We start from the raw sequence: 72,089 nt of genomic DNA, 5'->3' as shown, positions 1-72,089 counted from the left end.
AAAAATTCACTCATTTTATTGTTTTTCTACAATAATCTGGTTTTGTAATTATTGTTTCATTCAACGTTTGAAATTTTTATTTTGGTTTCTAAACATATTCATTCAATTTTAAACAGTTAAATGATATTACATGGAGGGCTTATATTTATTTATTTTTGTTTTGATTTTTGTTGGTGCTTTGTTTGATTGTTTATTTGTTTTGGGTTGGGTTGGTTAATACTGAGAACTGAATCCAACAATTCATGTGATAAACAAACAATCTACCACTGAGATATAGTCCCAGACCCAGGTTTAGAATCTGTTGAAGCTATATTTTTTAATCTTCATACTTAAGCCACTTATGTTTGAGCCATACTCGACAAAGCAATATCTGTTCTTAACTTTAGTTTCTTTTTGTTATTATTATCATTTACTGCAATTTATTCAACTTGTGTCCCATCTGTGGCAATGTCCCTCCCTCTTCTAACCTTATGCCCATACTATAGTCCACTAGTGGGGGAGGTCCTCTTTCCCTTCTATTTCACCCTAGCCTATTAAATCTCATCAGGACTGGTTACATTGTCTTCCTCTGTGGACTGGCAAGGCTGCACCACACAGGGGATGGAGATCAGAGAACCTGCCATGGACTTCATGCAAGAGAGAGCCCCTGATTCCCCTTATTAGGGAGCACAGTTAAAGACTGAGTCTATGTGTGTCTTTCTGCTTCTGGGATACCTCAATCAGGATGATCTTTTCCAGTTTCCACCATTTACCTGCAAATTTCATGATTTCCTTCTGTTTTTATTGCTGTGAAATGTTCCATTGTGAAGATGCACAACAATTTCTGTATCCACTCCTCAGTTGAGGGACATCTAGGTTGTTTCTAGAGTCTGGCTATTACAAATAAAGCTGCTACAAACGTGGTTGAGCAAATGTTGTATACTTGAGCATCTTTTGCATATATTGCTAGGAGTGGTATAGCTGGATCTTGATATTCCTAATTGTCTGATAAAGCACCAGACTGATTTCCAAACTGGTTGTAAAAGTATACATTCCCACCAGTAGTGGAGGGGGGTTCCCCTTTCTCCACATCCTCTGCAGTATGTACTGTCAATTGAGTTTTTGATCTTAGTGATTCTGATGGGTGTAAGGTGAAATCTCAGGGTCATTTGATTTGCATTTCCCTGATGACTAAGGATGTTGAGCATTTCTTTTTTTTTTTTTTTTTTTTTTCAATGCAGTTTATTCAGGAACCTTGAACAATCACCTGACCCTGGGGAAAGCCAGCCCACAGCTTTAATAGCCTCTGGGTAGCCAACCCCAGCGTGCCACGTGAGCAATGCAGATAGGTCCACATACATGGAAGCAAGCCAGATCCTCGGCCTTAGCCAAATGTGGAGTTGTGAGCATTTCTTGAAGTGTTTCTCTGCCAGTTGATATTCTTTATTTCATAGTCTCTGTTGAAAAGTCAGAATCGTGATTCTGATGGTTTTGCCACTATGTGTTACTTGGCCTTTTTCCCTTGCAGCTTTTAGTATTTTTTTTTTCTTTGTTCTGTACAATTACTGTTTTACACTTACTGTGGTGGGAGAATTTTCTTTCCAGGTCTAATTTATTGGGTGTTCTGTAGGCCTCTTGTATTTTTTTTCTTCTCTTTTCTTTTTTTTTTCTGATTGTTTTATTTTTTCTTTATTAATTACACTTTATTCACTTTGTATCCCCGCTGTGGTTCCCTCCTTCCTCCCATCCCAATCCCTCCCTTCCTCTACCCACTGCATGCATGCCATTCCCCAAGTCCACTGATAGAGGAGGACTTCTTTTCCTTCCTTCTGATCCTAGTTAAAAAGGTGTCATCAAGAGTGGCTGCATTGTCTTCTTCTGTGGCCTGGTAATGTTGCTTCCCCCTCAGGGGAAGGTAATTAAAGAGCAGGCCGATCAGTTCATGTCAGAGGCAGTCCCTATTCCTATTACAATGGAACCTACTTGGATACTGAACTGCTATGGACTACATCTATGCAGGGGTCTTAGGTTATCTCCATGCATAGTCCTCGGTCGGAATATCAGTCTCAGGAAAGACCCCTGTGCTCAGATTTTTTGCTTCTGTTGCTCTCCTTGTGGAGTTACTGCCCTCTCCAGATCTTACCGTTTCCCACTTCTTTCCTAAGATTCCCTGCACTCTGCCCAAAGGTTGCCCATAAGTCTCAGCATCTACATTGATAGTCTGCAGGGCAGAGCTTTTCAGAGGTCCTCTGTGTCAGGTTCCTGACTTGTTCCCTCTTTGCTCCTTCTTCTGATGACTAGCCTCTTTGCCTTTCTGGATAGGAATTGAGCATTTTAGCAAGAGTCCTCCCTCTTGATTAGTTTCTTTAGGTGTACAGATTTTAGTAGGTTTATCCTATATTATATGTCTATATGAGTGAGTATATACCCTTTGCATCTTTCTGCTTCTGGGATAGCTCACTCAGGATGATTTTTTCCAGATCCCACCATTTACCTGCAAATTTCATGATTTCCTTGTTTTTTTTAATTGCTGAGTAATATTCCATTGTGTAGCTATAATAGAATTTGTGCATCCATTCCTCCACTGAGGGGCATCTGGGCTGTTTCCAGCTTCTGGCTATTACAAATAAGGCTGCTACAAACATGGCTGAGCAAATGTCCTTATTGTGTACTTGAGAATCTTTTGGATACATGCCTAGGAGTGATATAGCTTGATCTTGAGGAAGCATTATTCCTAGTTGTCTGAGAAAGCACCTGATTGCTTTCCAGAGTGGTTGTACAAGTTTACATTCCCACAAGCAGTGGAGGAGGGTTCCCCTTTCTCCACAACCTCTCCAGCATGCGTTGTCTCTTGAGTTTTTGATCTTAGCCATTCTGATGGGTGTAAGGTAAAATCTTAGGATCGTTTTGATTTGCATTTTCCTGATGGCTAGTGAGGTTGAGCATTTCTTTAAGTGTTTTTCTGCCATTCGATATTCCTCTGCAGAGAATTCTCTGTTTAGCTCTGTACCCCAATTTTTAATTGTATTACTTAGTTTTTTGCTATTTAACTTCTTTAGTTCTTTATATATACTGGATATTAGCCCTCTGTCAGATATAGGGTTGGTGAAGATCTTTTCCCAATCTGTAGGCTGTCGTTTTGTTCTGAGGAAAGTGTCCTTTGCTTTACAGAAGCTTGTCAGTTTCATGAGGTCCCATTTATTGACTGTTGCTGTTGCTCGTAGAGCCTGTGCTGTGGGTTGGTCTGTTCAGGAAGTTGTCTTCTGCGGCAATGAGTTCACTTTTTCTTCTAAGCAGTTTAGTGTGTCTAGTTTTATGTTGAGGTCTTTGATCCACTTGGACTTTAGTTTTGTGCAGGGTGATAAGTATGGAACCATTTGCATTTTTCTACATGTAGATTTCCAGTTAAACCAGCACCATTTGTTGAAGATGCTGCCTTTTTTCCATTGTATGGTTTTGGCATCTTTGTCATAGACGGAGAAAACAAGATTTTCAATGACAAAAACAAATTTCAACAATACCTACACACAAATCCATCGTAACAAAATATACTAGAAGTAAAAATACAACCCAAGAAAACTAACTACTTTCAAGAAATCACAGGAAATGAATAACCTCACTACAGCAAAACAAAAGTAGACAAACACATAAACACACTACCATGGCCAACATCAATATCAAAGGATCTAATAGCCACTGGTCATTAGTCTCCCTCAACATCAATGGACTCAATTCTCCAATAAAAAGACACAGACTAACAGAATGGATGCATAAACAAGACCCGACCCAACAATCTGTTGCATACAAGAAACACACTTAAATCACAAAGATAGACATTACCTGAGAGTAAAGGGCTAGAAGACGGCTTTCCAAGCAAATGGACCCAAGAAGCCTCTTGTATTCTTATTGGCTTCTTCTTTAAGTTGGGGAAATTTTCTTTGATGATTTTGTTGAAAATATTTTCTGAGCCTTTGAGGAGAGAATATTTTTTTTCTTCTATTCCTATTATTCTTAGGTTTTGTCTTTTTATGTTGTGTTGGATCTTGAACAGTCTCTGTCAGGATTGTTTTAAATTTATTATTTTCTTTTACAGATACATCTAATTCTTCCACTGTATCTTCCCCACATGATATTCTTTCTTCCATCTCTTGTAGTCTATTGGTTATGCTTACCTCTGTAGTTATTGTTTTCTTCCCTAAGTTCTTTCTCTTCACAATTTCCTCCATTTTTTTAATTTTTCGAATTTTATCTTGAGCTCATGAGCCATTTTGTTGATTTCCTTCATCTATCTGAATGTATTTTCCTTCAATTCCTTCAGATTTTTGTTTGAACAATCCTCTGTTTCTTTTATTTCTTGCAGTGATTTAAGTATTTCCTCTCTAAAGGCCAAAAACTGTTTGGCTGCAACTTCCTGTATTTCTTTATCTTCCTCTAGGTCTTTATGCATTTTATTTGTTTCCTCTGTTATCCTCTTCATGAGCATAGATGTTAGGTCATCTTCTTGAATTTCAATTATGCTGGGGTGTTCAGGGTCGCTTGCCCCTGGATAACTGGTTTCTGGAGATGCCATATTGCTCTGTCTTTTGTTGGTTGAGCTTTTATACTGGCCTCTACCCATTGGGCTATCTTAGGAGTTGGGTGTTAGTTTCTGGTGGTTCCTGGAATCCTGTGGTGGAGAGAATCCCCTGGAGAATTCCGAGAGACAGCTGTCCTGCTTCTGAGTTTCTTGCTGTAAATTTAGTGAGCTGCTACTGTAATTTGGGTGCCCCATGGTTTGGTCAGTTTAATTAGGGATAACTGGTTGCCCCTTGGAGTAGTATCTGGGGGTTGATCTCGGGGATCACAGGCTTCTGTAGGTCTGAAGTTAGGACTCTTTGCCCCAGTTCCCAAGTGTTAGTCAATGGCAGGTGACCTCTGCTCTCATGCACTCTATGGCAGAAACATTCACTTGCTGGAGTGTGTGGAAAGCATTGAGGGCCCAGATGCACTCACGTGCTGGCAGGTGTACAAAGGGCAGAGGGCCAGCGTATTTACTCACAGGCAAAAGAGGTAAGCTCAGAGAGGCTATAGTTTTATGCTCTCAGATTTGGGTCCCTCGTTTGGCAGGTAGAGTAAGGAGGCACCATGTACCCGTGGTTATGTGCTCCCAGCACGAAGGTGCAGCTAATAGTTTACCACTCTCAGACCCTGGAGACATCCACAGGGGTAGGGGGCCACTGGATCTAATCTGTTCCAGCTCACAGATTGTCCCCTCTAGGCTGGGAAGCCTCAAAGTTGATGCTATGGCTTCAAATGCCAATCCACACAACACTTTTGGAGTTTGGATCTTCTGTCCTTCAGAAATGGTGTGCACTGGTCGCAGCCATTGGGTCACCTCCCGGTCTCCTAGTTTCTTTTTATGTAGATATATCTGCTGAAATCTCTTAGCCATGCTTTTCTGCTTCATCTGTGAATCTTTAAAATTGGAAACTACCTGAAGTATTCTCACTAGTTTCTCTCATTTTTAATATTTCTTTTCTTGCATTCTTTGTTGTTTTTAAAGATCAGTATGTGTTTTAGTCAGTGTTCTGTTGCTGTGAAGAAACACCATGACAATGTTAATTCTTACGAAGGAAGTAATTTAATTGGGGCCAGCTGAGATTTCTCATCATTGTCCAGGTGGGAAGCATGATGGCAAGCAGGCAGACATGGTGCTGGAGAGGTAGGTGAGAGTTCTACATCTGAATATGCAGGCAGCAGAGAGAGAGAGACATAAACAGAAAGAGACAGAGAGAGAGACTGGGCCTGGCCTTGGTCCTTGAAACCTCAAAGCCTACCCCCAGAGACATACTTCCTCTAACAAGGTCACACCTACTCCAACAAGGTAACATGTCTTAATCCGTTCAAATACTTTCACTCCCTATGATCTTATGGAGGCCATCTTTTTATCCAAACCAACAAAATATGATTTCACCATAATCTCTGATTTCAAGTGAACACATTTTATTACATTAGTAATTTCACTTAAACAACATCATCCTCTTCAAAGACTTTACTGATATTTCAGAAAATGCTTTGGGGGCACTATTACTCTTGTGAAACATTGCTGTTGTCACATTCCTCCTGAAAGCATACATATGTGTTAGTCAGAAAATCTGGACAAATAAAACTTCCTAAACAGCAAGTGGGCACATTTTTTTGGTAAGAAAAACTTCAATTTCCTTTGTATAAAAACTAAAAACAACTTGTTGTGACCAATTCAAGAGACCCCAAAGACCACCGAGGAGCTGATTCCAATGCAAACACAGAAGGGTCGTTATTACAAGCTCCAACTCAGGTCCACACAGTCTGATGCAGAGGATATCATGTGTAAGTCTACAAACTCAGGAGGAAAGGAGTTTTTATGGGTTGAAGCAAGCAAGCATAGGGTTTCCTGCCTGGCAAGTGTTAACACTGGTTAACATTTGCAGAGAAATATTGCCCTTTAATCTGATTGGTCCAAGTCAGATGCCAAACAACAAATGGATAACTTCAGGAAATCTAAAAGAGCATCTGGAACTCTGGTACTTTCCTGCCTCCTACTGATTGGCCAGTGCTAGTGAAGTTGTTCTATATTTGTGCCAAATGCACATTCTGGTGTTTTTCCTGAAACAAGAGTTCAGGGCTAGGTCAGCCTAGTACAAAATGGAGTCACTCTGGCTTTTCAAACTATACTTGAGATCATTGACATTTCCAAGACAACTTAAATTGTCAGCTTAGCAGACTACAAAACAATTAAAAGTATGGAATTTTAAGTTTTGCCTCATTTTTATGTAGAGAAGCTTAAGATGAGAATGTCAATTTTACACTTTAAATAATAAAAAATATGTAAAAATTATATGCAGATGAAACTTGCTTTAAGCATTGACTGAAATAAATTCTATAGAAATAGCGAAATATTCACATTTGGATGGTGATGCTTTGAAATTTTTAGAGTTTGAATGTTTGCATGTATTAATAGGCATGAAAATAGGTTTTAGTGAATATATGCTGACAGTTTTGAAAATGAATTCCTTGTTCTATAACTGCAGTACAACACTTGGGAAGTAGAGACAAGAGAATCACAGAGATCAAGAAGAGCCTGGGATATGAGACGTTATTAATACAACAAAACAAAACTGCATGTCTACATGAAGAAAAATGAAAATAGATCTATACTTATCACCCTGCACAAAACTAAAGTCCAACTGAATCAAAGACCTCAACATAAAACCAGACACACTAAAACTGCTTAGAAGAAAAAGTGGGGAATACCCTTGAACTCATTGGCACAGGAGACAACTTCCTGAACAGAACACCATCAGCACAGGCTCTAAGAGCAACAATCAATAAATATGACCTCATGAAACTGACAAGCTTCTGTAAAGCAAAGGACACTGTCATCAGAACAAAACAACAGCCTACAGACTGTGAAAGGTTCTTCACCAACCTTATATCTGACAGAAAGCTAATATCCAGAATTAATATCCAGAATATATAAAGAACTAAACAAGTTAAAAAGCTATAAGTCAAGCAATCCAATTAAAAAATGGGGTACAGAGCTAAACAGAGAATTTTCAATAGAGGAATATCAAATGACCGAAAAACACTTAAAGAAATGCTCAACATTCTTAGTGATCAGGGAAATACAAATCAAAATGACCCTGAGATTTCACCTTGCACCCATTAGAATGGCTAAGATCAAAAACTCAAGCACCAACACATGCTGCAGAGGTTGTGGAGAAAAAGGAACCCTCCTCCACTGCTGGTGGTAATATAAACTTGTTCAACCACTCTGGAAATCAATCTGGCACTTTCTCGGACAATTAGGAATATCAAGATCCAGCTATACCACTCCTAGCAATATATCAAAAAGATGCTCAAGTATTCAACAAGGACATTTGCTCAACCATGTTTGTAGCAGCTTTATTTGTAATAGCCATAATCTGGAAACAACCCAGATGCCCTTCAACTGAGGAATGGATAAAGAAATTGTACATCTACACAATGGAATATTTCACAACAATAAAACAGAAGAAAATCATGAAATTTGCAGGTAAAGGGTGGGAACTGGAAAAGATTTTCCTGAGTGAGCTATCCCAGAAGCAGAAAGAAACACATAGTATATACTCACTCATAAGTGTATATTAGCCACATTACACAGGATAAACATACTAAAATCTGTATACCTAAGAAACTAATCATAAGGAGGACTCTGGCTAAGATGTTCAATCCCTATTCAGAAAGGCACAGAAGATGGACATCAGAAAAGGGAGAATACAGGGAACAGGACAGGATCCTGCCACAGAGGGCCTCTGAAAGGCTCTACCCAGCAGGGTATCAAAACAGATGCTGAGAATTATGTCCAACCTTTGGGCAGAGTGCAGGGAATCTTATGAAAGAAGTGGAAAATAGTATGACCTGGAGAGGACAGGACCTCCACAAGAAGAGCAACAGTACCAAAAATATCTGGGCAGAGGGATCTTTTCTGAGACTGATACTCCAACCAAGGACCGTTCAAAGAGATAACCTAGAACCCTTGCACAGATATAGTCCATGGCAGTTCAGTGTCCAAGTGGGTTCCATAGTAATAGGAACAGGGACTGTCTCTGACATGAACTGATTGGCCTGCTCTTTGATCACCTCCCCCTGAAGGGGGTGCAGCCTTACCAGGACACAGAGGAAGACAATGCAGCCACTCCTGATTAGACCTAATTGACTAAGATCAGAAGGAATTGGAGGAAGACCGCCCCTATCAGTGGACTGGGGGAATGGCATGGGTGGAGAAGGGGGCGGGAGGGTGGGGTTGGTAAGGGAAGTGGGAGGGAGCTACAGGGGGGATATAAAGTGAAAAACTGTAATTAATAAAAATTTTGAAAAGTTTTTTATATTTGGAGTAAATGATGCAACTTCATCCTTTTATTCAATTTCTTATAATTAGTCCAGCTCTTGTTTGCATTTTTAAAATCTCTTATGTGTCCAAAATGCATGGAAATTGTACACAATAATGTAGTTGAAACTTTGATCTCTAATACATCATTAATAGTATTATTTCAAAATATTGTCAAAAGTTTGAATTTCAAATTAAAAAATCTTGCGTTGAAGAACATATCTAGCCTCCTGTGAGATATTTTCCCCTGTAACTCCATTATCTTTCTAAACTCTTAAAATCATTTTGACTGATTTATTATTAACTTACTGACTGACTGACTGATTGATTGAATGTGTGTACTCATATGGGTATGTGTGTGTTTGCGTGTGTATGAGTGTGTGTGTAGGGATTTAATCCAGTATCATGGCTTCACTGGCTGGTTATAGACATGCCCCTAATACTTGCCTTTCATCATAAACAATGCAGGTAAATTTAGATTGTAGAAGGAAGCACGTATGTTTGAAAGTGCTGTCCAACTGAGAGGAAGACAAAGTGATTAACCTGAGAAAGAACAGGCAGAATAGCCTAAGCCCAAATCTCATGAAAGAGAAATGAAAGAGAGGTGACTTAAGTCAGTACTGCAGAGAGAGGGAGCAGGAGGCAGTTCTGCCAGGACAGTTATGCAGAGAAAGGTTTATGAGAGAACAAGATAGACACAGATGAAGACAGAATGATCCAGAGAATTAGAAGGATCTGGAAGATTAGAACAGAGTGCTAGAATTACTTTGAGGGAAAGTTGAGCAATTCAGTCAGAGGCTGAGAGAGGTGTCAGTTTGAATCACTCAGCTGGGAAAGAAGTTTGAGCCAAAACATCCAGTTGAACCAGCAAGCCAGAGTTCAGAAAAAACCTAGAGAAGATGAACTTATGCAGCGGTAAATCTCGGGGGCTGAAAACATTCTAGGCTAAGACTACATTGTACCGAGTTGCTAGAAGCTTCCCGGACTAGGCCCAGTCCCGGACTAGGCCCAGGTTGTCAGTAAGCCTCAGAGATGATAATTACTTCAGGAGGATGAAAGACTACTTTGTGTGTGTGTGGGGGGGGGGGTACGTGTGTGTGTGTGTGTGTGTGCTAGCAGTTTGAAGTCAATTGACAGCTTTTTTAGGTTATCATTCGCCTTTTACAATGTGGGTACTAGAGAGGATAAACCCACAATTGCCAGGCTTAGCAGCAAGAACCACCAGTAGACGAATTATTTTACTGGCCCAAATCTGAGAGATTTTTAAAGTGTTTAAAACAGTAGCCCTCCTGTATACAAAAGACAAAAGGGCTGAGAAAGAAATTAGGGAAACAGCACCCTTCACAATAGCCACAAATGACATAAAGTACCTTGGTGTGACCCTAACCAAACAAGTCAGACTTGTATGAAAAAAAATTTAAGTCTCTGAAGAAAGAATTAGAAGAAGATGTTAGAAGATGGAAAGATCTCCCATGCACATGGCTTGGCAGGATTAACATATTAAAAATGTCCATCTTACCAAAAGCAATCTACAGATTCAATGCAATTCCCATCAAATTAAGAACACAATTCTTTACAGACTTTGAAAGAAAGTTCTCAACTTCATATGGAATAACAAGAAACCCAAAATTGCTAAAACAATCTTCTACAGTAAAAGATTTTCTGGAGGTATCTCCATTCCTGATCTCAAACTGTACTATAGAGCAAGAGTAATAAAAATGGCATGGTACTGGCATAGAAACAGAATGGTAGATAAAGGGAATTGAATAGAAGACCCAGAAATAAACCCACACACTTATGGACACCTGATTTTTGACAAAGATGCCAAAACCATACAGTGGAAAAAGACAGCATCTTCAACAAATGGTGCTGGTTTAATTGGATATCTAAATGTAGAAAAATGCAAGTAGATCCATACTTATCACTCTGCACAAAACTAAAGTCCAAGTAGATCAAAGACCTCAATATAAAAACCAGACACACTAAATCCGGTTAGAAGAAAAAGTGGGGAACAGCCTAGAACTCATTGGCACAGGAGACAACTTCCTGAACAGAACACCAACAGCACAGGCTCTAAGAGCAACAATCAATAAATGGGACCTCATGAAACTAAAAAAACCTGTAAATCAAAGGACACTGTTGTCAGAACAAAATGACTACCTACAGATTGGGAAAGGATCTTAACCAACCCTATATCTGATAGAGTGCTAATATCCAGAATATATAAAGAACTAAACAAGTTAAAAAGCAACAAATTAAGTAATCCAATTTTAAAAAAAATGGGATACAGATCTAAACAGAGAATTCTTGATAGAGGAATATCGAATGGCAGAGAAACATTTAAAAAAATGCTCAACGTCCTTAGTCATCAGGGAAATGCAAATCAAAACGACCCTGTGGATTTCACCTTACACCTATCAGAATGGTTAAGATAAAAAACTCAAGTGACAACATATGCTGGAGAGGTTATGGAGAAAGGGGAACCTTCCTCCACTACTGGTGGGAATGTAAACTTGTACAACCACTCTGGAAATCAATCTGGTGCATTCTCAGACAATTTGGAATAGTGCTTCCTCAAGATCCAGCCATACCACTCCTACGCTTATATCCAAAAGAGGCTCAAGTACACAATAAGGATATTTGCTCAACCATGTTTGTAGCAGCTTTATTTGTAATAGCCAGAAGCTGGAAACAGCCAAGATCACCCTCAACTGAAGAATGGATACAGAAAATATGGTACATCTACACAATGGAATACTACTCAACAATGAAAAACAAGGAAATCATGAAATTTGCAGGCAAATGTTGGGAACTGGAAAAGATCATCCTGAGTGAGCTATCCCAGAAGCAGAAAGAAACACACAGTATATATTCACTCATTTAGAAATATAATATAGGATAAACCTACTAAAATCTGTACTTCTAAAGAAACTAATCAAGAGGAAGAACTCTGGCTAAAATCTCAATCCCCATCCAGAAAGGCAAAGACGATGAACATCAAAAGAAGGAGAAAACAGGGAACAAGTTAGGAGCCTGGCACAGAGGGCCTCTGAAAGGCTCTGCCCTGCAGACTATCAAAGCAGGTGCTGAGACTTATGGGCAACCTTTGGGCAGAGTGCAGGGAATCTTATGAAAAAAGTGGGAGTTAGTGAGACCTGGAGGGGACAGGAGCTCCACAAGGAGAGCAACAGATCCAAAAATCTGGGCACATGGGTCCAACCAATTTCCATGCATGGAGATAACCTATAACCCCTGCATAGATGTAGCCCATGACAATTCAGTCTCCTAGTGGGTTCCATAGTAACTGGAACAGGGACTGTCTCTGACAGGAACTCACTGGCCTCCTCTTTGATCACCTCCCCCTGAGGGGGGATCAGCCTTACCAGACCACAGAGCAAGACAAGGCATCCACTCCTGATGACACCTAACAGACTAGGATCAGAAATAAGGAAAAGAAACCTCCTCTACCAGTGGATTTTGGGAGGGGCATGCGTGCAGTTGGGGAAGGAAAGGAAGGATTGGGAGGGGAGGAGGGAGGGAACTACAGGGGGAATACAAAATAAGTAAAATGTAATTATTTAAAAAAAAACATGGGCCTTGTACACATACAGACACAGGTGCACGTATGCATGCACACTTGTGCACAATTTGCACATGACAGACGATTATAAATTACACTTCCAGGGAAAGCACTATAAAGCATCCAGTGTTGAAGTGGATCTTAGTGGTATCCATTGCTATTTCTAGACTTGTTTGTTATGACCCTTTGCATTGAAAGAGATGGCTGACTTCTTCCCATTATGGCTGTCAGAGGGACGGTGAACACAGGAGAGCAGTGTAGAGGCGTGTGAAGACAACCTCAAGTGTTGTTCCTCAGGAATCAGACACTTCATTTTTTTTTTGAGACAGGTTCTTCCACTGCACTAAAAGTTGCCAAATAGTCTCAGCTGGTTGGCCACTGAGCCCTTGGGGAATCCACCTATTTGCAACTCTCTAGTACTAAAATTACAATCCCAATACCACATGTGGTGGCTTTTTTTTTTTTTTTTTTAATTAGGGAGACCATACGCATATCCTCACACTTTCTGTCTTTTGACATCAATAAATTTCAGTATATATGTAAGATACTGGTGCTGGAAAATGTCTTAAAGCTTATTTTTCTAAACCATTTTCTGAAGAAAAATCTTTAAAGAAGCATACTAACTTTCTCAAAAGGAAGACAGAATCAATGGATTCAAGATTAAAGAGGGGGAAATTTCTTTCCTTCCTCTAAAAAAATATTTATTTATTTATTTTAATTTATTAATTTTGTATCCCCATTGTAGGCCCCTCCCTCATTCCCTCTCAACCCAACCCTCCCTCCCTCATCTCCTCCTATGACTCCTCTCCAAGGTGTTCCTCCACTTCTATATGACATCAGCCTATCAAGTCTCATCAGGACTGGTTGCATTGTCTTCCTCTGTGGCCTGGTAAGGTTCCTCCCCCAGAATGGGGAGGTGATCAAAGGGCCAGCCACTGAGTTAATGTCAGAGACAGTCTCTGATCCCCTTACCAAGAAACTCACTTGGAAACTTAGCAACCTATGGGCTTCTTCTGAGCAGGGGTTCTAGGTCCTTTCCATACAAGTTCCTTGTTTGGAGTATCAGTCTCTGCAGGACCACCTGGGCCCAAGTATTTTGGCTCTATTGGTCTCCTTGTGCAGTTCCTGTCCGCTCTAGGTCTTTGTATCTCCCTCTTCTTCTATGCGGTTTCTTGCACTATGTGCAAAGTTCAGCTACGATTCTCAGTATCACCTTTGACACCCTGTTCAGTAGAGTCTTTCAGAGGGGCCCTGTGGAAGGCTCCTGTGCTGTTCCATGTCTTCTCCTTCTTTTGATGTCTATCCTGTTTGCTCTTTTGAGTGAAGTTTCAGCTTCTTTCCTAGGGTCCCCCTTGTTTTTTTAGCTTCTTTAGCACTATAGATTTTAGTATGTTTATACTAAAATGGCTAATATCCACTTATAAGTGAGTATATACCATTTGTATATTTCTGCTTCTGTTTCTTTCCTTCTTAAAAATAAAATAAGGGCCTTAATCTTTTAAAACTTGTAATTCTGATGATTCATGTATATGTTATCTCAGTATAACATTAATTGTATAGAGTGAAATATGTAAGATTCAAAATGAAAAACACTTGTATTACAATGCATTTATTTGTAGTAAATGTCTACTATAAAGTTCTTTGATATTTAACTAACAGTTAAATATTTATCTAACAGTTAGATATTAGAATTTTCATGAATTGAAAGATTTCAGCTTCCAAGCACAGTAGCCATTTTATATCAGGCTTAGTAATACATCTCAGCCTGTGCTTGTGTGTCATTTTAATAGACCAGACTTTGAACTGTTTGTCAGATGCTTATTGCTTTATTAATCTCACACATGCTCTCTCCCCAAGGACTCCTATATGAAGGGAGAAAGAAGAGGAGAGGAAGTTTCCATAAGTGTATACTGCTGTACCATATGCTTGAACAAATCTGCCATATGTTCAATGCAAAATCCATGTTCCTAAACTAGCTGTGATTGTATATTTGTGTCCAAGAAGAAGTCTTGTTGTTGGCTTTGGTTTATAAAACCCTTATAACTGTTTACAGTGTTTTTCAGTTTGTTTCTTTTTTAAAAATTTGATTCCTATAATCTTCCCATTGGAGTATGTAGTCAACCATAGCACAAATGCAAATGGTTTCAAATTTCAATTTTAAGAAGAAAAAAAAAGTCTGGTTTTATTTTTGATCTTAAAGATGTTTTTCAGGATGTTTTAAACTCTTTTATTATTATAATTATTGTATGACTGAAAGTAAAATAAATATATTCCTATATGTATTTGTTTTGTCTTCACATTGCCTGAGTTTTAAAACACAGTGATTGGGTGATGAAATAACAACGCAAATATATATATATATATATGAAACAGGTTTCAGTATGTGAGTAGAGGACAACCCCTTTTCATAAAACTTTCTAGTATTTATTGCCCATATAAAGTTAAATTACTTTAAACACATTAAACAAAAGGCTTAAAATGTTTTTACTATGTATATCAATATGGTGAAAAGTTACTTTAGTGTAATGATATGCATATACTGAGTGGGTTTCATGCATTTGGAATATGAAGACAATGCCATCCAGAATTCAAATGAAATTCTTACCAAAATTCAGCAAATACATAAAAAAGGTGGTTCATTATCTATATTTGGTTTTCTTAGCAGAAGACATAGTTCACTGGTGTGAAAATGTTAATTCATTTTGCTGTTTTGTTTGTTATCTCTTTGATGTTTTCAATCCACTCTAATGTATCATTCTCATTTATCTTCAGCTGAAGCTTTTTTCGATTTAGTTAAAAGGTGACTGATTATGAGAGCAACGCTCATAATCTACCAACATCAAAATTGGGTTATGTATCTTTTTAAGTTTAATAAGTTACGACATGAAAAACTGACATTGAACTTTTTATATTTTGAATGTAACTTGTCTTTAAATGACCTTAAATGAAATACATTCAAGGAATTTTGTTTAATGAAAATTCTATTTTGACACCAAATTGGAAGATTTGAGAACTCTAAACTGGAGAAAATCACAAGTCATCTTTTATTCTTTTTTATGTGTATATGTTAAATTGTATTTATTTGTAGAGAGAGAGGTGATAGTATTTGTTTCCTTGGGAATCAAGAATGTTATAATTAAATGTATAAACTCTATTAAGAAGATGATAAGGTTCATTAAATTGCAGGCTATATATTAGGAAATAATGGGCAGATGTTAGTGCATTGAGGCTTTCAGAGTCCATAGAAGACACAAAAGGTAAAAGAAGCTGAACCAAGGTACATATTTCATTATGCAACTTCTTCACACAATGTTTTATGTTGCTAAGTTATTGATTTGGAGCATAGCCTTCTAACAGACTGATATCAAGCAAGGAAAGCCAAGAATATTTAGGTAGAGCTTTTAGAAAATTGGATTGGTGTTCAGAACATGGGTTTAAAATTTTATTAAAGTTTATGTGAAAAATTAGGCTAACGATGTACAAATCCCACAGCCATATTCCTGCGTATAAATGCTTAACACATTGTTTTTCTTTGAAAAAAACCTTTTAACTTCTAAACCATCAAAAAGTTTTCAAAACTCAGTGAAGTGTCTCCTTACAGTCAAAAATCACAAATGCTTTTCAGAATCTATATTATTTAATTTTTCCAAATTATATTTCTGTCACTTATTTATATATTAATAAGAAAATATTTAAAATAATGACACTATCAAGATTAATTGTGTTAACTTCTGTTATTTGATAAAATATATAAAAAAACACTAAAATATGTATCTTTTAAAATGATTTAAAAATTTATTTTTATATTAAAGAAATTATAACTATAATTTCTATTTTATAGACTCTGTCATAATAGAATCTTTTCCCTTCTTGCCTCCTCCTGCCACCTCCTCTGTTTGAATCAAAAGTAATCAATGTGTAGATCTAAGAAATTTCACAGTTCTTATCACACTAAAGTATAAGGGTTTGAGATTTTATACAGAACCAAAGCATGCATATATTTCTATAGTCACATTTTATTTGAACAGAGAATGTGATATTTATCAGCTGTGAGCTTAAGAAAGTTATTTAAATTAGTCTGCTTTCTTCAGTTTCTTCATCTGTACCTAGGGATACAAATGAATCTAATACACAGTGTAGTGAGAGTTATTTTTAAAATTCATAGAGAGTTATGAATTTTTTATTAATGATTAATAGTACTTATAGATTTAAAATTATTGAGATTGAAGAGATATTTCAGTGGCTAAGACCATTTGTCCTCTTGCAGAAGATGTGGGATCAGTTTCCAGGACCTACATATAGTCACGTATAACTCAAGTATTGGGAGATTCACTGCCCTCTGCCGGCCTTTACAGGTTATACTTGCATACAAAACACCCATACAAATAAAATAAAAATAAATCATTTTATAAAGGTATTAAAGGTACAAACTCCCTTTGAAGACCCCCAGGGAAAGGTCTTTCCTTGCCTGAACCAATACTTGATGGATTCTTACTGTTCTTGGACTGTTGAAACAACAGTAATTGCTGCCTCCATAATATTACCTTTGGAGTTTTTGTCAATTAAACCTTTTCTGAAACTACTTTTCTTGCTCTTATAAACATAATTCCTTGACTTTTAGACCCACCTAAATCCAGGATTTAATACTGAAATACATACTTAAAGACATCTGCATAGAACTTACTGACTAGCCTGTGAGGACAAGGCAGAACCAAGCCACACTCTCTCCAGGTTACAGCATTGATTCTGCCCACAAGTTGACTTCTCTTGGGTTTGCCCAAGAGTTCAAGCAAAGTGGAGGTGTGTGGAGAAACCTGGGCAAGGCTGGATGGACTTGCAATTCCAGATTGTTCAATCACTTCAGGAAGTATGGAACTTCCAGCTTTTAAAATTGAAAGTCAGACCTTCCATCTTCCCCAACTACCCAGCCTCTTGTGAGATTGGTCTTTAAGAGTGAGGGAAGAGGACTCCAAGCTGCTGAGGCCCAGAAAACCTTTTTCACCTCTCCCTCAGCCTACACAGACATGACAGCATTGTCTGCAATGTTCCCCCACCCACAAAATTTTCTTTCCCTAAATTTGTTGCTATGCTATCCATTATAATGTCTAAGTCAGTTCATTCACTGAAAACCAAGTGCCAGAGTTCTAAGGACTTACTTAGTGGTAGGATATTGGCTTGGTTCACAAGGCTCTGAATTTTGTCCCCAGCACCAAAGACAAAGAGAAAAAAAAAAATATCAGGTGACCCAAGACTTAGACTAGATACTGCCACTGGTCAGTGTTGATACTTTGTTTTATTTTTTGTTGGAAAGAGTCTCTAGTGCAAACTGGCCACTCTCCTGTTTTGCCTTCTGTTTGGTAGAGTTACAAGAATGAGACATAAGTACTATGTTGTTGTTTGAGTGCTGGATATCAAACTTTACCACCTCATGCTTACTAGGAAAGTATTCTACCATTGAGCCACATTATGAGTTCTGAGAGTTAAGGGGACATATTAAATAAAAACCATATGTGGGGTCCTTCCACCCACTAAAATATAAAAAATGAAAAATAATTTTAGAAAATGGTATTACAGTATCACAAAGCATTTGTAATATGAAATAAATGATATGTTCCATGCTTTATGGAAACAATGAAAAATAGTAAAGATAATATTTGAATTTTCTATTCAAGGTTTTAATTTATTAATATAAATAGTTTATTATCTTTAAAAATTGAATAGAAAATTTTCATATATATTTTAGAATAAAAATAAGGAAATAGGTTATCAACATTGTTATAAGGCAAAACATTCAGCTTTTTCGTTTTTAATTTTTCTTTCTTTTTATTTTTAAGACACACTTGCTTTGGAAACACTGAAACTTGCTTTGTAGACAAATGGCAGAGAAATACTTAAAGAAATTCTCAACGTCCTTAGTCATCAGGGAAATGCAAATCAAAATGACCCTGAGGTTTCACCTTCCACCCATCAGAATGGTTAAGATCAAAACTCAAGTAACAATACATACTGGAGAGGATGTGGAGAAAGGGGAACCCTGGTTCCTCCATTACTGGTGGGAATGTAAAATTGTACAACCACTTTGGAAATCAATCTGGTACTTTCTCAATTAGGAATTGAGAAAAATTATCTTTAATTTTTAATTAAATTTAATTTAATTTTTAATCTTTAATTATCTTTAATTATCACAATTAGGAATAGCGCTACCTGAAGATCCAGCTATACCACTCCCCAGAGATGTTCCTCAATTGAGGAATGGATTCATAATGGAATACTACTCAGAAATAAAAAACAAGGAAATCATGAAATTTGAACGCCACCGGTGGAAACTAGAAAAGATCATCCTGTGCGAGATATTACAGAAGCCGAAAGACATTCATGGTATATACTCACTTATAGGTATATATTAGACATATAAAATGGGATAATTATACTAAAATCTGTACACCTAAAGAAGCTAATCAAGAAGGAGGACCCTGGGTAAGATGACAAATCCTCACTCAGAAATGCAAATGAGACTGACATCAGAAGAGTGAGAAAACAGGAACAGGACAGGAGCCTGCTACAAAGAGCCTCTGAAAGACTCTACCCAGCAGGGTATCAAAGCAGATGCTGAGACTCATAGCCTAACTTTGGGCAGAGTGCAGGAAATCTTATGAAAGAAGCAGGAGACAGCAAGACCTGAAGCAGACAGAAGCTCCACAAGGAGAGCAACAGAACCAAAAATTCTGGACACAGTGGTCTTTTCCAAGACTAATACTCCAAACAAGGACCATTCATGGATATAACCTAGAATGCTTGCACAGGTGTAGCCTATGACAGCTCAGTGTCCAAGTGGGTTCCTTAGTAAGGGGAACAGAGACTGAGCTCTGACATGAACTCAGTTGCTGGCTCTTTGATCACCTCCCTCTGAGGGAGTAAAAGCCTTACCAGACCACAGAGGAAGACAATGCAGCCAGTCTTGAAGAGAAGTGATAGGCTAGGGTCAGATGGAAAGGGAGGAGGACCTCCCCTATCAGCGGACTGGTGGAGGGACATGGGAAGAGAAGAGAGAGTGAAGGTGTGATTAGTAGGGGAACAGTGAGAGGGCTACAGCTGGGATACAAAGTGAATAAAGTATAAAAAATAAAATATATATATTAGATATTTAATTACATACATATATATGTATTTATTTAACATTCTCTTTTCTATGCTGGTATTATATGTAGATAAATACTATTTATATAACTGGTATTTCTAAAAGCACTGCATAACAGTAATATATTTATCTTAAAATGTCTTGTTAGTTACTGTATCAGAAACAGAAGTAATAAGAATTTACTGTTTTGTAAGTTTCAGTGTATTTATGCTATTCTTTTACTACAGCATCATTTTCCATGTGTGTGTGTGTGTGTGAGATAAGATATTACCATGTGAGTTAAGCTGGCCAGAAACTCAAAAATATCTCGCTACCTCTGCCTCCCAATTTCTGGGAATAAAGGTATATGTCATTATGCCTGAAAGTTCTGTTTTTGAGAGAGAAACTTTGTAAAACATATAGCCTGGTTTGGCTTCAATTTCACCATCTTCTGTGTGTTATTGCTATAATAATGCCCAATAATGCCTGTACTTCAAGCTTTTATAAATACACATGTGCATGACTTCCTGAGCAACTAAAGTGCAAGCAGCTGTTTTCTATCTACCATTATTAAAAATATTTAATAGTAGAAACTTTGAGGAATAAAAAAATTAAGAGAAAAAATAAATAAAAGCCTACACCTTCCTGAATTATGTATTACATGTTTCATCAGTTAAAATTTTACTAGGGTTTTTGTTGGTCATTGCTTTAAATGGTTCATCTTTCAACATGCCTATGGCTAAAGGTTTTCACATCTGCTTTCTTATTTCTGTAAAATAGATTCTCAGAAATAAAATTGCTTTATCAAAGTGTGTGAATCATATTTAGGAAATGAGAGCATCTTGCCAAATTGAATTTCAAGTAAATCTTAATGATCTTGTTTGTAATGACCTCTGATAACATAACTTAGGGCAGTTCATCTATATCTTAGTCCAAACTGAGTATTTTACATTTTACAATTTTACACTTTTTAAACATTTGCCAAGTATGTAAAATGGAATGGCAAGTAGATTTTTCTATTTTAGGGTAAAAGGTCTTTCCCATTTATTCTATGCACATCTTCTCTTGGCCCTGACCAGCGGGGCTTCAACAGGGTTCCTAAGAGAGGAGAATGGAAAGAATGGGGGGGGGAACGAGAAGCGCAAGGAAGAAAGCCAAGTCTGTTCATCTGATCAAGGCTTCATTTATTAGAAATTTTTACCCAATTTATATAGGGAGAAGGCAGGAAAAGGGGGAAGGTAATTAGCTGCTGCAGGAGACAGGAAGAGTGCTTTCATGGGTTAAATAGGGTGCCTGCAAGATACCATAGGGATGTTTTCTCAAGGATGCTCTAACAAACGGATGTCCTCACAGTCTCTCACCCATGAGTTAGGGTCCTAGATAACTTTCACTAAATAGCTTTAGGTCTCCACTAAATGACCTTTGCTCACTATTTGGCTTTGGCCTAGCAAACACCTTTTGTCTCCACTAGATAACTTTGACTAACTAATTGACTTTGGCTTCGGTAGATAGCTTTGGCTCCCGGCATTTTCTTATGGAATGATGTCTTATTTGCCTAAAATCCCAAGCTTTCTAAGTCTCTCAGTTTCACTGCTTCAGAGCAGATGGCATACTTTTTTTTCTGGTTAGTGTACATCAATGCAAAACTCTCCAGTGGTTGACAGATAGGATTTTAGGTCAGTTGTTTCTTAGCTCTGGGTACATTATAACCTTGGGACTACAGGCCACAGCTGCTTCCTACATAAATAAGTAGGCAACCCAGAATAACAGAGGATTCAGAGTTAAGATAGGAGTATATAGTTATTAGCAAGACTCAACACAATCAAATTCACTTTCAGTAAGTTGGATAGTTTGTAACTTATGTTACCCAATATTTTGACTTTGTTGTCACTTTGAAAAATCAGGAGGAGAGAGAAGCAAGTAGTAATTTAAGAACCCCTCCCAAAAAATTTCAATAGGAATTTTATCATTTTACCAACTGAACTTATTTTTTGTTGATAGACAATTATATATCTGTAAATCATTAATATTTACCTATTTTTATACTGAACCACTTTTTTAGTAATTTCATTGAAGTGTTACATTCAATTAAGCATGCTATCGGATTGATTCATGGTATTTTTAGTCTCTGTAGATTTACTAATATAAATGTAGAGAGATAGAAATTTTATTCTTCTTCATAGTTTCTATTTGTTTGCCATCATTTGTTTTTAAAGATCCTAATAGAAGCTAAGTTTTCATTTTAATGAAACAAACCAGGTATGATTAAATGATTGGCAAATACTTTTTGGTTAATTTTGAGATCTCTTATAATATAACTTGTGGAGTTATTCTACTTGGATAAGATTTTTTGGAAAAATTAATGTATTTTTACAGATTATCATAACTGTATAATTTATACTGTCAGGTAAAGCTAATTAAAATATCTTTTATATATAGCATGAAATATTCCATCATGCCACTTATTATTGTCTCACTCATGTTCAAACGTCATATTTTCAGTTTTCGACTGATAACAAGGCCATCACAATAAATATTTGTTTGAGAGTAAATTATGCTACAACAATAATAGTCAAAGTTTATTCCTTCAACAAGTAGTATCATCATCCCCTCAAAACTTGTCCAATAAGACAAAGGGCTTTTTACTACAAAATACATAAATTATTGGGTGGTACACTATACTTCTTGCTCAGAATATTACAAATCACATGCTAAATTTTGTTAGAAGACACTCCTTTAACTGATGTTTAAAATAAAATAGTCCAAAGTTGGGAGCCGCTGTTCTAGCAGCTACTTTGATAATTAAATATCAGCGGAAAGGCTGCTTTTATCAGGCCTTCAATGAAGCCAGGGAAGAATTTCCAAATCCATCTCCTTTTGTTTGTGACAGCAGGTGGGATAGCTTGTCAAGATCACACCTCTTGTTTCACCTCCTTATAAATTTAACCCATTCTTCTGAGCTGTTTTTACTCTGGCTTAAAAACAGTCTGCAATAAAGCCAGGTTGCTGGTCAAGTCTACTCTCCACTAGAGCCTCTTGAAAAGGTCCCATGTGTGTTGTGTGTTAGTTTATTAATTTTAATCCTCACTCCCAACTCAAGAACTGTTCAACTCTGCTGGCAGGCCCCGGCAGATTGGTGCCCAGACATGGGACTTGAGATACAGGGAATCAGTGAAGGACACCGGACACCGGACACCGCAGTTGTTGATGAGCTCGCATCATTAAGTAGAAAGGTTGCGGTGAGTAAATCTGAGAATAAAAATAGGACAAGGCAGTAGCCTAGTGTTTTTTGTATGGAACTTAGTTAAAGGTAGTCTGTATATGCAGCAGGAAACTGAGAAAGTTAAACTTTCAGGCTCAGAGAGAAGAAGGTTAGAAAGATGGCAGGCTTCAAGAGAAAATGATATTAGACTATCAGCATCTCCAGAGGAGCTGTATTTCCCTCCTGATGACAGTAATTTCTTGCCAGAAGGAGACTTTGAGAAAGACTTAGATCCTAATGAGGTTGCAGAGTTGGAGGAAGAACCAGATCAGTATTATTCTGAGAGATCCCTCTGATTCAGGCTATGCATGTTAAAAAGCATAAGCCTTGGCAAAAAGAAATTAAAAGATTGGAATGGGGCTTGGAGGAAATGAACAGAAATATTGGAGAATTAACTACTAGGGAAAATGAGGCTCAATCTCCTACTCCAACTCCATCGTTGGTTGCAGGTTTGGACTCTCCTCCTGGGACTGCTACAGTTTCAGTGGCCCAAAAGACAAGGGGATCCTTTCCTTTGTCCACCGTACAGGCAACTCTATCCTCTTTGCAAGCTTCTTTACAAGAAGCTAGGCAGAATGGAGAAGATATAACTGAGTTTTATGGTTTTACAGTTCTAGAGCAACCTGATGGACAGGGTAATATGGCGAGGGTCCATGCTCCTATTTCTTTTAAACAATTAAAAGAATTAAAAGCTGCATGCTCTCAATATGGTCCTACAGCGCCTTTCACTCAGGCTCTGTTGGAGTCCTTGTCTACTGAGGCCCTCTGCCCAGAGGACTGGAAACAGTTAACAAGAGCATGCTTATCAGGAGGAGAACATTTATTATGGAGGCCAGAATTTACAGAGCATTGTCAAGTTACAGCTGAACTTAATCGAGCTCAGGAAATTCCTATAACTTATGACATGCTTGCTGGAGAAGGAATCTACAGGATTATAGGACACCAATTAGATTTTGATGTGGCCATTTATGCTCAGGTAAATACTGCTGCCCGGAGGGCCTGGAATAAACTTCCACAAATAGGTAGACAGGTGGAGGATTTGTCTAAAATCTGTCAGGGACCTGATGAGTTATTTCAAGATTTTGTGGCAAGATTAATGCAAGCAGCAAACAGACTTATAAGCTATGAAAGGTCTGGACTATTATTAGTAAAACAATTGGCTTATGAGAATGCTAACAATGCTTGTCAAGCAGCTTTGAGACTCTTTAGGAAGAAAGGAAATATTTCTGATAATATTAGATTATGTTCTGACATAGGGCTGTCTTATACTCAAGAAGTAGCTATGGCTGTAACCCTACAAGGAAAAACTATTAAAGAGGAAGCTTCTCAGTTTTTCCAGTAAGAAAGCTAATGGTTAATTCTGCTACAAAGCTTCAATAGTCATAAAAAATAGATTCAACAAATAACAAGATGTTTTATATGTCTGTCTTGAAGGTATAAGTTTACCATATTCACTAGGTCTTGGTTATAGATTATTGGTCATTGGCTATGTTTAAAATCTGTAACATAAAGTTAATTTACTTAAAACCTAGGGTTAAAACCATTCTAAACAACAAACAGACATTACTCATATCCCAAAATTTAAAAAACTAAAATGTTTTGCTACAATTGGTATTTGTTCCATTATAAAGACTAATAATGGTACTACATATATTAGTCAAGCTTTTAAACATTTTTAAAAATCTTAAAACAGGTATGTCAGATAATCCTTAAGGCTAAAATTATGGAGCCTGCCCATGGATCTCTTAAAAACCAGTTAAAAAAAATAGAAAAGGGGGAGTCATATCCCCAGATCTTAATCATGCTCTCTTTATTTTAATTTTTTTGAACGTGGATATACAAGGCCGTTCTGTGGCTGATCGATTGTGGCATCCTAATACCAAAAATAATTATGCCTAAGTAAAATGTAAAGATCCAATTACTGGAATATGGCAGGGCCTCGACCCCATATTAATATGAGAAAGAGAGTATGTTTGTGTTTTTCCCACAGGACACAGAAGAAGCCAACTGGATCCCAAAAAGGCTGGTGCAATTTGCAGGAATTGTTCCCCAGAAGGAGGATGTTCCCACTGCAGACAATCGTAAATTCTGTGCTGACTGAGACCAAAAAGCTGCATTGGACTTAAGCTCTTGGCCCACCTTTTGTTTCATTCTTCTCCTGGGACAAGAGGTCATGCAGAGAAACCTCTCATACAATGGACTGGATTTGATTGTTCTGTTAATAAGGACAATTCTCAGCAAGAAGAATGAAAATCAAGAAGAATGAAAAAGAGGACTGACTGTGAAACTTTGGTCTGACTCTGGTTTTCAGCAGACCAAAACAAGCTTGCTTCAGAAACTCTTGGGAGGCCCTGTAACTGCCTACCTAAATTCTCCTTTTGCTTTGTTGTTTGGAAATGTTAACAAGATTCAAACTTTAATGTTTCTTGCCTTCAATGTGAACTAACAAACTGTATTTGTAAGCTTTCAAATGGTTCTGATTGCTCGACAGCCTTTTACTATGGTTCCTGTGAATGTTTCTTAGACCTGGTAATTTACACAAGGAGTCATTTGTTAAGTCACTTTTATGGAGTGTTATTTTGGACTTGGCTTGTGATAGGAGATGTGCTCCTATCTGTGACAATGAAAACCTGCCTGAAGGCCTTTTAGAATGTTAAAGTTGAGCTGATCTGCATAAGATCAAACCCAGTGTCTACCCTAGCAGTGGTTGGTAGTCATAGATAGGTAATGTTTCTCTGGGATATATTCAACCCAAGACAGGGCATGAATGATGGAATTCATGTACTGAGAACAGGTAGGAATATGTCTTACGAGAGAAACAACCTAAGACAGGCACAATCTTCTGCTCCATAACTCTTAAGTTATGATCAAATTTTAAAAAAATAAAAAAGGAAGACCTGTTGGGAGCCACTGTTCTAGCAGCTGCTTTGATATTTAAATCTCAGTGGAAAGAAGGCTTTTACCAAGCCTTCACTGAAACCAGGGAAGAATTTCAAAGTCCATCTCCTTTTGTTTGTGACAGCAGGTGGGATAGCTTGTCAGGATCACACCTCTTGTTTCACCTCCTTATAAATTTAACTCATTCTTCTGAGCTGTTTTTACTCTGGCTTAAAAGCAGTCTGCAATAAAGCCAGGCTGCTGGTCTAGTCTACTCTCCACTGGAGCCTCTTGGAAAGGCTCCATGTGTTGTTTGTTAGTTTATTGATTTTAACTATCCCAACTCAAAAACCATTCGACTCTGCTGGTGGGCCCTGGCGGTCCAATATTTTAATGCAAAATGCAAAGTGTGATAAATTTAAACGAATGAGGGCAGGATTGCTTTTATCCAACACTTAGTTATCAGTACTTTTTTTCTTTCTTTTTTAAATTTTTTATGTTAATTACAGTTTATTCATTTTGTATCTCAGCTGTAGCCCCTCCACCCCTCCCAATCCTACCTACCCTCCCTCATATCCTCCTATGGCCCTCTCCAAGTACACTGATAGGGAAGGTCCTCCTTCCTTTCCATTTGACCCTAGTTTATCAGGTCTCATTAAAACTGTCTGCATTGTCTTCCTCTGTGGCCTAGCAAGGCTGTTCCCCCATCCAGGGGAGGTGGTAAAAAAACTAGCCCCTGAGTTCATGTCAGAGACAGTCCCTGTTCCCCTTACTAGGGAACCCATTTGGATACTGAGCTGCCATGGGCTACATCTGAGCAGGGGTTCTAGGTTATATCAGTCTTAAACACATCTAAATATAAGCAACACTAAATGGACTCAGTACGTTATGAAGAAGCTAGAGAAGGAGAGAGTGTTGGAAATGATGGAAACACAGTACATCTGATAGTCTCAAAATTTATTTTTAAATTAAAAAAAATTCCTTTATGCCAAAAATCTAACATATATTTTTAAAAATATGGAGACAGGAACTACACAATATATTACTAATATAAGGGGAAGATAATGGCCTGATTACTTATTTTAATAATAATATTATTATTATATGATTTATTCAGTCTATATTCAAGTTTTACCTCTTCCCTCATCTCCTCGATCCCACTCTGCTACCTCTTCCTCCCCTATCAATTTCCCCTAGTCCACTGATATGGGAAGTCCTCTTCCACTACTATCTGACCCTAGCCTATCAGGTCCCATCAGGACTGTTTGGATCCTCTTTGTCTGTGGGCTGGCTATGGCACCCCACCAAGGAGAAGTTATCAAGGAGCAGGCAACAGAGTTCTTGTCTGAGACGGTCTCTTCTACCCTTACTAGGCAACTCACATGAAGACTGAACTATCTATGGGTTACATCTGGGCAGGGGGTCTAGACCCTCACTATGCATGGTTTTTGGTTGATGTATCAGTCTATTCAGTCTGCCTTGGGCCATGCCTTATTTTTTATTTTATTTTTTTATATTTTATTTTATATTTTATCTTATTTATTTTATCTTTTATTTTATCTTTTATTTTATTTCATTTTATTTTGTTTTTTTGGTCTCCTTGCCTGGCTTCTGTTTCCTCCGGGTCCTTCTATCTCCTCTATCTTCAATAACACTCCATGCGCCCTGTCCAAAGTATGGCTGTAAGTCTCTGCATCTGCTTGGATCCCCTGTTGGGTGGAGTCTCTTAGAAAACATCTAGGAAATTATCCTGAATGAGGTAACCCAGAAGCAGAAAGATGCACATGGTATTTACTCGCTTATAAGTGGATATTAGACCTATAATATAGGATAAACATACTAAAATCAACAGACCTAAAGAAGCTAAATAACCAGGAGGACTGTTGTATTTAGTAATTAATATTTACTATTGATATATCTTTTAGTAAAGCTGAGGTTAATCCCAAAGAGCTATATAACCAAATCACCACACAGAGAGTAGGATTTGTTTATCCTAGAACACAATGCTAGGCAATAGGTATTCCATCCTAAACCTCCAAGCCCGCATAGTTCCTACCATTCAGATTTACCCACTATACTTGCTTTTAGTGATATCTTAGGTCCAGTTCATTTCTCCATGTAGTTCCAGGACCTCTTCTCCAGCCTCTGCTCTCCCAGATCTCTCCTGCAGCTTCTCCTCCTCCTCTGCCTCCCACTCCTTCTTTTCTTCCTCTTCCTTCCTTTCCTCCCACTCTGAACCAGGATGTCCCACCCTATTCTCTCCATTGCTCAACATTGTGGATGATTGTTTTAATTGACATTTTAGAGAACAAATGGTGGCATGTTTACACAAACTTAAGACAGGTATTGATTCGAATAACCATTACAAAGCAATGTCCAGATTGAAACCAGATAGTGGGGTAGAGAAATCAGCATTTGAATGAACAAGGGTAAATTGTATACATTCCAAAAAAACATTATACCAACAGAGGACCCTAGGGAGGATGCTTAATTTTCAGTCAGAACGCAAACAGGATAAACACCAAAAGCAGTAAAAAAAAAAAAAAAAAAAAAAAAAAAAAAGGAGAAGAGGATGGGATCCTACCACAAATTATTAATTCTAATTATCTATCTGTCTGTCTGTCTATCTATCTATCTATCTATCTATCTATCTATCTATCTATCTATCTATTATTTGTTACAACGTATACACTTTGAAGCCCAGCTATAGCCCCCTCCCTCATCACCTTCCAGTCCCACACCCTCCTTATTCTCCCTTTATGCCCCTTACCTAGTCCACTGATAGAGAGGTCATCTTGGCCTACTATCTGACCATAGCCTATCAGGTCTCATCAATTGTCTTCATTGTCTTCCTCTGTGGCCTGGTAAGGTTGCAGCCTCCACAGGGTTGTGATCAAAGAGCCTGCCACTGAGTTCATGTCGTAGACAACTCCTGCTCACCATACTAGGGAAACCACTTGGAGATTGAGTTTCCATGTATGGTCCTTGATTGGAGTTTGGGTCTCTACAAAGACACATGGGCCCCGATTTTTTGGTTATTTTCCTTTCCTTGTGGAGCTCCAGTACCCTCAGGTCTTTCTATCTCCCACTTCTTTCATAAGATTTGCTGTTCTCTGCCCAAAGTTTGGCTATGAGTCTCAGGATCTCGTTAGATTCCCTATGAAATAGAGTCCTTCAGAGGCCCTCTGTGGTAAGCTTCTGTCCTGTTCCCTGTTTTCTCCTGCTTCTGATATCTATCCCATTTGCCTTTCTGAAAGAAGATTGAACATCTTCCCTAGGGTCCTCCTTCTTGCTTAGCTTCTTTAGGAGTACAGATTTTAGTATGTTTATCCTATATTATATCTCTAATATCCACTTATAAGTGAATATGTGTCTTTCTTCTTCTGGGTTACCTCACTCAGGTTGATCTTTTCTCTTTCCATCCATTTGCCTGCAAATTTCATGATTTCCTTGTTTTTAATTGCTGAGTAGTATTCCATTGTGTAAATATACCACAATTTCTCTATTCATTCCTCAGTTGAGGGACATCTGGGTCATTTCCAGACTATGGCTATTATGACTAAACCTGCTGTGAACATGGTTGAGAAAATGTCCTTGTTGTATACTTGAGCATATTTCAGATATAGGCCTAGGAGTGGTATACCTGGATCTTGAGGTAGCACTATTCCTAATTTTCTGAGAAAGTGCTAGATTGATTTCCAAAGTGGTTGTACAAGTTTACATTTCCACCAGCAATGCAGGAGGGTACCTCTTTCTCCACATCTTCTCCAACATGTGTTGTTACTTGAGTTCTTGGATGAATTATTTTTATTTATTTTATTGTTTTTATTATTATTATATTTCTCATCTTTTATTTGCCTTGTATCCCAGCTGTAGCCCTGCCCCACATATCATCCTAATCCCACCCTCCCTCCCTTATCTCTTCCCATGCCCCTCCATCAGTCTAGAGATAGACAAGGTCCTCTTCCCATTCCATCTGACACTAGCCTATCAGTTCTCATCAGGACTGTCTGAATTGTCTTCCTCTGTATTCTGGTAAGGCTAGACTCTACCCCTGCCTCCACCTCCACCCTCCAGGGAGAGGTGATCAAAGAACCAGCCACTGAATTCATGTCAGAGACCCCTGTTCTCCTTTCTAGAGAACCCACTTTGAGACTGAGCTGCCATGGGTTATATCAGTGCAGGGGTTCTAGGTTTTCTCCATGAATGATCCCTGGTTGGAGTTTCAGTCTCAGAAAAGACCCCTGAGCCCAGGATTTTTTTCTTCTTTTGCTCTCCTTAGGGAGTCCATGTCCCCTCCAGATCTTTCTATCTCTTCCTTCTTTCATAAGATTCCCCTCACTCTGCCCAAAGTTAGGCTATGAGTCTCAGCATCTGTTTTGATACCCTGATAAGGAGAGTCTTTCCAAGGCTCTCTGTAGTAGGCTCCTGTCCTGCTCTTGTTTTTTCCCTCTTCCGATGCCTCTCACATTTACATTTCTTAATGAGGATAAGCATATTACCCAGGGTCCTCCTTCTTGCTTAGCTTCTTTTTGTTGATTAATTTCAGTATATTTATCCTATGTTATATGTCAAATATCCACCTATGAGTGAGTATATACCAACTGTGTCTTTCTGCTTCTGGTTACCTCACTCAGGATGATCATTTCTAGTTCCCACCATTTACCTGCAAATTTCATAATTTCCTTGTTTTTAATTGCTGAGTAGTGTTCCATTGTGTTAATGTACTACAATTTTAATTGGATTACTTTGGTTTGTTGAGAAAATGTCTTTGATGTATGCTTGAGCATTTTTTGGACTTATGCCTAGAAGTGGTATAGCTGCATTTTCAGGTAGCACTATTCCTAATTTTATGAGAACATGACAGATTAATTTCCAAAGTGCTTGTACAAGTTTACGTTCCCATCAGCAATGGAGCAGGGCTTCCCTTTCTCCACATCCTCTCCGGCATGTGCTGTCCTTGGAGTTTTTTATCTTAGCCATTCTGATGGGTGTAAGGTGAAATCTCAGGTTTATTTTTATTTTCATCTCCCTGATGACTAGACGTTGAGTATTTCTTTAAGTGTTTCTCTGTAATTCAGTATTCCTCTACTGAGAAGTCTCTGTTTAGCTCTGTACCCCATTTTTTAATTGGATTACTTTGGTTATTTGGTGTTTAACTTCTTAAGTTCTTTATATATTCTGGATATCAGCCCTTTGTCAGATATAGGTTTGGTGAAGATCCTTTCTCAGTCTGGAAGGTTTTTGTTTTGTTTTGTTTTGTTTTTGTTTGTTTGTTTTTTTAGTTCTTTTCTTGTTGTTGTTTTCTGATGACAGTGTCCTTTCCTTTACAAAAGTTTTCCATTTCATGATGTCACATTTATTGTTAAATTTTTATTGAAAATGTTAAATTTTCTCTCATACAATACATCCCAATCAGAGTTTTTGCCTCCTGCCATTCCTCTTAGCACTTCTCCACCTCTTCTCTCCCCAACATCCCCTCCTCTTCTGTTTCTTTTTCAAAAAGAAGCAGACATCCCACAGAGAACATCTAAATAGGACTCATGAATTTCATTTGTAAAAAAGTATGAGAATGTGCCCTGCAAGAGACTGTATGTCCCCTGGTGAAATTGAGAAACAAAGCATGTTGATATCCGTGGATCAACCACATATGTCTGTGAGAAGAAGGGAGAAATAGGATTCTTGTAAGGAAAACTACATTAATTTTTGTGAAGAACAAGATTTTGAATTTTCTTGTGACATCCTGGAGAACAAATAAATGGTTTTAAGCAGTGTGAAAGTAAAAGAAAAGCCAGGAAATTTTTTTTTCAGTATTCACAATTATTTACCTAATAATTGTGGTGAGAGCTTAAACTAGGATAAAAGCGAAGGTGAAAAGCCTAAAAATATTTTTGAGAGCAGGGAATCTTATGGAGAAAGAAAGAGGTGGCACTAGAAGGACCTGGAAGGGATAGGAGTCCCACAAGGAGACCAACAATACGTTTTGAGCCCAGGGGCTTATACAGAGACTTGTGAGGCAATGAATGACCATGCATGGAGAGGACTTAGACCCCCTGCTTAGATATGGCCCATGAGCTTCTCAGTCTCTGTGTGTATTCCTTGAGTAAAGGGATCAGGGACTGCCTCTGTCATGAATTGAGTTGACTGCTCTTTGATCACTGGCCTGGCTACCGAGAAAGAGGATTCAGGCAGGACTCATGAGACTTAAGAATCTATGGGCAGATCACAATTATAGAAAACTCCTGCTTTCAGTGGACTAGGGGAAGGAGATGAAGGAAAGAGAGAGATGGTGTGACTGAGCAGATTTGAGGGAGGGGGCTTCATTCGGAACATGTAATGAATAAATTATGAAGAAAAAAAACAAAAAAACAAGAAATAAAACTGAAAAAAAGATAGGTATTTAATATACATAAATAACAGCACATACTATTGATCCATTGAGACAGTTCTTCTAGGGCCTCATTTTACTTCTGCCATATGAAACAGTGTCTGCACACAGTGTGCAATTTTCACCAATAGAGCTTTACCTTTTTGTTTTGCTGTGGGCTTTTGATAATAGAGGAACCTCTTGTTAGCTCCACAATCAGAACAGATAAGAAATTCTAAAAATTAACCAAGGATATCCCACAGTCATTCATGAATGGAAATGAGAAATGAATGTGCCAGGTTCCCTGCTGTTCACTGGGGCTTTTCTGAACTCTATTCTGGACAATTTCTTAATATATTCTCTAGTAGAATGCAACTTCAAAGGTTCACAATGTCGTTCTGTTTTACTACGTTTCTTACTTCTTTTTCCAATCTCAGTTTCTATTATTTGTTTGGGCTTCATGGGTTCTAGTCTCTCTGCACTGGAATTCTTACAACACTTCTGCATATAGGGCTAATATCTAGTCCAGAAGGGAGGTGATTAAATAATTTTTAAGATTTATTTTTTTAATTTATGTGTATGAATGTTTTGCTGTTCAAATTTTTGGATACCATCTGTGTGCAGTGCCTGAAGAGAGCATCAGATACTCTGGCATTAGAGTAACAGGTTGCGAACAGCCTTGTAGGTACTGTAAAACTAATCCAGGTCCTCTGAAAGAGAAGCAAGTGTTCTTAAGCACTGAGCAATCTCTTCAGCCCCAATTAAATGATCTAATTTTAGATTTAGAGGTTCATTTAATTTTACTTTATGTGCATTTTTAATGTATGTATGTTTGTGTACCATGTTTATGCCAGGTGCTCATGGAGGCCTGAAGAATTGGTGAGATACTCTGGACCTGGAGTTATAGATAGTAGTTAGCCACCATGTGGATGCTGGGAACTGAACCTGGGTCCTTTGGAAGACCAACAATTTCTCTTACCCACTAAGACATCTCCCCAGCCTCAGTTAATTAACTTTAAAGATAAACCTTCATTCCATTTGAAAAAAGAAATAGCTAGTGGCACATGCCTGTAATCCCAGCACTAAAGGAGGCAGAGGCAAATGGATCTTTGTGAATTCAAAGCCAGCCTGGTCTACAAAGTGAGTTCAGGACAGCCAAGGCTACACAAAGAAAACCTGTCTCAAAAACAAAAAGAAGAAGAAGAAGAAGAAGAAGAAGAAGAAGAAGAAGAAGAAGAAGAAGAAGAAGAAGAAGAAGAGAAATAAGCAAACAATAAAATAAATGCAAACTCATTCTAAAAATTATAGGATTTTACTTTTTCAGAAAGACTAAGGCAAGGAAAAATAAATCCACACGAAATAGAATAGTCTTTCTCAAATGATAAAGAACATAAATCACATTGCTACAATACACTGAACAAAAACTATAAAAATAATTTTGATTTCCTAACTATTTTTCCTGAACCACCTAACATTCATCTGCTCAGTCATCAGAGTGACTTGCTGGCAGCTGTATTCCAGATGGAGTGCTTAAGTCCAAAGCCAAGGCAGAAAGTAAAAGTCCAGAATGTTTTGCATTTGCTTAACTCTACAGACAACTCTTTTAGTCCAGCTTTCACATCTCTGAAGAACAAGCGAAGTTTTGTCTTTTGCCAGTTGGTATGTCAAATTTAACTTTAATAAATTCTTATCTATTTCCTACAAAAATTGACCTCACTGCTCATTTCCAATGCCAAGGAAATCATGCTCTCATAAACTAACAATGATTATACACATCTGATGTTACCCTTGGTTTTTGGTTAAAGATGTGAAGTATCATATGAGTACCTGATCCTCATTCAGATTTGGCTTTTTACAACTAAAATGTTAAAAGTATGGTATTCTGACTTTTGCACATACAAACCAAAGTTGCTACTGTGAACATAGCAATGAAAATGCATAGAAGATATGCATGAAATATGCATAGGTATGCAAAAAAATTACTTGAACAGATAATCTGGAAATTCCATTACTTAGGAGAGGAAGTAAGTCTTGAGGTCAAGACTGTATAGTGTATGAGTCAAGACTGTATAGTGTATGGCCAGCCTGTTGTTTGTTTTGTTTTTTAAGGATTTTCTAATGATTCTTGAATTTTGGGCTCAGATACTTAGATTTATACTATTTAAAGTGAAGTTCTATAAATATGTAAGAAACAGGATTAATTAAATAACTTTTGTTTCATTAAAATATTTTAGTATATGTTAAATTAATTTTTATTGGCCTACAAAGTAATGTTTTTCTTTTAGTATTTATTTATATATCATTATGCTTTGTTCTTTTGAAATATTATTATTATTCTGTGTGAAAAAAGTGAGTAGTAGAGAGATATTTTGTGTATATATTAGCTTGTTAATGTCAAAGGGCAATTAATCAGGTTGATCCTTCGACTTTTCTGTGGGTTCCATGATTCCAACACAGTTCACCAGTGAAAACAGATATTCAAATATGAAATACTGTAGAAATTAATGTTATGAATTTTCCTTGTGTTTGGTGAGAAATCTTTTGACTACCATCCAAGCAATGAATATGAAAGAAAAGAGAAAGAACATTCTTTGTAAGGTAACAAAGAAATTATTTTTTGGACTACTCATCTAAAGATTATATAAGAAAAGGTATTTGAAATCAGTGTCTGAAAATGGCTGAATAATGTTGTCTTTCATACCAGTAAGATTCAGAATGGGATAGAGTTTGAGCAATATATTATTAACTTAGTTTTCAAACCTTGGATTTTTTTGAACCAATGAGCAACAATCAAATAAGGCATCCAATAATAATGTTTATTAGAAATGAAAAATGTCAACTAGGTAAATACCAGGATTAATATTGCTGTTTAATGTGATATCTTCATGTGATATTGTTATTGTTTCTTTTTTGAGGAACTTCCCTATGATTTCCATAGTGGCTGTACTAGTTTATAAATCCTACTAGCTGTGCATAATGGCTTCTTTTTGTTCAATTCCTCACCAGCATTTAATTGTTTTCTTAATGACTGTTGTTATGACTGGGGTGATATATAATTTCAATAAGATTTTAATTTGCATTTATTTGATAACCATTGACTTTGGACATTTTTCACATATTAATCAACAATTTATACAAACCTTGTTTTTGAGAAATGCCTTCTGAATTCATTTGATCATTACTTAACTGGGTTGTTTGAATGACTTTTTGTCAATGCATCAGAGAGGTACCAGCACATCTGGTTTATTGCAACATTATTCAGGATAGAGAACCAAGAAATGGATGAATCCAAGTGCCTATAAATGTAAGAATACATGAAATTTTAGTATATTTGATATCTATCTATACATACATACATATGATTTTTAGACATAAAGAAGAATGATATATAATTTTCAGAAAGTGGACATAATTGGAAGTAATCAGATTAAGTGAATTAAATCAATCTCAAAAGTACAAATATCACATTTTGTTTTACTTCTGAGTCTGAGATTTTATATGGATACATAAATTCATATATGTACAAATGGCTTGAAAATCAAAGGGAAATTATCCAGGAGTGAAAAAGGAAAGTAATAAAAGATGGGAGGACAAAAAAGAGGATGATAGAGGGGCATGGTGGTTGGGTAAATGTTCAAGTATACAATATATTTGTATAGTAGCATTTTTATGTATCCTAGTTCCATGAAGAGTAAAAGAAAAAAAAATTGAAGAAAACACATTAAAAAAAGAAAAGGTACTATTTAATTTTTCTTCTTTTTTATTTACATTTTAAACCAAAATATTTTGCTCATGTTATTTCCCTCTCCTGACTCTCATATCCTCCCCATAATTTATAAAGGCTAATAGTTGCACAGGAGCCATTAAGGTCTAAAGGTTTCATCAAACACATTTTTTTCAATGAAAAATACAAAGGAAAATGTTTACAAAATAAAATAAGAAACCGGAGAAATAGTTCAATATTTAGGAAGCATGTGCTGCTTTTATAGAAGACTTGGCTTGTTTCAGCACCCACACAGCCCTCAGAACTGAAAGAACATCAGCACCTTGGAAACTGATGCCCTCTTCTTGCTGCCACAGGTTCTGTATGCACAAAGTATACATAAAGGCAAAACACACATGCACATATTTTTTTTTTAGAAATCATCTAAAAATCAATGAAACACAGCTATATGTTGACACCAAAATGCAGAAGCACAATAAAATGAAAATGAGACAAATATATAAAAATAGATATGAGTATTTAAGTATGAGTTAGAGAAAATAGATACTGAACAGTATAGTGTTAAATTTACAACTGTCAAATTCTGTAGAAGTATCATAAAAATTTCAGCTTACCGTTTAAATATGAGAAATTAAAAATCATAGTATCAGTAATTAACCTTGATGTAAAGTGTTTATAATTTATTTTTATATTGTTTGTTTTTGTTTTTGATTCAGGGCTTTGCTGTATAGTTCATGCTGACCTTGAAGTCACTCTAGGCTGACATTGATCATGACCATCTTTTGTCTTATCTACCCCACTGTTCAGGTTAAGGCATTTAGCACCACTCTTGGTTTTCTTAATAAGTATATTTATACTGAATATTAAATATGTGTTTATTCTACTGTATATGAATCATATATTCTAGCTAAAATGCAATAAAATATTTTGCAGCTTGACATCCTTTTAGATTGATTCTATTTACTTTTATTTCTAATATATCCTAATGTAGTCTCATCTGTTTTGAAATATTTTGAATATTTATCTAATGTTTAATGTTCTCTAACCAAACAATTCAAAATAATTTTAATCATTGTAAAATAAATATGGTTTATTACAAATTGTACCTACTCTTTTCAATGAATTGTTTAATTATGCTATGAAGGTCTCTAATGCTACACATTATGATTTAAAAATAATTTATCTGGATAGAACCCAAAATGGTGGTTACAAGAGTTCACTGTGTCTGATGAGTAGGACAGCAGGGACTGCACAGCAATGAACAAATGGAACTCTTGGCCCTTAAACAGGAGTGATTGTGTTTCCTAGGTTAGAGGAAGCCCCACAGTGTGGGAAACTATCAGGTCCATTCACAGGTCACTCAGCTAAAATCTGGAAGAGTTCCCAGGTCCAAGTAGGCACTTGGCCACCAGCCCAGGGCCACATGCCTGTGTGCTCTGATCACCATCCTAGACTGAACTTTGAGCCCCACAACACCAGAGACTGGTTATTTCAGCCAAGAGAAAACCCCATGGTGTAGGAAAAAATCTGGACTGACTGACCTCAGGTCACCCAGACACCTGGAAAAGTCCCTGGGTTCCTACAGGCACCCAGTCACCAGCACAGAGCTACTCACCTATGCCCTTAACTCACACTCCCAGAAACAAGTGTGTGCCCCAAAATACCAGTACTGGGTTACCCTGTTGGGAAGAAACTACACGGTGAGGTAAACATCATATCTGACCTCAGGGAACGTAGCCAACACCCCCTTAACACACACACACCACCACCACCACCACCACCACCACCACCATCACAAAAAGTTCCCAGGCAAAATTCCCAGGTACCTGAAGGCACACAGTTCCCAGCAGAGGCACCTGCCTGTGCCTGCATGCTCTACTCAACATCCCAGACTGAACTGTGGATCCCCAAACACCACAGACAAGGTCTCCCTGCCAGAAGGAAATCCCGCAGTGGGGGAAACATGAGGTCAGACCACAGGACACCCAGCTAATCCCTGGAAAATTTCCTGGGTTCCCTCAGGCTCTGGGCTCTACCTTCCTTCCTTATGCCTGGAGTATCAGTCTTAGAAAAGACTACTGTGCCTAGACTTTTTGGATCTGGAATAATTGGCATAGAGGAAAAAGAAGATTCCTGTCTCCAAGGTTCCAAAAATATTTCAAAAAATCATAGAAGAAAATTTCCCGAATTTGAAGGAGAATCTGAGAAGTATAATACAGGCCTAGAGAACACCTAATAAATTAGACTAAAAAGAAAATCCTCCTGCCACATAATAGTCAAAATACTAAGTATACAGAACAAAGAAAAAAAAAAAAAAAAACACTAAAAGCTGCAAGGGGAAAAGGCCAAGTAACATATAATGGTAAACTCATCAGAATCAAACCTGACTTCTCAACAGAGACTATAAAAGCCAGAGGGTACTGGATGGATATCATGCAGACCCTAAGAGAACACAGATGTCAATCCAAGCTGCTATACCGAGCAAAACTCCCAGTCATCATAGATGGAGAAAACAAGATATTCAATGACAAAAACAAATTTAAACAATACCTACCCACAAATCTAGCATTACAGAAGGTACTACAAGAAAAATACAACCAAAGAAAATTAACTACATTCAGGAAAGTAGAGGAAATAAATAACCTCACTACAACAAAACTAAAAGTAGCCAAGCAAACATACACACTACTACAACCACCAGCAAAATCAAAGCATCTAACAGTCCCTGGTCATTAATCTCTCAACATCCATGGACTCAACTCTCCAATAAAAAGACATAGACTCACAGAATGGATTCATAAACAAGCCTCAACAATTTGTTGCATACAAGAAACATATCTAAGTCACAAAGATAGACATTACCTGAGAGTAAACATAAGGAAGATGGTTTTCCAAGCAAATGGACCCAAAAAGTAAGCAGGAGTAGCCATTCTAATATCTGATAAAATAGACTTTCAACCAAAATTACTCAAAGGAGATGGGGAAGGATACTTCATACTCATCAAAGGAAAAATCCACCAAGAAGACATCACAATCCTGAACATCTATGCCCCAAATACCAGGGCACCCATATTTGTAAAAGAAACAATAATAAAACTTAAACTACACATAGATCCCTACACATTAAAAGTGGGAGAATTCAATACCCAACTCTTAACAAAGGACAGGTCAATAAAACAGAAATCAAAGAAACATTGACTATTAATCAAATGGTCCTAACAGACATTTACAGAACCTTTCACAAAAAAAAAAAAAAAAAAAAAAAATTAAAAATTACCTTCTTCTCAGGACTTCATGGACCATTCTCCAAAAGAGAACATATAGTTGGTCACAAAGCAAGCTTCAACAGGAACAAGAAGATTGAAATAATCCCTTGTATCCAATGGGACCATCAAGGACTAAAGCTGATCCTTAACAGAAACAGAAATAGCAAAATATCTGCACACACATGGAAATTGGACAATTCTCTACCCTATAACAGCTATGTCAGGGAAAAAATAAAGAAAGAAATTAAAGTCTTCCTAGAATTCAATGAAAATGAAGGCACAACATTCCCAAACTTATGGGACACAATGAAAGCAGTGCTAAGAGGTAAGTACCTTTAAAAAGAAGTATGAGACATGTCAATCTTGAGATGCACACCTGAAAGCCCTAGGGACAAAAAAGAGAAGCAGATGCAGAGAAGAGGAGTACACAGCTGGAAATAATCAAACTCAGGGCTAAAATCAATAAACTAGAAACAAAGAGAACAATTTAAAAAATCAATGAAACCAAGAGCAGGTTCTTTGCAAAAATCAACAGGATAGATTAACCCTTAGCTAAACTAACTGAAAGGCAGACAGACATTATCCAAATCAACAAAATCAGAAATAGGCTTTTGTAATAAGACCTAATGAGTGTTTGGATTTCCTCAGTGTCTGTCCTTATGTCCCCCTTTTTGTTTCTGATTTTGTTGATTTGGATACTTTCTTTCTGCCTTTTAGTTAGTTTGGCTAAGGGTTTGTCTATCCTGTTGATTTTCTCAAAGAACCAGCTCTTGGTCTCATTGAATTTTTGAATTGTTTTCTTTGTTTCTAATTCATTGATTTCAGCTCTGAGTTTGATTTTTTCCAATCCTCTACTCCTCTTAGGTGTGTCTGCTTCTTTTTTTTTCCCCCCTAGCTCTTTTAGGTGTACCTTAAGTTGCTTGTATGAGATGTCTCAAACTTCTTTCTGGAGGCACTTAGTGCTATGATCTTTCCTCTTAGCATTGCTTTCATTGTGTCCTGCTGGGTCGATATGCTGCAGGTTGAGCTGAGAGGAGGGTGGCCAGTCCAGATGGACGCCCTCCATGGCTGAGCTGGATGATGAGTGTTGATGGCCGGAACCTCCCCGGATGCTACAGGAAATAAAACACCACCGACCAAGGAGATCTGTCGAAGCAGGAACTCCATTTATAGAATAAAGCAGTCCTTTTTATAGGTTTGGGTCAGGGGCAGGGTTAAGGAAATGAGGTAAGATGATATAGAGGGCAAGGTTAGGTAGTGCAAGGAGAGGTGGGCCAGCAACAAAACTCCATGTAACAGTTACCAGGCAGGGTTGATTTTAAGGTGGATATACTGAGTCACTTTTGCCTAGAAGCAGCATCTCTTAAATCAGAAGCTATAGACAGGTCTCCAAACTTGAGCCAGGCTCAGGTAGATGCAGCCGGCCTTATCAGGACCAACAGTGTCCCATAAGTTTTGGTAAGTTGTGCCTTAATTTTTCCTCGAATTTTAGGAAATCTCTTTTTTTTTTTTTTCCCTGATCCTGATGTCTTTGATTAGAAAGCAGTTTACATGTGTATGTAGGCAATTTTTAAATTTCTGCTGCTGTTGAGGTCTAGTTTTAGGCCATGGCAGTCTGATAGGATACAAGGGATTATTTCCATCTTCTTGTATCTGTTGATACTTGCTTTGTGTCTGAATATATGTTCAATTTTGGAGAGGGTTCCATGGAGTGCTGAGCAGAAAGTATACTCTTTTGAGTTTGAAAGAAAGGTTCCATAGACATCTATTAGGTCCATTTGATTTAGGACCTCTGTAAGTGACATTATTTCCCTATTTAGCTTCTGTCTAGATGAACTGTCCCTTGGTGAGAATGGAGTATTGAAGTCTCCCACTATCAATGTGTGATCTAAGCTTTAATGATGTTTCAATTACTAATGCTGGTGCTCTTGTATTTCGGGTATAGATGTTCAGGATTGTGATGTTCTCCTGGTTGATTTTTCCCTTGATGAGAATGCATTGCCCCTCCTCATCTATTTTGATTAATTTTTGTTGAGTAATCTATGTTATTAGATATTAGGATAGTTACTCCAGCTGGTTTTCTGTGTCTGTTTACTTGAAAAACTTTTTTCCAGGCCTTTACTCTGAGGTACTGTTTATCTTTGTTGCATAGGTGTGTTTCTTGGATGCAGCAGAATGTTGGATCCTGTTTCCTCAACCATTCTGGTAGTCTGTGTCTTTTTATTGGAGAGTTGAGTCCATTGATATTGATAGATAAAGATGACCAATTAAATGTTAGTTCCTTTTATTGTGGAGTTGGTGGTGTCTATGCTATTTTTTCTTTTATTTTTTTTTTTGTTTTGTTTTGAAGTAATATCTTCCTGTGTTTTCTTGGGTGTATCTGAAATCAGATACACCCAAGAAAATTAGATTGGAATTTTCCTTCTAGTATCTTCTATAGGGCTGGTTTACTGTGTAGATATTTTTTAAGTTTAGTTTGGTCATGGCATATTTTGTTTTTTCTAGGTGTGATGATTGAAAGATTTGCTGGGTATAGTAGTCTGGGTTGGCATCTGTGGTCTCTGAGAGTCTGCATGACATCTGCCAAGGTCCTTCTGGCTTCATAGTTTCTGTTGAGAAGTCTGGTGTAATTTTGATAGGGCTACCTTTTTATGTTACTTGGCCTTTTCCCCTTGCTACTTTTAATATTTTTTCTTTGTTCTGTAGGCTTAACATTTTTACTATTATGTGAGGTGAAGAGGTTTTTTTCCGGTCTAGTCTATTTGGTGTTCTTTAGGCCTCTTGTATGTTTATGGACATCTCTTTTTTTAAGTTGGGAAAATCTTCTTCTATGATTTTCTTGAAGATATTTTCTGGACCTTGGAACCTGGAACCTTCTTTTTTATCTATTCCTATTATTCTTAGATTTTGACTTTTCATTGTATCCTTGATTTCTTGGAAGTTTTGTGTTTGGAACTTTTCTGATTTTACTTTTTCTTTGAGAGACATAGAAATTTATGCAATTGTATCTTCAGCACCTAAGATTCTCTCTTCCACTGTAGTATTTTGTTGGTGATGTTTACCTTTCTGGTTCCTGATATTTTTCCTGCTCTAGGATTTTCTCTGTGTCTTCTTTATTAATTCTAATTATGCTTTCATGTCTTATACCATTTCCTTCATCTGTTTGAATGTGAATTCCTGTCTTTCTGTGATGGTCTCTACATTTTTTTGTTCATTTCCTCTGTATATGCCTCCACTTGTGCCTCTATATGTGCCTCTATTGGTTTGGCTATATTTTCCTGTATTTCTTTGAGCACTTTGTTCATTTCTTGTTTTTTGTGCCTCTAATAACAGGATAAGCACAGATTTGAGATCACTTTCCTGTATTTCTGATGAATTAAAATATCCATTGATTTTAGGGTTTGCTGGTGAAGCCTTGTTATCCTCATTTTTGTTGGATGTGTTCTTATGCTGACCTCTTGCCCTCTGCTTATCTGCAACCTTAGCTGTTTGTTCCTGGAGTCTGTACTTTAGACTGATTCTATGTGTCTCTGATGCCTGGGGTATTCTTTAGGATAATGAGAAAGGACCACTGGTTTGAGAGTAGATGTTGATGTTTCTGCTGGAGCTAAGGAAGGAAGGTCGCAGACACATGCGAGCAAGCATGGGAGTGTGTGTGGAAGTATGCCTTGAAGAACAGGGTGCTAGAGCATGAAGATACCTGGAACGGTGGAATATAAGTGCAGGTGGTGGTACTGCCACCGGTCGTGGGCACAATGCAGATACACAGGTGCCCTGAATGCCTCAGTGGCCCTCAGGCCTGTTGTCCTGTCCCCCTGGTATTCAGATCTGTCTGGGTTGCACAAACTTGGTTCCATTAATTGTTTGCTAGGACTCCACTGGGAGACCCACAGAACAGGGATTTCAATGTTGAGAAAGCTGTACCAAGGACCCCTATCTTGTCCAGAGTGGGGGTGTGGATGGAAGGGATCACCTGTATGGCTACTAGCTTAGAGGGACCCTGGATCTGGGGCTCAGCATGGAAACACTTGAAGGTGCATTCACTAGCTTCCGAGCCTAGTTGGAAAGCAAAGGGTATCCCTCTGTTTTATAATCTCTGATTTGTGCCCACAAGGGCAAATGAGAATGTAGAAGATCCATCAGCTCAGTAGTGTCCACTGTTTTTCTGCCTGACAGGGAGATCTGAATTTGGGACAGCTGCCTCTGCAGTCTCACTCAGGGAACAAGGAGGCTCCTGCTTTTGGTAGCAGCCTCTGCCTTCTTAATCACTGAGCATGAAGGGTCCAGCTTGGGCTAAATGCCATGGGCAACAGCTCAGACCTGGAAGGTCCATACAGCTGCCATACTTTCTCAGTCACTGAGCATGGAGGCTCCTGCTTGTGGAAACCACTGCTGCCTCTGCCAAGCAGGGAGGCCAGTGCTTGGGGCAGTGTCCACTGCCTGCAGCCTCATCTGAACAGAGAGGCCTGTGCTTGGGGAAAGGGAAAGTGAAGGAGGGTTGAATATTCACCATTCTTAGTCCCCAGAGACATTTACGTGTGACCTGGATCCAAACTTTTCTAGATCATGAGTTGTTTCTTCTCATCCAGTAAGCCTCAATGTTGATGTTCTGGCTTCAGCTGCCCCTCCACTCACCTATTTTGGAGTTTTGGGTCCTGTGCCCTCAGATATGGTGCATGCTGGTGGACACCATCTTGGACTCCCCTCACAAATATAATTTAAATTGCTTGAGTTCTTGCTTGTTACATTTCTGAACATGGTACTATCGTAAACTTTTTAATAATTATTTAAAATATAAGGTCAAGTTTCATTAATCATTAAACACTACTGAAAAAAGTATGGGAGCCATTTTGCTCACTCCTGAAAGATTAATATTTGGAAAACAGAAGTTACTAGGAAGGAATCAGATTGACCCAAGAATAGTTAATAATGGGAAGACAGAGGGTTTGTCAAGTCAAATCTCTATTCAGGAACTTGCTGATGGACAGAAAAGACTTTTATGTGGAGGGAAAGGAGGTATGCCAAGACAATGGAGCCAAGACTCCTTGCTGAAGGAGGTCTTCTTTACCTAGGAGACAGCCTCCTTCTCTCTTATCCAGAGTGCAATGTGCTATTGTGGCTACGTACAAACAGATACATTAATTTTCTGCAAGTTCATTCACATGTTCTGTGTTAGTTTTTACACTGAACTGAAAATGACAAAGTATCTAACAAAGATCATTAGATGTTTTGGATATTAGATCATTAGCTCTAGGTAGGGCCTCTCTCAAAATTTGAAGAGAAAAATAAGGAAACTTAAAGTGTTGGAGAGAGAACAGACAGAAATAGTTCTGTCCACAATAAATTCCAAAAAGATGCTCTGTACAAGCCACAGACGAAGTACATTTTGTATTAAATGTCTACTTTCAATAAATACAGTGCTAATATACTGCCTATTTTTTTACACTCAGAAACATTTTATTCTCTTTTCACTTTTTAAAACTTATAAAACATCATTGTATATATTGTTTCCTCTACAAATTCTACAAAATCTTGTATTATAGTAATCAAATATTTCTTCTATCACCAAATATAAAACAGAACATTTTTCTATGCTAGAGAAGAGAGGTTTTTGAATAGCTATATTTTATCACTCTGTAGAAGAACCCATCTGTTCTCATTGCCAGAGAGTGTTAGGTTTTTACACCAAAACAGCATGTTCTTTTAAAGTAGAGAATTTGTTCAAGCACATTGTTTTACTTCCTGCTAAACAGATTGAATCAGAAAGTCTGACTAGGGTTCTGAGAATTTAAATTTGTACCAAGTTCATGTTTGTGGTGATGCTGGACCATGCTTTTAAATTAATAATTTGATGATGGAAATAAAGTGGTAAAAAATGAAAGTAAGCATCTGAAGGTATGGATTTTTTAAAGATTATTTTTATTTATTTGTATGTGTGAATGTCTTTATGTGTATATGCAATTTGTGTTCAGGTGTCCACAGAAGCCAGAGGACTGCATATGATCTCCTGTACCTACATCAGTGGGCAGGTGTAAGCCACACAATGTGAGTGTTGGGAACAAAACGGGGTCTCAGAAAATGCAGCAATTGTTCTTAACCACTGAGCAATCTATCCAGCCTCAAGGTATAAAACTTTAATGAATAGTGAAAATAGAAAATGCTTTATTAAGCTTTTTATAATATCCATGTTTCTACCTGAAACAATTGAGCACTGTTCTATACTAGACCTCATGCTTATTATATTTTTATTACAGATACAACAATAATGGAAATGGAAACTAGCAATATAACATGGGATAGAAAATTTCTCAGAATAGAGACGAGGGATAATTGAGCAACACAAAATGTTCTTTCTTATTTTTTTCTGATACTCTGACTCTATAGACAGATATGTGTCTTATGTGTCTCTGTGTGTATCTCTGTGTAATATGTGCTTGCACACTTTTCTCTCTATACTATTTTTGTTTTGATTTTTCTGTATCTTTTATAATTTTTCTTTTTTTTGAATTTTATTTTTTTCTTATCAGTTACATTTTATTAACTCTGTATCCCAGCCATGTCCTGCTCCCTCATTCCTGCCCAGTCCCTCCCTCCTCTCTCATCTCCACCGTGCCCCTTTCCAAGTCAACTGATGGGGGGGACCTCCTCCCCATTCATCTGATCCTGTTTTATCAGGTATCTTCAGGACTGGCTGCAAAGCCCTCCTCTGTGGCCTAACAGGACTGCTCCTCCCTTGGGGGGTGGGGAGGCCAAAGAGCCAGTCATTGAGTTCCTGTTAGAAATAGTCCTTGTTCCCCTCACTTTGGGAAAACAATTGGTTACTGTGATACCACAGGCTACATCTGAGTGGAGGTTCTAGGTTATATCCATACATGGTCCTTGGTGGAATGTCAGTCTCAGAAAAGACCCTGTGCCCACATATCCTTGTGGAGCTCCTATCCTTTCCTCATCAGACTAACTCCCCTTCTTTCTTATGATTACCTGTACTCTGCCAAAGGTTTGGTCATGAGTCTTTGCTTTGACAACACTGCTAGTTAGAGTCTTTCAGACGCGCTCAGTAGACTCCTGTCATACGTTCAATGCATATCCCATCTGTCTTTCTAAATGAGGATTGATCATCTTACCCCATGTCTGCTCAATTGATTATCTTTTTTAGGTGTATAGATTTGATTATGTATATCATGTCTTATAGGTCTATGTAAGTGAGTATATCCCATGTTTGTCTTTCTCCTTCTGGGATATTTCACTCAGAATGATCTTTTCTAGATCCCACCATTTGCCTGCAAATTTCATGATTTCTTCCTTTTTGATTGCTGAGTATTATACCATTGTGTAAAAATACCACAATTTCTGTACCCATTCCTCCGTTGATGGACATCTGGGTTGTTTCCAGGTTCTGGCTATTACAAATAAAGCTGCTATAAACATGGTTGAGCAAGTATCCTTTTTGTGTACTTGAGCAAACTTTTGGTATATACCTAGCAGTGGTATAGCTGGGTCTTGAGGAAACAGTATTCCTAATTGTCTTAGAAAGTGCCAGATAGATTTCCAGAGTGGTTGTAACAGTTTACATTCCCACCAGCAGTGGAGGAGGGTTCCCCTTTCCCCACAACCTCTCCAGCATGTGCTGTCACTTGAGATTTTCATCTTGGCCATTCTGATGGGTTTAAGATGGTATCTCAGCGTCGTTTTGATTTGCATTTCCCTAATGGCTAATGAGGTTGAGCATTTCTTTAAGTGTTTCTATGCCATTCAATATTCCTCTGTTGAGAATTCTCTGTTTAGCTCTGCTCCCCATTTTTTAATTGGATTACTTGGTTTGCTGCTTTTCAGCTTCTTTAGTTCTTTGTATATACTGGATATTAGTCCTCTGTCAGATAAAGGGTTAGTGAAGATTCTTTCCCAATCTGTAGGCAGTTGTTTTGTTTTGATGAAGGTGTCCTTTGCTTTACAGAAGCTTTTCAGCTTCATGAGGTCCCATTTATTGATTGTTGCTCTTAGAGCCTGTGCTGTTGGAGTTCTTTTCAGGAAGTTGTCTCTTGTGCCAATGAGTTCTAGGCTCTTCCCCACTTTTTCTTCTAACAGATTTAGAGTATCTGCTTTTATGTTGAGGTCTTTGATCCACTTGTACTTTAGTTTTGTGCAGGGTCATAAATATGGATCTATTTTCATTTTTCTGCATGTAGACATCCAGTTGGACCAGCAGCATTTGTTGAAGATTCTGTCTTTTTTCCATTGAATGGTTTTGGCTACTTTGTCAAAAATCGAGTATTCATAGGCCTGTGGGTTTATTTCTGGTTGTTCTATTCGGTTCCATTTATCCTCCTTTTTGTTTCTATGCCAATACATGCAGTTGTTACTACTATTGCTCTGTAATACAGCTTGATATCAGGGATGGAGATACCTCCAGATGATCTGTTGTTGTACACGATCGTTTTGGAGATTCTGGGTTTTTTGTTTCTCCATATGAAGCTGAGAATCTTTTTTTCAAGGTCTGTAAAGAATTGAGTTGGTATTTTGATGGGAATTGCATTGAATCTGTAGATTGCTTTTGGCAGGATGGCCATTTTCACAATGTTAATCCTACCAATCCATGAACATGGGAGATCTTTCCATCTTTTGATATCTTCTTCAATTTCTTTCTTCAGAGACTTGAAGTTTTTCTCAAACAGGTCTTTCACTTGCTTGGTTAGTGTCACCCCAAGGTACTTTATGTTATTAGTGGCTATTGTGAAGGGTGTTGTTTCCCTTATTTCTTTCTCGGCCCTTTTGTCTTTGGTATACAGGAGGGCTTCTGAGTTTTTTGAGTTGATTTTGTATCCTGCCACTTTGCTGAAGGTGTTTATCAGCTGGAGGAGTTCTCTCTGGTTGAATTTTTGGGGTTGCTCATACATACTATCATATCATCTGCGAATAGTAACACTTTGACCTCTTCCTTTCTGATTTGTATCCCCTTGATCTCCTTTACTTGTCTTATTGCTCTGGCTAGGACTTCAAGTACTATGTTGAAGAGGTATAGAGAGAGTGGGCAGCTTTGTCTTGTCCCTGATTTCAGTGGGATTGATTTAAGTTTCTCTCTATTGAGTTTGATGTTGGCTATAGGCTTGCTGTATATTGCCTTTACTATGTTTAGATATGAGCCTTGTATCCCTGATATCTCCAAGACTTTAAACATGAATGGGTGTTGAACTTTGTCAAATGCTTTTTCAGCATCTAAGGAGATGATCATGTGGTTTTTCTCCTCCAGTTTGTTTATGTGGTGGATTACATTGATGGATTTCCGTATGTTGAACCACCCTTGCATGCCTGGGATGAAGCTTACTTGGCCCTGGTGGATGATATCTTTGATGTGTTCTTGGATTCGGTTTGCAAGTATTTTATTGAGTATTTTTGCGTCAATGTTCATTAGAGAAATAGGTCTGAAGTTCTCTTTTTTTTGTTGGGTGTTTGTGTGGTTTAGGTATCAGTGTGACTGTCGCTTCATAGAATGAGTTTAGTAATGTACCTTCTGTTTCTATTTTCTGGAATAGTTTGAGGAGAATTGGTATTATCACTTTTTTGAAGATCTGGTAGAATTCTGCGCTGAAACCATCTGGCCCAGGGCTTTTTTTGGAGGGGAGACTGTGAATGACTGATTCAATTTCCTTGGGGGATATAGGGCTATTCAGTCTTTCTACCTGACCTTGACTTAATTTTGGTAGATGGAATCTATCAAGAAAATTGTCCATTTCATTTAGGTCCATTTCAAATTTTGTGGCATATAGGCTTTTGCAGTATGACCTAATGATTGTTTGAATTTCCTCAGTGTCTGTAGTTATTTCACCCTTTTCATCTCTGGTTTTGTTGATTTGGATAGATTCTCTCTGCGTTTTAGTTAGTTTGGCTAAGGGTTTGTCTATCTTGTCAATTTTCTCAAAGAACCAGCTTTTTGTTTCATTGATTCTTTGAGTAGTTTTATTTGTTTCTAATTGATTGATTTCAGCCCTGAGTTTGATTCTTTCCAGCTGTCTGCTCCTCCTGGGTGTATCTGCTTCTTTTTTTTTTTTTTTTTTTTTTTCTCTAAGGTTTTCAGTTGGGCCATTAAGTTGTTTGTATGTAATGTTAGGAATTTCTTCTTGCAGGCACTTACTGCTATAAATTTTCCCCTGAGCACTGCTTTCAATGTGTCCCATAAATTTGGGTATGTTGTGCCTTCATTTTCATTGAATTCTAGGAAGTCTTTAATTTCTTTCTTTATTTCTTCCTTAACCCAGCTGTCATTGAATAACATGTTGTTCAGTTTTTATGTGTGTGTCGGCTTTTTGTTATTTCTGTTGTTGTTGATGTCCAGCTTTAGTCCATGGTGGTCAGATAGAATACAAGAGATTATTTCAATCTTTTTGTATCTGTTGAGGCTTGCTTCATGATCAACTATATGGTCTAATTTGGAGAAGGTTCCATGTGGTGCTGAAAAGAAGGTGTACTCTTTTAAGTTTGGATGAAAAGATCTGTAAACGTCTATTAGGTCCATTTGATTTAGGGACTCTGTAAGTGTTTTTATTTCCCTATTTGTTTTCTATCTAGTTGATCTGTCCCTTGTTGAGAGTGGAGTGTTGAAGTCTCCCACTATTAGGGTATTAAGATTAATGTGTGATTTAAGATTTAATATTGTTTCATTTACGAATGTACGTGCTCTTGTATTTGAGGCATAGATATTCAAAATTGTGATGTCCTCTTGGTGGATTTTTCCTTTGATGAGAATATATTGGCCCTCCTTATCTTTTTTGATTAACTTTGGATGAAAGTCTATTTTATTAGATATTAGGATGGCTACTCCAGCTTGTTTTCTGGAACCATTTGCTTGAAAAACATTTTTCCAGCCCTTTACTCTGAGTTAGTGTTCATCTTTGTTGCATAGGTGTGTTTCTTGGATGCAACAGAATGTTGGATCCTGTTACTGCAACCATTCTGTTAGTCTGTTTCTTTTTATTGGGGAGTTGAGTCCGTTGATGTTGATAGAAAGTAGTCACCAACAATTTTTGCTTACTTTAGATGTGGGGTTGGTGGTGTCATTGAGTTTCATTGCTTGTATTCTTTTTTTGTGTGTGTGTGTGTGTGTGTATTTATCTATTTCCTTTGTTTCCTTAGATGTAGTTGTTTTCTTTGGTTTGGAGTTTCCCTTCTAGTAACTTCTGTAGAGCTGGGTTACTATTTAGATATTGTTTAAATTTGGTTTTGACTTGGAATATTTTGAATTCTCCGTCTATGCTGTTTTAAAGATTTGCTGGGTATAGTAGTCTGGGTTGGAATCTGTGGTCCCTTAAGGACTGTATGATTTTTGTCCAGGCCCTTCTGGCTTTCATAGTTTCTGTTGAGAAATCTGGTGTGATTCTGATAGGTATACCTTCATATGTTACTTGGCCTTTTTCCCTTGCTGCTTTTAGAATTTTTTCTTTGTTCTGTAGGTTCAGTGTTTTGACTATGATGTAATTTTTCTTAAGAAATCTATTCTCTTTCCATTTTCAAAACAGAAGTGAACATTTAAAAGAAACTAGGCAATTTCATTTAGAATGTGTATATATATATATATATATTAAGGAAGCTTTTACTATATCAGGTTTCCATACAATGCCTCAAATGACTCTTAATTTTATTTCTCAGTCCTGTATTTTGTTCATGATATAGCAGAGTCCCAATTGGACATATGGGTTACATCTATTTGAGTTATGAGCTAAAAGAGTGCCAAGGGGAACCCCAAACAACTTGGACTGTTGCCAAAACTATATGATGCTCTCCACAAACTGACTGCAAGGTCCTGTTTCTATAGACAACACCTACAAAAATCATTGAACATTGAAAACTTGAGCTGGTGCTTACATATTGCCTTCACCCCTATGTTCTAGCATCTTTGGTACAGGAAGTACTCTGCCAACTACCGAAAGAGAAACAAAAACACTAAGCCAACCACCAACACTTTGATTCGGCTAGATCAACCAATACATGATTTTACTTAAGGCCCACTCTAACAAATCTAAGCTTTATCCAACACTGCTTAAGGGACCAAGGACCTGAAACCAGATAGCCCAGGAATCTAGGAAAAACCCAATTAAAAAGCCTATTAAAATAATGTAGCAATAAAATGATCCCTAATGACATTATGATAGGATCATAAATCAGTGTCTTATTCAGCCGTCATCGTAGAAGCTTCTTTCTGCTACAGATGGGAACAAATACAGATACACATTCAGACAATATGCACAGAGTGAAACCTTGGAACACTCAGCCTTAAATGTGATGCCTCAATCAAATCCCTCATCCCAGGGTTCAGGGAACCCTTAGGCAAAGGAGACAGAAAGACTGTAAGAGCCAGAGGAATTCAAGGACACCAAAGAAAAAAGTTCTCTAAATCATCAAGATCAATACACATTTGAAGTAACAGAGACTGAGGCAGTATGTACAGGGCTTACACAGGCATACATCAGATGGGGTCCTAGAGCTAACTCTAGAAGTGGACACAAGCCCACATCCCTAATTCAGAAAAAAATCTGCAATATGTAACCTAATGCAACTGAAAATATAGCCTCAATGAGGAAAGGAACCACTCTTAAGAGTAAGCTTCTTGAAGAGATATGGAGAGAGTGGGCAGCCTTGTCTTGTCCCTGATTTCAGTGAGATTGTTGTAAGTTTCTCTCCATTGAGTTTGATGTTGGCTATAGGCTTGCTGTATATTGCCTTTACTATGTTTAGGTATGTTCCTTATATCCCTGCTCTCTCCAAGACTTTAAACATGAATGGGTATTGGATTTTGTCAGAAAATTTTTTCGGCATCTAAGGAAATGATCATGTGGTTTTTCTCCTTTAGTTTGTTTATATGGTGGATTACATTGATGGATTTCTGTATATTTAACCACCCTTGCATGCCTGGGCTGAAGCCTATTTGGTCATGGTGGATGATATCCTTCATGTGTTCTTGGATTCAGTTTGCCAGTTTGTTTGTTTGTTTGTTTGTTTGAGTATTTTTGTATCAATGTTCATAAAAGAGATAGGTCTGAAGTTCTCTTTTTTTGTTGGGTCTTTGTGTGGTTTAGGTATCAAGATGACTGTGGCTTCATAAAATGAGTTTGGTAATGTTCTTTCTGTTTCTATTTTGTGGAATAGTTTAAAGAGAATTGGATTTAGCTCTGCTCTGAAGGTCTGGTAGAATTTTGTGCTGAAACCATCTGGCCATGGGCTTTTTTTTGAAAGGGAGATTTTGATGACTGCTTCTATTTACTTGGGAGGAATAGGAGTATTCAATCTTTCTGCATGATCTTGATTTAATTTTGGTAACTGGAATCCATCAAGAAAATTGTCCATTTTATTTAGATTTTCAAATTTTGTGGCATATAGACTTTTGTAGTAAGACCTAATGATTGTTTGGATTTCCTCAGTGTCTGTTGTTATGTCTCCCTTTTCATTTCTGATTTTGCTGATTTGGAGAGTTTCTTTCTGCCTTTTAGTTAGTTTGGCTAAGGGTGTGTCTATCTTGTTGATTTTCTCAAAGAACCAGCTCTTGGTTTCAGTGATTCTTTGAATAGTTTTATTTGTTTCTAATTGATTGATTTCTGCTCTGAGCTTTAATATTTCTAGCCATCTACACCTCTTGGGTATGTCTGCTTCTTTTTTTCCAGGGCTTTTAGGTGAGCTGTTAAGTTGTTTGTATGCGATGTTTCAAATTTCTTCCTGAAGGCACTTAGCGCTTTGAACTTTCCTCTGAGCACTGCTTTCATTGTGTCCCATAAGTTTTGGTATGTTGTGTGTTCATTTTAATTGAATTCCAGGAAGTCTTTAATTTCTTTCTTTATTTCTTCTCTAACCCAGCTTTCTTTGAGCAGCAAGTTGTTCAGTTTCCATGTGTGTGTAGGCTTTTTGTTATTTCTGTTGTTGAGGTCCAGCTTTAGACCATGGTGGTCAGATAGGATACAAGGGATTATTTCAATCTTCTTGTATCTGTTGAGCTTGCTTTATGATGAACTATATGGTCTATTTTGGAGAAGTTTCCATGAGGTGTTGAAAAGAAGATATACTCTTTTGAATTCTGGTGAATTAGTTCTGTAGACACCCATTAGGTCCATTTGATTTAGCACCTCTGTAAGTGCCCTTATTTCCCAGTTTAGCTTATGTCTGGATGATCTGTCCCTTGTTCAGAGTGGAGTGTTGAAGCCTCCCGCTATTAAGTTGTTAGGATCAATGTGTGATTTCAGCTTTAATAATGTTTCACTTATAAATGTAGGTGGTCTTCAGTTTGGGGCATAGATGTTCAAAATTTTGATGTCCTCTTGGTGGAATTTTCCTTTGATAAGAATGAAGTGCCCCTCCATATCTTATTTTATTAATTTTGGTTGAAAATCTATTTTATTAGATATTAGGATAGCTACCCCAGTTTGTTTTCTGTGTCCATTTGCTTGAAAAATATTCTTCCTGCTTTTAACCTGAAGTAACATTTACCTTTGCAGGAGTGTGTTTCTTGGGTGCAGCAGAATGTTGGATCCTTTTTCAGCAACCATTCTGTTAGTTTGTGTCTTTTAATTGGAGAGTTGAATCCATTGATGTTGATAGATAATAATGACCAATGAAAGTTAGTTCCTTTTATTGTGGAGTTGGTGCTACTGTGATTCATTGTTTGTTTTCTTTTAATTTTTGTTGGAAAATCATCTGTATCCTATGTTTTCTTGGGTGTGGTTGTTTTCATTGGATTGGAGTTTTCCTTCTAGTATGTTCTATAGGGCTGGTTTGCTGTGGAGATATTGCTTAAATTTAGTTTTGTCATGTACTATTTTGGTTTCTCCATCTATATTGATTGAAAGCTTTGCTGCATATAGTAGTCTGGGTTGGCCTCTGTGTTACCTTAAAGTCTGCATGACATCTGCTAAGGCCCTTCTGGCTTTCATAGTTTCTGATGAGAAGTCTGGTGTTATTCTGATAGGTCTACCTTTATGTGTTACTTGGTCATTTTTCCTTGCTGCTTTTAATGTCTTTTCTTTGTTCTGTAGATTTAGGTTTTTGAATATGATGTGACATGGGGAGTTTCTTTTCTGGTCTAGTCTCTTTGGTGTTCTGTAGGCCCCTTGTATGTTTATGGACATCTCTTTCCTTAAGTTGGGAAATGTTTCTTCTATTATTTTCTTGAAGATATTTTCTCGACCTTGGAGCCTGGAATCTTCTTTTTCATCAATTCCTATCATTCTTAGATTTCCCTTTTCATGTTGTCTTTGATTTTTTGGATGTTTTGTGTTTGGGACTTTTCCAATTTTACTTTTTCTTTGAAAGAAGTATCAATTTTGTGAGTGTATCTTCAGCACCAGAGATTCTCTCTTCTATGTCTTGTATTCTGTTGGTGACGCTTACCTTTGTGGTTCATGATCTTTTTCTCTAAGTTCTCCAGCTCCAGGTGTTTCACTGTTAGTGTTTTCTTTATTGATTCTAATTATGTTTTCATGCCTTACATCATTTCCTTCATCTGTTTGAATGCAAATTCTTGTTTCTCTCTGATGAGATTTATTTGTGTGTGTGTGTGTGTGTGTGTGTGTGTGTGTGTGTGTGTGTGTTTCCTCTCTATATGCCACTAATTGTGCTTCTACTTGTGCCTCTGTTTGGCTATATTCGCCTGTGTTTCTTTGAGAGCTTTGTTCATTTCCTCTTTATTTGCTTCCATTTGTGTGGCAATTTCTTTGAGAGATTTGTTTGTTTCCTCTTTATGTTCTTCTAATAACTGGATAAGTATAGCTTTGAAGTCATTTTTCTGTGTTTCTGATGAATTGGAGTATCCATTGATTTTGGGAGTTGCTGGTGAAGCTATGATGTCCTGATTTTTGTTGGATGTATATGCAGACCTCTGGCCATTTGTATATCTGTAACCTTCCCTGTTTGTTACTGGATTCTGTAGTTCAGATTGGTACTGTCTTTCTCTGGTGTCTGGATAATTCTTCAGGAAGATGAGAGAGGTCCAGTGGTTTCAGTGTGTGTTGCTGTTTCAATGGTACCTGTGGGAGGAAAGTCCGAGGGCACAGAAGGACAAATGTGAGCAAGCATGTGTGTGTCCATGTGTGTTTAAGTGTGCTTTGAGGGACAAGGTGCTAGAGAATATAGAGGCCTTCAGTGTGAGGATTGGCTGAAGGTGTCTCAGGCACTGGTGATGATCACGGGTACAAATTCCCTGAATACCTCAGTGGCCTACAGGCTACGGGTATTCATCTCTGACTGAGCTTCAGTAGTTTTTGCCTGAACTCCACTGGCAGACCAGCAGAGCACTGGCTTCTATGTCTCAAGAATCTCGCTGTTTCCCACAGTGGATGTGTGGGTGGGAGGGATCTGATGTTTGGCTGCTAACTCTGAAGCAACCTTGATCTGGGGCTCTGTAGGCACTTAAGGCACACTCACTCTATAGCATGTCAAATTGGAAAACACAGGGGTTCCCTCTGTTCTCTACTCTTATGTTTGGACCAGCTGAGTCAAATGCAGGAGGATGAGCTCTGACAGATCAGTGGTGCTGCAGCTGCTGAATTAGTGAGTCTAGCTGCAGCTGCAGAACTTGGAGGCTGGTCCACGAGCCTGATGGGAAGTCTTGGGGAGCCACAACTGCGGCCCACAGACCTAGGAGGCCTGGTGCCTGGTGTACCTGGGTGATTTGGAGGGTCTGCTGGACTTTGGTAGCTGTACAGCTGGCTGCCCACCACTGAGGGATTAGGTGGCCCATACAGTCACTGGTTGGGAGACTATGCAGAGTCAGCACAGCCACTGGCAGACCCAGGACCAGGAAGGATGATACCATGGATCTGGGACTTAGAAGGCTGGTACAGTTGGCAGCCACTGCTGAGAAGCTAGGAGACCTGCCTCTGCTGTCACAGTCCCCAGACAGTGATATATGTGCTGAGAGTCTCTGTTGCTGTGGGCTGGCTCCTCCTCTGAGGAGGGAGGCCTGAAAAAGGAAAGTGCAAGGTGTTCGAACATTTGCCCTTTGCATCACCAGAGAATTCCACCAGTGACCTGAATCTAAATATTCTCTGCTTGTGTGATGTTCTCTTTCATTTAGGAAGCCTCAATGTTGATTTTCTGGCTTCAGTTATCCCTCCACTCACCAATTTCAGTGTTTCAGATCCTCTGACTCTCAAACACAGTGTACATTGATCAGTGGCATTTGTATCTCCCAACATCAAACTCAATGGCGACAAACTTAAAGCAAACACATTGAAATCAGGGACAAGACAAGGCTGCCAACTTTCTCCTTATCTCTTCAACATGGTACTTAACGTCCTAGCTAAAACAATAAGACAAACAAAGGAGATCAAGGGGATACAAATCTGAAAAGAAGAAGTCAAAGTATCACTACTCACAGATGATGTGATAGTATATATGAGTGACTCCAAAAATTCAACCAGAGAACACCTTCAGCTGATTAATGGCTTCAGTAAAGTGTCCAGATACAGAATTAACTAAAAAAAAAAAAATCAGAAACCCTCCTATGTAGCAAAGACAAAAGGGGCAAAAAACAAATTAGGGAAACAGCATACTTCACAATAGCCACTAAAACCATTAGTACCTTGGTGTGACTCTAACCAAAAGAAGTAAAAGATTTCTTTGAAAAAAAACAAAACAACAACAACAACAACAAAAAAACACTTCAAGTCTCTTAAGAAACAAATTGAAGAACATATCAGAAGATGGAAAGATCTCCCAAGCTCATGGATCGGTAGGATTAACATAGTAAAAATGACTATTTGCAAAAAGCAATCTAAAGATTCAATGCAATTCCCATCAAAATACCAACACAATTCTTTACAGACATTGAAAGAAAAATTCTCAACTTCATATGGAGAAACAAAAAACCCCATATTTCCAAAGCGATCCTGTACAATAACAAATCATCTGGAGGTATCTCCATCCCTGATCTCAAGCTGTGCTATAGAGCAATAGTAATAAAAACTTCATGGTATTGGCATAGAAACAGAACGGTGGATCAATGGAACTGAATAGAAGACTCAGAAATAAACTCACACACCTATGGGTACTTGATTTTTAACAAAGAAGCCTAAACCATTCAATGGAAAAAAGACAGCATCTTCAAAATTGGTGCTGGTCCAATTGGATATCTACATGCAGAAAAATGAAAATAGATCCATATTTATCACCCTGCACAAAACTAAAGTCCAAGTGGATTAAAGACCTCAACATAAAACCAGACACACTAAATCAGTTAGAAGAAAATGTGGGGAAGAGCCTAGATATCATTGTCACAGGAGACAACTTCCTGAACAGAACAGCAACTGCATAGGCTCTAAGATCAGCAATCAATAAATGGGACATCATGAAACTGAAAAGCTTCTGTAAAGCAATAGACACTGTCATCAGAACAAAATGACAGCCTATAGACTGGGAAAGGATCTTCACCAACCCTATATCTGACAGAGGGTTAATATCCAAAATTTATAAAGAACTAATGAAGTTAAATAGCAACAAATCAAGCAATCCAATTAAAAAATAGGGTACAAAGCTAAACAGAATACTCAGTAGAAGAATATAGAATGGCAAAGGAACACTTAAAGATTTGCTCAACATTCTTAGCCATCAGGGAGATGCAAATCAAAACAACCCTGAGATTTCACCTTACTCCCCTCAGAATGGCTAAGATAAAAAACTCAAGGGACAACACATGCTGGAGAGGTTGTGGAGAAAAGGGAACCCTCCTCCATTGGTGGTGGGAATGTAAACTTGTACAACCCCTTTGTAAATCAATCTGGCATGTTTTCAGACAATTAGGAATAGTGCTACCTCAAGATCCAGCTATACCACTCCTAGGCATATAACCAAAATATGCCCAAGTACACAACAAGGACATTTGTTCAACCATGTTTGTAGCATCTTTATTTGTAATAGCTAGAAGCTGGAAACAACCCAGATGTCCCTCAAAGGTGGAATGGATGCAGAAACTGTGGTACATTTACACAATGGAATACTATTCAGCAATTCAAAACAGGGAAATTATGAAATTTGCAGGCAAATGTTGGGATTTAGAAAAAATCTTCCTGAGTGAGGTATCCCAGAAGCAGAAAGACACATATGGCAACTACTCACTTATAAGTGGATACTAGACCTATAAGATGGACCAAACATACTAAAATCTGTACACCTTAAAGAAGCTAAACAATATGAGCTTTCCAGAGTAAGATGATCAATCCTCACTTTGAAAGACAAATGGGATGGAAATTGGAAGTAAGAGAAAATAAGAAACAGGACAGGAGCCTACCACAGAGGGCCTCAGAAAGATTTTACCCTGCAGGGTATCAAAACAGATGCTGAAACTCATAACCAAACCTTGGGCAGAGTGCAGGGAATCATATGAAAGAATGGGAAGTTAGTAAGACCTCAAGAGGATGGGAGAGCCACAAGGACCAAATATATCTAGGCACAGGGGTATTTTCTGAGACTGATTCTCCAATCAAGGACATGCATGGACATAACGTAAATCCTTCCTAGACATAGCCCATGGCAGCTCAGCATCCAAGTGGGTTTCCCTAATAAGGGGAACAGGGACTGTCTCTGACGTGAACTCAGTGGCAGGTTCTTTGACCTCTCTCCCACCACCTTCCCCCAGGGGAGGAGCAGCCTTGCTAGGCTACCAAGGAGGACTTAGAGAGGGGTAGGGAAGCGATGAGGGAGGAAAGGTGGGATTGGGAGGGAATGAAGAAGGGGGCTACAGCTGGGATACAAAGAAAATAACCTTTAATTAATATGAAAAAGGAAAAAAAAAGAGTAAGCTGCATGTTCAGGAGTAGATACCCAATAAAAAATGAAGTCAGTGACATATTTAGAGGTTCTTTGTATCATAATATCATGTCAGAACTTTTTAAAATTAAATTTTATCTTATTTTTCCTTTTATTTTTAAATATATAATTAAAGTATATTACAATTAATATATCATATAATTAAATATATAGCCTCTCTTTCAACCCTTCAGGTTCTTTGCATATACATATTATGGCATAATATATATTATGTCGTTTAGTGTTTTTTATTTATTTTTTATATTAATTACAGTTTATTCACTTTGTATCCCACCTGAAGCCTCCTCCCTCATTCTCTCCCAAACCCAACCTCCCTCCCTCATCTCCTCCCATGCCCCTCTCCAAATCCACTGATAGGGGAGGTCTTCCTCCCCTTCCACCCGACCCTAGCCTATCAGGTCTCAACAGGAATGTCTGCATTGTCTTCCTCTGTTGCCTGATAAGGCTGCTCCCCCGCCCCCATTTTTAAGGAATCTCTGAGTTTGTGGATGAGTGGATCTCTGTGTCTATATTTGTTTCTTGTGCCTTTTCTTGAGCTCTTTTGCTTGTATTTGTCTGGTTTTTTTTTTTTTTTTGACTATTCAATGTGTTATTATTTTTGTTGTTATTATTATCCCCTAGAAGCCTTTTTGCTTTCTAGTGAGCAACAGAAAGGAGGTGAATTAGGATGGTAAAGGAGATAGAGGGAAGAAAAATCACATCAGGAAAAGTTATAAAAACAAAGAACACACACACACACAAAGAACAACCAAGTTATTTAGCAGTTTTATTTATGTATTAGCCAGGGTTCTCTAGAGTAACAGATTTTATAAACTGAATCTCTCTCGATATACAAAGGGAATTTATTAAATAGACTTACAGACTGTGGTTCAGATAATACAACAATGGGTGCCTATGAACAGAAAGTTCAAGAATTTGATTGTTACTCAGTGTATAAATTTGCATGTTAGAGCTGGTCTTCAGGATATGAGATGCTGGAAGTAAGTTCTAATGTCAGTGAAGGAATGAAATTGCAAGGCTAGAGCAAGCAGGCCAAGAGCAAAAACTTTCTTCTGCCATGTTCTTATATAGGCTTCTGGAAGATTTGACCCAGATTAGATATGGGTTCTTACATTTCAACTGATCTGTTTTAAAGGTATGTGTATTCCCATCTAAATATCTAGATTAAAAGTGCATCTTCTTACTTCAAATTGAGTCCAAATCCCTCACGAGTGGGCCCTCCATTTTGGGGAATTTAGTTAATTCCAGATGCATTCATGTACACAACCAAGAAAAGACTTCAAATTTCCAAGGACAAACCATTAAGTATCCATCCTGATTTTAATATTATATAAATTCAAGCAGCTGGAGATTGTTTTTGATTTTTACTGAGAGTTTCTTTTCGGAGCAGTTTTACAGAGACAGGTTGCAGAGAGAACAAGCTAGACACAAGTGAAGACATATTGCTAGAATTAGTTTGAGGCCAGGCAGAGCAATTCAGGCAGGAACCAAGAGAAGTGAATTTGAATCAGTCAGCTTGGAGAGGTGTTTAGGCCACAACAGCTGAGTTCAACTAGCCCTGGAGAGTTCAGAAAAAACTAGAAAAACATGGGAATGCCTTCCATCACCTAATCTGAGGAAATAAAGAACTTACATTTACAACATAATTCTTGATGTCCCTCATTTTTTTTTCTTTTAATTTCTTGGACCATGTGGTTGTATATGGTCTATTGAACCTGCCTGTCATAAAAAGTCAAGTTACTTGTTACTCTACTACTTAAACATAAATTTCATGGCCATATTTCCTAGTTGTAGGCAAAGCAGGAGGTTTTGCCATAAAACACTAGTTTTTACCCCTTGATATAGTCATACAATCTAGCTCTGGGTGGCTTTGAATTTAACGTCTAAAATTTATTTCTAGAATACAGAGATTAGATTACAAGAGTGGGTCTCCACACACCTGGCAATAAAGTTACTTTTTAATTAGCACCTTAAACATTGTTGCTTCCATAAGAATTAAAATTTATCCCCCTTCTTCCATAAGACTCCTTTTTAATCCCTCAAACCTAGGTAGGAGAGAAAGAAGGTTAGAAGGAAGGGGGACATGGACCTATTTACTTCTTTCAGCTGGCTAGGGTTGGTGAGATTTTTGGGGGGCAATACCAACTCAATTGTCAGGATATCCAGCATTCCAGGTAAGCAACAAACCAGCCAAAACAGCAAGCAGTATTCTTTCTTTATAGCATTCTCTCTGTGTGAATCTTCCAAGCCACCATGCCTTTTTTCTCTGGGCTCTCATATTTATACCCTCACAGTCCTCAGAATTAAACTAACTGCATCTGGCAAAGACCACGCCTCTCTCCATGCCACATGAAGCAATTATTGCTGAGCACAAACTAAGGCAGTCCTATATCCCACAACTGGGATTAAAACGAAAACATATTTACATAATGTAACTGAGCTTTTAAAGAAACCAAAACTTCCACAACACATGGGATTTGAGGCTGTTGACTGAGACAAATAGATTATTTCTAGCCTACTAGTAAAGAGCCATTACTTTCAAATGTTTATTTGATGTAACAAATATCTGGTCTTATTTTTCAGGGCTTTTAAGATGACTTGTTTTATCACTAATCTTCTTTCTTTATTGCCATTTTTATTTCTAAAACACAGACATTTTTAAAATTTAATTTTAATTTAATTTTTTTTTTACTAGTTACATTTTATTAACTCTGTATCTCAGCTGTATCCCGCTCCCTTATTCTTTTGGAATCCCACCCTCTCTCCCTCATCTCCTCCCTGCCCCTTTCCAAGTCTACTGATTGGGAAGCCTGTGGTAGCTCAGTAACCAATTGGCTTCCCATAGTAAGGGGAACAGGGACTATTTCTGACAGGAACTCAATGGCAGGCTCTTTGACCTACCCACCCTCCAAAGGAGAAGCTGTCCTGCTAGGCCACAGAGGAGGACTTTGCAGCCAGTCCCGAAGACACCTGATAAAACAGGTTCAGATGAAAGGAGAGGAAGTCCTCCCCAATCAGTGGACTTGGAAAGACATTTTCTAAGAGCTACAATACGTCAACTATTTCCAGGTTTGTAGACTTATTTTTGAGCTGATACCACCATACATGATTTTCCATTAGATAGTTCAATGATGGACCACATTACAGTACCTGGAATTTGTTCTAAAATCTATATCTAGGGGATATCCAACTGTTAATATGATTCTATTATCATTTATTATATTTGAAAGGACTTTCTCATCACTGAGATTATTGTCATATTTTAAGGGAGCACAGTTTAGAGAAAGAGGTGTTGAGTAAAATAATCCTTGACATTACCTAGAAGGGGTCGAAGAGAGACAGTCAATCTTGAAAGGCAAATCAACCTAAGTACTTCTACAGGTTCTTGAAAGAAGAGGAGGTTTTTGTAGTGTAAGAAAGTAGATTAGATAGTACATGACCGATGACAGAGGAGGGGAGGGAAGCCTATGTGATGTAGGCAATGAGGTAGAGAACACTCTTTCTCAGGGTAGGATATAAGTACTTGTTTAATGTGTGACCCATATAAATATGACAATGACCAGGTTATCTCTACCACAGGGACAGGAGGAAGATATTAATATGGTTTTGTTTTGCTTTTAGCCTTCGCTGATTATGACCTGCCATCCGGAAGGCATGGATACATACTTTAACAATAGTATTATAAAATACTGAATAGAAAAAAAAAGCATAATGCAAGGACTTTGAATGTCAGATGAAACTGTTTATCTTTCTTTTTAAAAATAGGCAATTTCTTTAAATATTTGTTTATAGCTATAAAATCAAAACATCAGCATGCACAGTCAAGTTTATTACTTATTGACCACTTATCACCTTTATTTTGTTTCAATTTTCTTTCCTTCCTTCATTTTATCATCACTTTCTTTATTTTATAAATTAAAATTTATTTTCAGACTAGCATATAAATAGTTTTCATTATAGCATCTTCATCCCCCCACACACAAACATATATAAAATCATTATACCTTGTTCTCATTCATTCTTCTTCCCCACTTTCCACTCCACACATGCATGGGGGTTGCAGTGGGAAAGAAGAGAGAGACTCATATTATTTTAAAACTGGATTCCATATATATGAGAAAACAAGACATTTCTCTTTTTGAGTAATCCTTTCCCTGTGCTCCGATAAATTACCACTATAAATTCATTGATTTACTAAGTTAGAAATGGCTAGAATCCTGTCTTTGGTCAACCATTGGTGCCCTATATGGTGTGAATAAACATTTTTCATATCTTCCTAAGAAGAGTCATGCAACAGGATTACATTAATGTAAAAAAAAATTAGTGTAGCAAAGAAGGTAATGAAAAAAAATACTGGTATATCAACATTGGCTCAGCAACTCTGAATATATAGGTAATTCAAAGTAAAAGCACAATGACATATCAATTCACACATGTGAGAATGCCTACTATCAAAAGGATGGAAAACAGGGCTTGAGAGAAAGAGAGAGCTCAGGCGTTAATAACACACATTGCTTTTGTCAAGAGTTTCCAGGAACATTTGATACCTGTCTTTCACAAGCTCCTGCATTCATATGCACTTACTCAAATATGCACACATACACACACAAACATATATGTTGAAATAATAAAAATAAACCTTTCAAAAGTATGGAAGACATAGGTTGGGAAAAACATTACCTGCAATGACCCCTGGTACACTGTTGGTAGAAATGCAAATTTGTATTGCCATTGTGAAGACAGTATAGTTTCTTCTTAAAATTAAATAAAAATTAATAGAAATACCATTTAATATTCTAATATATATAAACGTGTGTGTCTCTATATATACTGTAAAGTATTGGGTGAGAGATATTTACACTCTTCTGTTCATGAAAGTTTTGCTCCAAAAAACTAAGGCATGGAAACAATATAATTGTCCATTAAGAGAGGAACAGTTAAATAAAAATCTGCATGTGCAGACAATGCATATTTAGCTTTTGGAAAAAAAAAACAAGAAGTGTTTTAATGTCTTACAGCGTAAATTGACATAGAGGAAAATATGCTAAGTGAAATGAGCCATGCACAGCTATCTGTGTGTGTGATCTGAAAGAGATAGAATTGTAGAAGCAGACGGGAAAACAACAGTAGCAAAAGACTGGGAGTTGGAGAAAAGGTAAGGTGGTGACAAAAGGACTCAGGTTTCATCTATACAAGATATATAAGACCTGGGGATTCACCACATAGCTTAATACTCGTAATAAACAACTAAACATTATATATTTAAATTTTCCTAGGAGGGTAGATATTATATCAAAATAACAATCATAAGAATAAGAATGAATGAAGATAAATTATGGATATGTTTTGGCTTCATCAATATATTTATTATCCAAGTAACACAGACATATACATTAAGTATGAACAGCTTTTGATATATTAGAGTTCCTAAATTGTTTTTAAAAACACAATGAATCATGTTAATATGAAACAAAGATATTTATATATTCAGAGTTCATTTCTAAATCACTATTAGACTTGCCCTTTCACTTTACCTTCGGCAAGTGGATTTAAAATTTTGTGCACTCCAGAAACTCTGCCCAAATTTTGGCTATAAGTCTCAGCATCTGCAATGCAGACAGTCCTGATGAGAACTCATAGGTTAGAGTCGGATGGAAGGGAAGGAAGACCTACCCCTTCAGTGGACTGGGGAAAGGGCATGGGAGGAGAAGAGGAAGGGTGGGAACAAAGGAGAGAGCTACAGCTGGGATACAAAGTGAATAAATTGTAATAAATAATTTTTAAAAGGCTAGAAGTACAGTTTGAATGTAGAAATCTGAAAAAAAATTTGCAGACTAAATTATTAAAATTTGCTACTGAAGTGGGAATGACAGGGATTTTTTTCTACTTCTCATTATGGAACTGCAGTTTTATTAGAATGCTTGCCTTGTAAGCTCAACAAGAAGTACATGAAAATTAGAGGGGCATTACAATAAAGACTCTATTTATTTATTTATTTATTTGTTTATTTATTTATTTATTTATTTGCAGAACACTAAAAAGGAAAACCTACAAGATTATCTGTATTAGACTCTCTATAAGTAAGGAAAACCTGTCTTAGGGGACCACTAAAGAAATCAGCATGAATTAGTTAACTAAAGGTTAAAAAAAAAGACACAATATGACTTGCACACATATCTAAACATAGTAAAGGCAATATACAGCAAACCTATAGCCAACATCAAACTCAATAGAGAGAAACTTAAATCAATCCCACTGAAATAAAGGACAAGACAAGGCTGCCCACTCTCTCTATAGCTCTTCCACATAGTACTTGAAGTCCTAGCCAGAGCAATAAGACAAGTAAAGGAGATCAAGGGGATACAAAAAGGAAAGGAAAAAGTCAAAGTGTCACTATTCGCAGATGATATGATAGTATATATGAGCGACCCCAAAAATTCAACCACAGAACTCCTCCAGCTGATAAACACCTTCAGCAAAGTGGCAGGATACAAAATCAAGTCAAAAAACTCAGAAGCCCTCCTGTATACCAAAGACAAAAGGGCCGAAAAAGAAATAAGGGAAACAACACCCTTCACAATAGCCACTAATAACATAAAGTACCTTGGGGTGACACTAACCAAGCAAGTGAAAGACCTGTTTGAGAAAAACTTCAAGTCTCTGAAGAAAGAAATTGAAGAAGATATCAAAAGATGGAAAGATCTCCCATGCTCATGGATTGGTAGGATTAACTTGTGAAAATGGCCATCCTGACAAAAGCAAGGTTCAATGCAATTCCCATCAAAATACCAACTTAACTCTTTATGGACCTTGAAAAAAAGATTCTCAGCTTCATATGGAGAAACAAAAAACCCAGAATCTCCAAAACAATCCTGTATAACAACAGATCATCTGGAAGTATCTCTATGCTTGATCTCAAGCTGTACTACAGAGCAATAGGAATAAAAACTTCATGGTATTGGCATAGAAACAGAACGGTGGATCAATGGAACTGAATAGAAGACCCAGAAATATACCCACACACCTATGAATACTTGATTTTTGACAAAGCAGCCAAATCCATTCAATGGGAAAAAGACAGCATCTTCAACAAATGGTGCTGGTCCAACTGGATGTCTACATGCTGGAAAATGAAAATAGAGCCATATTTATCACCCTGCACAAAACTAAAGTCCAAGTGATTCAAAGACCTCAACATTAAACCAGATACTCTAAATCGGTTAGAAAAAAAAAAAAGTGAGGAACAGCCTAGAACTCATTGGCACAAGAGACAACTTCCTGAACAGAACACCAACAGCACAGGCTCTAAGAGCAACAATCAATAAATGGGACCTCATGAAGCTGAAATTCTTCTGTAAAGCAAAGGACACCGTCATCAAATCAAAACGACTGCCTACAGATTGGGAAAGAATCTTCACCAACCCTTTATCTGACAGAGGGCTAATATCCAGTATATATAAAGAACTAAAGAAGCAGAAAAGCAGCAAACCAAGTAATCCAATTAAAAAATGGGGAACAGAGCTAAACAGAGAATTCTCAATAGAGGAATATCGAATGGCATAAAAAATGCTTAAAAAAATGCTCAACCTCATTAGCCATTAGGGAAATGCAAATCAAAACGACCCTGAGATTTCACCTTACACCCATCAGAATGGCCAGATGAAAAACGCAAGTGACAACACATGCAGTAGAGGTTGTGGAGAAAGGGGAACCCTCCTCCATTGCTGGTGGGAATGTAAACTGGTACAACCACTTTGGAGGTCAATCTGGCACTTACTCAGACAATTAGGAATAGTGTTTCCTCAAGACCCAACTATACCACTGCTAGGTATATACCCAAAATTTGCTCAAGTACACAACAAGGACATTTGCTCAACCATGTTTATGGCAGCTTTATTTGTAATAGCCAGAACCTGGAAACAACCCAGATGTCCATCATCAGAGGAATGGATATAGAAATTGTGGTATTTTTACACAATAGAATACTACTCAGCAATCAAAAAAGGGGAAATCACAAAATTTGCAGGCAAATGTTGGGATCTAGAAAAGATCATTCTGAGTGAAGTATCCCAGAAGGAGAAACACAAACATGGTATATACTCGCTTATATAGACCTACAAGATATAATAAACATAATGAAGTCTATACATCTAAAGGAGTTAAACAAGAAAGCAGACACGAGGTGTCAATCCTCATTTAGAAAGACAAATGAGATGTGCATTGATCATATGACAGGTGTCTACCACAGAAGCAGTCTGAAAGACCCTACCAAGCAGCATTTCAAAACAGGTACTAGGACTCATAACCAAATCTTTGGCAGAAGGGGAGTTAGTATGACAAGGAAAGGATAGGAGCCCCACAAAGACCAAATATATCTGGGCACAGGGCTTTTTTTCTAAAACTGTTTCTCTAACCAAGGACCATGTATGGATATAACCTAGAACCTTTACTTGGATGAAGCTCGTGGTAGCTCAATAACCAATTGGTTTTCCCATAGTAAGGGGAACAGGGACTATCTCTGACAGGAACTCAATGGCAGGCTCTTTGACTCCCCAACCCCCCCAAAGGAAGAGCAGTTCTGCTAGGCCACAGAGGAGGACTTCGCAGCCAGCCCTGAAGATACCTGATAAAACAGGGCCAGAGGAAAGGGGAGGAGGTTCTCCCCTATCAGTGGACTTGGAAAGGGGCAGGGTGAAGCTGAGGGAGGGAGGGTGGGATGAGGAGGGAATAAAGGAGCGGGATACAGCTGGGATACAGAGGTAATAAAATGTAACTAATAATAACAAACAATAAAAAACACATAAATCTAAAAAACCAAACCAAATAAAACAACAACAACAACAACAAACCAATATGCCTTGCAGAACACTGTGAAAGTAACCACTGCAAGTAAGGGATGTCAGAGTTGCCTCTGCATATTTCTAATATGAAAGGGAAGGTGGCTATTACAACAGCACAGATTCTTCATTTTGGTACAAACTTTACTACCACTTTTCAACGCTATGAAAATATTTTTTTCTATATTCTAATTATGATATAATGAAACAACCTGTAAGAGAAACATTTTCCTACAGTGTATTTGACATTTTCTTTTTGCTTTCAGATGAAATAAACAATGCAATACATATTTTAAACATTTATTTTTTCTGGATGTATGCAAATATGCTAACTGCCTTTAAAGTCAGAATATAAAGAAAATATAAGAAGACAAATCATGTATAATACTATAATGAGGGAAATTTTGTATTTGTATTTAATGTTTTTACATTTGTATTCATATGTATAGTATTATTATACCTACTATGCATGGTTATTTTTCGATCCATCAATTTCATTGACTTTTAATTTAGTTGGTTATTTTATTTTTGTGATTTACCTTTTCATTCACTGTATTGTAAAGATCACATAAAGCAGCCTTAGAAACAATGACAAACTTTTACCTAATCAGTTTGAATTTTTTACAAGGGAAGTTAAAGAAAATGAAGTCTTTTTTTTTTTTTTCAATGCAGTTTATTCAGGAACCTTGAACAATCCTCGGACCCTGGGGAAAGCCAGCCCACAGCTTCTGGGTAGCCAACCCAGGCGTGCTACGTGGGCAATGCAGATAGGTCCACATACATGGAAGCAAGCCAGATCCTCAGCCTTAGTCAAATGTGGAATTGTTCGTGACAGAGAGCACTCACCATCGGGAAGGTGGAAGGCTGAAGTCTTATTTTTTTTAAGTCAGTAGAAGTCTATACTGCCCTTGTTAGGATAAAAAAAAAAAGATAATCCTATTCACAAAGAAGAATAAGAACAGATAACATAAAATGTGTCACGCTAGTTGAAGCTTCGTTTTCAGTGCCTGGTTTCTGATTTGGGATGCCTCTACATGTTGTGAAGGCAGGAAGAATAAGAATAGAGTGTTGACTTCAACCCTTTTTCAGATTGTTTGATTTCTGCATGAGAAAAGTAGCTTACTAGAGTCAGGCTCTACTTTAATACGTTATAGTGTATATTAGACTTTTCTTGGAATAATACAACATGCACAGCTATTTACCCCAAAAGATGAACTTATGACAGAGCAAAGTTATGATTGCAGGAAAGTCCAGCATTGTAAACTAATGAACTTGCATGAGAATTACTAAAAGGACCAGAGGTGACTTTGAAATTAGCTGCAGCAACAGAAAACCAACATTAACAGATGACTCACAAATCTGCCATTTTGGAGTTCTCTGCACAGCTTGTAAACAGTTCAACAGTCAATCTGCATGTCTTTTCTCGATGGAGTTAGGCTGATCAAAGCCCTACAACCTTCAGCAATTGTTTACTCCTTTCATATTGCAGGAGAGGGGCCTTTCCAATTTTTTAATCTTAGATTTGTGATCTTTTGTTATCACCTGACACTCCTGAGCATCTTTCTCTTTCCTGGAGGGAATGTTTCAATTTAGAGGAACATGGTGACACTCAATTTCTCAGTGCCTATCCTGTAAAGTTATTTCTTTGTGGATTCGATCCTTTCTTGCTGTTTACATTTGAGAAATTGCAGTGAGGCTATTTTAAATGATATGATTTTCTTTCTGTTCAATATTTATTATATACTGCATTGCAAAGAATGAATGGTGTTGCTGCAACACAAACTGTATGTATTTTTTTTCCTATTTGATTAAGAGTAAAGCTGGTAACTAAGCAAGAGAAAATGACAGCTAGCACCTGAGTGAAGAAATGTAAAGAACCAAATGTTAATTATGTGAGTTTATCCTCCAAATAGCAAGATGAAAATCTGCTAATTATTTTAAACTATTGTTTATGCCCAACAGTACTTCTTCCCCTACTTTTCTTGTGATTACAAGTACCTAGGTGGAGGAGTTTGTTTGCATAGGAATTATATGCAAACGCTATGAGCTGAGCAGTTTATTGTTGTTGGTTTTTTGAGGGAGAGGTCTAATTTGACTGTCCTGGAGCTTGTGATGTAGATAAGGCTGGCCTCAAATTCACAGAGATGTGCCTCCTTCTTCTTAGTGCTAGGATTAAAAGCATCCACCACCATTTTCAGCTCATATTTTATGATTTTTAATGTTGAAATTAAAAGTACATGACAGTTATGCCTAGGATCATGAGGTGGCATTATTCCTAATTTTCTAAGGAAACACCAGATTGATTGCCAAAGTAGTTATACAAGGTTACATTCTCACCAGCAATGGAGGAGGGTTTACCATTCTGCACATCCTCTTCACCGTGTTATCACTTGAGAATTTTTTTATTTATTTTTATTTTTATTATTAGTTACATTTTATTAACTCTGTATCCCAGCTATATCCCACTCCCTCATGCTCTCTCAATACCACCCTCCCTCCCTCATCTCCTCCCTGCCTATTTCCAAGTCCAATGATAGGGGAGGACCTCCTCCCCTTTCATCCGACCCTGTTTTATCAGGTATCTTCAGGACTGGCTGCAGAGTCCTCCTTTCTGGCCTAGCAGGGCTGCTCCTCCCTTGGGGGGTGGGGAGATCAAAGAGCCTGCCATTGAATTCATGTCAGAAATAGTCCCTGTTCCCCTTACAAGGGAAACCCATTTTATTACTGAGCTATCACGGGCTACATCCGAGCAGAGGTTCTAAGTTATATCCATACATGGTCCTTGGTTGGAGAAACAGTCTCATATAAGACCCCTGTGCCAGATATATTTGGTCCTTGTGGAGCTCCTATCCTCTGGATGTCATACTAACTCAGATGTCCATCAACAGAGGAATGGATACAGAAATTGTGGTATTTTTACACAATGGAACACTACTCAGCAATCAAAAATGAGGAAATCATGAAATTTGCAGGCAAATAGTGGGATCTAGAAAAGATCATTCTGAATGAGGTATCCCAGAAGGAGAGAGACACATATGGTTTATACTCACTTATATAGACCTATAAGATGTGATAAACACAATGAAATCACCTAAAGAAGATAAAGAAGAAAAAAGACCAGAGTAAGATGATCAATCCTCACTTAGAAAGAGAAAAGGGAGGGGCATTGGGAGTAGGAGAAAACAAGTAACAGGACAGAAACCTACCACAGAGGGCCTCTGAAAAACTCTACCTAACAGTTTATCAAAGCAGATACTAAGACTCATAACCTAACCTTCAGCAGAGTCACTTGAGATTTTGATTTTAGCTGTTCTGATGGGTGTAAGGTAAAATCTCATTTTGATTTGCATTTCTCTGATGACTAAGGACAATGAACATTTAAGTGTTTTTCTGACAGTTGATATTCCACTATTGAGAATTCTCTGTTTATCTCAGTATCCCATTTTTTAATTGGATTACTTGATTTGTTGCTTTTTAACTTCTTGAGTTCTTTATATATTCTGGTTATTAGCTCTCTGTCAGATATAGGGTTGGTGAAGATCCTTTTCTAGTCTGCAGGCTGTTGTTTTGTTCTAATAACAGTGTTCCTTGCTTTACAAAGCTTTTCAACAAGTACACTTACTCAACCATGATCATAACAGCTTTATTCGTAGTAGGCAGAATCTGGAAACAACCCAGATGCCTGTCAACTTAGGAATGGATACAGAAATTGTGGTACATTTACACAATGGAATACTACTCAGCAATTAAAAACAGGGAAATCATGAAATATGAAAGCAAATGCTGGGGACTAGAAATGATCATCCTGAGTGATGTATTCCAAATGCAAAAAGATATACATGGTATATACTCAATTATATATATAAATAATACAGGATAAACATATTAAAACCTGCACACCTAAAGAAACTAAACAAGAAGGAGGACTCTGGGTAAGATGATCATTCTTCATTCAAAAAGACAATCAGGATGGACATTGAAAGAGGGAGAAAACAGGGAACAGGACAGGAGCCTACCACAGAGGGCCTCTGAAAGACTCTATCCTGCAGGGTATCAAAGCAGATGCTGAGACTCAAAGACAAACTTTGGGTAAAGAGCAGGGAATCTTATAAAAGAAGGGGTCAATGAAAGAACTGGAGGGAACAAGAGCTCCACTAGGATAACAACAGAACCAAAAAATCTGGGCAAAGGTCTCTTCTGAGACTCATACTCCAACCAAGGACCAGGCATGGAGATAACCTAGGACCCTTGCACGGATATAGCCCAGGGCAGCTCAGTGTCCAAGTGAGATCCCTAGTAAGAGGAACAAGGCTTGTCTCTGACATCAACTCAGTGGCTGGCTCTTTGATCACTGCCCCTGAGGGGGCCCAAGACTTACCAGTCACAGAGGAAG

Source organism: Meriones unguiculatus (genome assembly GCF_030254825.1).
Source record: "Meriones unguiculatus strain TT.TT164.6M chromosome X unlocalized genomic scaffold, Bangor_MerUng_6.1 ChrX_unordered_Scaffold_30, whole genome shotgun sequence".
Classification (NCBI taxonomy): Eukaryota; Metazoa; Chordata; class Mammalia; order Rodentia; family Muridae; genus Meriones; species Meriones unguiculatus.
This window is presented reverse-complemented; position numbering follows the sequence as displayed.